The sequence below is a fragment of the Micropterus salmoides genome, unplaced genomic scaffold (assembly GCF_014851395.1).
Source record: "Micropterus salmoides isolate LMB-PRFRI ecotype aquatic unplaced genomic scaffold, ASM1485139v1 Ms_hic_scaffold_2, whole genome shotgun sequence".
Lineage (NCBI taxonomy): Eukaryota > Metazoa > Chordata > Actinopteri > Centrarchiformes > Centrarchidae > Micropterus > Micropterus salmoides.
The window spans coordinates 30,364,466-30,436,005 of record NW_024041150.1 but is presented as its reverse complement, the minus strand read 5'-3'; the positions used below and the strand labels follow the sequence as shown (position 1 = coordinate 30,436,005).

The following is a 71,540-nucleotide window of genomic DNA, read 5'->3' as shown; positions in this document are numbered from 1 at the left end:
GTAGGGGTTTCACCGTACAAGCTGGAAGACTCACTAGGAATGCATTGCAGTTTTTGAGGTGAGCGATAACGTCCTGTACCAGAAGCTGGGTGGCATACTGAGTGAGGTAGGGCCTGATTTTTCTTATGTTGTGTAGAGCAAAGCGGCATGACCGAGAGACAGCAGCAACATGGTCTGAAAAGGACAGCTGGTCATCAATCATTACACCCAAGTTTCTCACCACCCTGGTTGGAGTGATGGTAGAGGAGTCAATTTAAAGTTTTGATGTTATGGTGGATAGATTGCTTGGCTGGAATGACCAAGAGTTCAGTCTTAGAGAGGTTTAGTTGAAGGTGGCAAACTTTCATCAATGGAGATATGTTCAAGAGACAGTCCATGATCCGCGTCGAGACGGTGGGGTCGTCTGGCAGGAAGGATTGGTAGAATTGTATATTGTCTGTGTAGCAGCGGTAAGAGAAGCCATGCCAGTGAATGATTGGACCCAGTGAGGTGGCATAAACTGAGAAGGGGCCCTAGCAGCGGATAGCAGGATCCTGTGATTGACTGTGTCAAAGGCATCTGATATGTAAGCAGAATAAGAACCAAGGATCGGGCTGCAGCTTTAGCTGACGTTAGTGCTTCTGTCACAGACCAGAGCCATTTAAGTGGAGTGGCAACTCTTAAAACTTAACTGATATGATCTAGGAGGTCATTCTGTGAGAGGAATCCTGAAACCTGTTTGACTTCGATAGCTCTGGTAAGAAATGGTAGAAGTGAAATGGCCGATATTCTCAAATTGAGTAGGGTTGAGGGAGGGCTTTTTGAGCTCTGTCAGAATTTTAAGAAGTCGTTGCCTGTGATTTTTTTGTGTATGTTATAGTAAGAGTTGGTTACCATGGCCAGTGTATGAATTCTCTCTTCACTGTACCTCCCTATTTATGTAATAGACTAGTCTGACTATTGCCATCTGTAGATGGACAAGCTTTTAGACCAGTGGTCACCAACTGGCAGACTTTGATTGTTTTCATCTGGATCGCAAAGTTTTTTTGACACATTTTGGGTGTCTTGATACTTGCACTGAAAAATAACCAAAAAAATATTATCTATTCAAAATGATTAAATGTAAATCTCATGGTTTATTATCGATTACATGATTAACCAGTATAATAAGTTTTATTTTAAATCCCTGAGCAACAAACATCAGCTTACCCATGTTGTGCACAAGATGAGCACAGGAACTGGTATAAACCAAATACTTCCTCGTCTCTGCAGGTCCTCATGTCTGTCCAGGAAACTTTACAGTTCAAACGATTCACAGAAGATGTTCATCAAGCAGACCATGGTGGGTATAGACATTATCTGACAGTAAATAATTAAAATTCAGTTGTTGTGTTTTTGCGTTTGTTACTTATTTAAACGTATGTTATTGATTTGGCTATAATACAATAAAAGTGTAAATAATCTCACACCATTAAAACTATTTCTTGCTTGAATGAATAACAACCACTTTCTTTACTGGAATAAATCAGGCAATTTATTCTGTCAGTTTTAGAAAATGTGACTGCTGTAATTCACCATGTCACAAATGAATATGGACACAGTTTATTATTTCTTTTATTTTCACCCAAATTAGTCATTGACATTTACCCCTGTTGTACGAACATCATTATTGGAATAATTTGCTTGATAATACTATCATTAAGGAGTGCTGAGTGATCCAAATTGTGCACCATGTACTGGTTACTGTTTATCCAAAAAGCATGAGGAAACTCATCTTAAAAGCTAAGAAAGCAAAGAGAAAATTTACTATATTTCTTTCTTTTTTAGTGTCAACTACAAAGAGGATTGTCCTGCTGGGAAAATCTGGATCTGGGAAAAGCAACCTAGCTAACACCATATTTGGTCAAGCAGAAACCAAATCTGTCGACACTCCTGGTTTCTTTGACACAGAAAGGTCTGAGGACGACATGAAGCCTGAGATAGTGAGCTGTATCACAGAGTGCGCTCCTGGGCCTCATGCTTTTCTCATTGTGCTGAAAGTGGACAGATTCACAGAGCAGGAGCAGGCTGTCATCAACAAAATATGTCAATATTTTTCTGAAGATGCTCTAAAATATGCTGTCACTGTCTTCACTCATGGTGACCAGCTTCCTGAAGGGATGGGAATTGAAGAGTTTGTCAATCAGAACAAGAATCTGAGTGATCTGGTGAAGAAGTGTGGAGGCCGGTGCCACGTCATTGATAATAAATACTGGAAGAACAAACAGCAGAACAACTACAGGAGTAACCAGTTCCAGGTGGAGGACCTACTCAACACAATAGACAAGATGGTGATGGAAAACAATGGGGGCTGCTACACCAATATGATGTTTGAAACAGTAGAGAAAGAAATACAGAGAGAGGAAGAGAACATTAGACAGTCATCAGGAAACCTGCCAGTGGAAGAGATCAGAAAACAGGCTAAAACCAGAGTGTATCAGAGAGTAATGATCCAACGAAGCAGTGTTTGGAGCTTTTTTTGGTGTGGCAGCCATGGTCGGGTTAGTTATCACAGCTATAAATAGCTATAAAGGATTAATGACACTTGTGAAAAGAATTCCAGCAGTGGGAGGAGCAGCCGTAGTAGCAGGAGGAGTAGAAGCAGCAGGACTGACAGCTGCCGGAGTGGTGGTAGGTGTGTCAACAGCAGGCTTGGCTGCAACAGGAGGAGTAATGGGTGGTATGATTGGACACAATGCAGCTGAGGGAGCAAAAACACCATTGGAGGCAGCATAGTTGGCAGGTAAGGCTGTCATGGACAAAGGAAAAGCCACTTGGGAGCAGCGGAGCAACATGAAGACATGAATATTTGTGTTTGACTTCATGTGCCACTTTTCAGCGCTGAATTAACGTAATGCGTGCTGACTTAACATAAAGCATGCTGGTTAAAAATGTTGTCAGACTTTAACCGGCACTGTAAAATGTCCCCATGTCACATGACATTAAAAGTACTCTGGAGCAAAGCAGCACACATAAAATGGCGGGATGTTGTAGTGAACAACGGTGTGGATTTGTGCATTTTACATTGAATAAATTTGGAGCTACCCTAAATTCCTTTCTCCTCCCCAGAGAAGAAGGGGAGGGGTCAAAGTTGCTTTCTCTAAGTGCTATCCCGACCATAAAACTGGCACCATTTTGATTCCGAAGCTGATAACGCGGGGCCTGACTGTTAAACTGACAAAGGGACACGAGCCAGCCATTGGTATCTCCCTGAACAGCCTATCAAAACTGGCCCCCCCACACACGTTTCCGTGGCAATTGACCTTATTCTTTGTTTTATTACCACATCAAAAAGGAAAACCCCTGTCTCACCTAAGTGTGACATGGTCCAGACACTGAACTTTCAATGTAAAAGGACTGCAGTCTCCAAAGACTCAAAGCATTTAATTAAATCTAATTAAATCTTTAGTTACCTGAATACGTTTGCCTCTATTTGAGTAGTTATGTTAACTGTTGTTGCTATCTGTTGTTGATATTAGTGCTGAAAAGAAGTTACTTGTGCAGTGTTTTTATTTTCAGCAAGACACTCCTTCATCTAATGTAATCCAAGCTTTCCTCATGTAACCTGAGCTCCCCCAAGTGGGCGAAATAAGTATTACATGCCCTCGTCGGAAATGCTGTTAAATTTATAAATATCCTGACCAACAATGTGACAATTGTTTCCTGTTACCAAATGCCTAGAACAGTACAACCGTTCAACCATTGAGGTACGATTGTGGAAAATGTTTTATTATAATACGTGCAAATAGATTTCTTTTCTTTAAACATTAAGTTTAGAAAGGCAGTCCCTTGGGAAACCTGAGACGCCCCCTGGGGAACCACGCCCCAGACAACTAAAGAGCAACACAAGACCACTCGTTTTGCTCTCTCCGCTGCTCTGCTCGGCTCTGTGGACGCTTCGGCACGAGCAGCGTGCCTCACCAGGCGACGCCCAGACTCGGCCAGCGAAACAAACAGGCCCTTTGTTCGCCTGAAGCTACACACCTGAAGTGCTGCGACATCGATCTGCCTTCAGTTTGTTTTATTTTCTTTATTTCTTTTGTTTGTTAAAGTTATCAGTCCGTTAAGTTACACTGGACTAATTCAGGAACGACCAAGTTCCATTTTAAGCCTTTTTCGTCGAGCCAACTTCACCAAGGTCAGACCAAGCCACATGGTCTCGCCAGCTACAACGAAGGAAACCTGAAAACAGCCAAATTGCCAGACGGAGGAGGCGTTTTCAATCAGACACGGAGAACCCTGGAGAATCCCTAGCAAAAAGCCAGGATCGGCAGCTAGCGTGGGACCCGTGCAACAGGCCAAAGCAGGCTGTCGACAAGCAGTAAGACTTAACACACGTTCTGTGATCAGATGTCCATTTTAACTCCTAAAATCATAGCATTAGTTTACTTTCAGTAGCTCTTCTATGCCGTATGAGTCAAATGCTTCCCACAATCGAACCTCCAGGCTCATTGTTCAGCAAATGTTTGTTCCCTGTATCCAACCATCTTTTTATCACCTTTAGTTAGAGAATAAATTCACTGTAATATAATCAAGAGCTGTGTGTGTTGCCTATTTATAGTTCCTGCCAAGAGAATTGACCCTTTAGATATGAGACTGACTGACTGATTTAAGATAATTGAGCGATTATTAACTAACTGATCACTAGTAATAATTGTATAATTATTCAAAACTACCTAGAGGTCCGGAGACTCTAGGATTATAACAACTCCGGTGGTGCCCTAAAACGAGGAATTAAATAAAATGATTTTATGAATCTTAAAAATTCATAATTGGGTATCAATTCTTAGAAATTTATTAAAATGCATAACTAATAAATTTAGGTCTGCTACAATGTTTACTATAAAACTGGAGGTAGTCCGCAATTACCAAGATCGTTTTGATGTGTCATTGAAATCATAACCTCCTCAAGGTTCGCTATGTTTGGTTTGTTACTTCTGCACAAGATCCACCACCCTTCAGCCCAAGACCAGGATAGAGCGGCTGAGTGAAGGTGATGTGTTCTTTGTGGAGCAGAGTCATCATGTTGTGAGTGATGCTATAAAAAGGACAGAGTACCTGATTTATAATCCAGGTACACTCCGATCTTGAAGGATTGAGGGCCTGACACTGTTATGTTTCCTGTGTCTTGTAGGAAAGAGTAACCTTTTGGGGAGCACTCTAAACTCCACGACTTGTTATTCTTTCCAAACTCTGAGTCCGATGATGTTCTGCTGATGTCTTTGTATGACACTGCCGCAGACCAAGTACAACACTGTACTCTGACCGACCTCCCAGTAACATCGTTTTGACAAACCCTCTCTGCACAACACCTGACCAACGTTCGTAAACTTGTCTGAGTGAACAAAGTAAAACTGCGCTGATATAGTGTGAAACGGCATAGAGTTAATTTTTTTTTACTCACAGCTTAAAAACTCTTCTCTGGTCTTTGGCACAGGTGGCAGGACAACATCTATAGTAGATACTAACAAAAAAAGAAAGAATATCCTGAATACCACTGGACTTGAATAAAACCACTTTATAATTCTGGATTTTCATATTTATATCAGTTACCTGTAGCAGACATTGTGGGCCATGTGTCCTGCAGGAGCTTCTCGATATCCTTCAGCTTGGACATGCAGTCAGTCACAGTTTTGAATGAACGTTCGGGACGAACAACAGGATCAGCAGGCAAATCTGGAGATTCATAGGAGGTGGAGAGGGTCTGGAAAGTCGGGAGGGAATTCAATAAGGCAGAGACCAGAAGAAAAACTAAACAAAAGCAGGAAAACACACAAAATGTAAAAACTCATACAATGTACCATAGTTGATGTAAATTCCATTACAAAACAAGACGATAATGCTATTTACACTTTTGTCTACATTTGTCCTACTCTTTGGTCCAAAGACTAATAGACAACCAGTTTACTTTCAGTTAGACTGTAACTAAATCAAGCGTGATTTTCCAACATAAACTCAACTCATGCAAACCAACGGCTGACGTCACAGTGGCTACTGTATGTAGACTTCTTTTATAGAGTCTTATGGGCAACACATTCAGCTGTGCTTTGTCCTCAAGGAAAAATAACTGAGCGGAGTTTTGAGTATTTAAAACTTCTAGAGTTACATGTGGAATTGAAATAACATACAAATTATACAAAGTGTTATTGCAAAGACCTCGATAAAATGAATGTTGTCGTCCATATGAGAAAGCTGTTCCAGTTTGGAGTCTCTCTTCCTCAGCTTGGTGATCTCCTCCAGCTGCAGCTCTTCAGCCTGAGCGACTGCAGTTTTCTCTCTGGCTTTGATCAGCTGCTTCGACAAAGTGCCTTTTTTCTTTATGGACGAGGTCAGCTCATCTAACATCTTATCACTGGTCTTCACTGCAGTCTGTGTACAGCTCTGCACATACACAGGCAAATATTTGTCTTTTTTAATAATATTTAATAGTAAAGTCATTTGTCAAAACAAACTGAATCAACAAGTTAACACATGCATCTGTAATGGTTATTATGGTAAAGACATGAAAAAAGTCAAAATCCTTAAAAAAAGAAAGAAAGAAAAAAAAAACTAGATATAGCATAAGAGCCTGATCTCACTCTGTCTTAGTACATGGAGTAATGTTAAATAATTCTCTGCCTTTTTTTATTAAACCACTTTATGAGTGCCATGACATTCAAACCTGGACAAGACATCTTCAATAGTGGTCAATACAAACACAGGATCAAACAGTAAAGTCTAATTTCCGCACCTTGAAATACTTCAGAGCTTGGACCAGCTCATTCAGCTCCTCTCTCTCCTGGACTTTCTTTTGACTCACAATCAGCTGTTTCTGAAAGAAATTAATCATTGTGAATGATTTTATTTATACAATTATTGTTTTCTATAATTTCAAATCACATCTACAGAGTATGGCTGTTTTTTGAAAAGACAAGCAGTCAACAGTTTCATGTTCACTAGGGTCACTGTGTATTTTTTATTCTACCTGTTCCTCAGCCCTCTCTGCTGCAGCCGACACTGTATGGTGGCTTTCATGCATATCTATAAAGGCACAGATAGCAGATACACCTCTCGTCTGTCTGACAGTAGACCTCCATCAGCTTGTTGTGCTTCGTACACATCTTTTCCTGCATTGGGATTGTAGCAGAGACCAGCTGGTGCATCTTCAACACAGGAACACTGTAGTGAGGCTCCAGGTTAGCTGGGCAGTAAGATGCCAAATAGGTCAGGCAAGACATCGTGGCTTTGTTTCGGTGGCCCCACTGCAGAAATCACAGACGACATCTGCCAGGCCGGCACAAGCTACAGCAGCAGGGGGACAAGTTTGCTGGGTGCTTGAAGTCTTCAGCATCTCAACAACCTAGGGATTATAAAAGGAAGGTTGAGAAATAATGTAGATTACATGACATACAAGAGAAAAGTAGAATGAGATCAAAAATTCAATCAAAGAGAGTACATTTCTACCAAGGCTTCACAATCCTTTAAATAGTCCCCCCCTGGTCCAGGTCCAACCACACGCTGCACACCTGCTGCTGCTTATCCATGACTTTCACATGCAGAGAGGAGCACTCCTGAGTTCCGACCTGAGGAAATGGGGATCGCGTAGCACGAGCGCGCGCACCGCGAGGCGTCTTCCCACTGGTGCGGAGATTTCAAGAGCAGCACACTTCCAACGTCATCCAGGTAACAGCCCGTGCCTTTGAACTGTTACTTCAAAACAGAATAAATTTTTTATCTTGTTGATGTTTTCCACATAAGTTGAAAAAAGGTGCTAAATTGGGCATTGTTCTCATGTGATACTTCCGTAGCTTGCTTTGCAGATAATCTAGGCTACTGAGAACACCATCTATCTCTCTTCACCACATGCCATTGACATAATCTGTTCCAGTGATATTTTATTAACAATCGTAATGTTAATTATTATAATAACAATAATAACAATTGGACTAGTAACAATAGTCGTTGCAGCAGAGGGTGTTGAGCAGGAACACGGGGGCAGCAGGTGACCCGCAGCCACAGATCCAGACTCCACAGCTCCAGAGCCAGAAAACCTGCAAGCGATAGGAGGAGAGAGGAGAGGGACGAGAAAGCACAAGACTACCGGACAGGGGAGAAGTTGTGTTAGTAACATGCAATAATGGGATGAGGTTGCATACAGAGGTAGAGAAAGTAGAGGAGAGAGGAGCTCAGTGCATCATAGGAAATCCCGTGGCAGTCTAGGCCTATAGCTGCATAACTAAGGGATGTTTCAGGACTCACCTGAGCCAGCCCTAACTATAAGCTTGTGGAGATGGTGTCTGCCTCCTGAACCCAAACTGGAACCTGGTTCCACAGGAGAGGAGCTTGATAGCTGAACGCTCTGGCTCCTAGTCTACTTTTGAAGACTCAAGTAACCCTGCATTCTGGGAGCGCAGTGCTCTGGTGGGGTAGTAAGGTACTATGAGCTCTTTAAGATAAGATGGTGCCTGACCATTAAGAGCTTTGTAGGTAAGAAGAATGATTTTAAATTCTAGCCAATGCAAAGAAGCTAAAACAGGAGAAATATGATCTCTTTTCCTGGTTCCTGTCAGAACACGTGCTGCAGCATTCTGGATCAGCTGAAGAGTCTTAACGGACTTTTTCGAGCAGCCTGATAATAAGGAATTGCAGTAATCCAGCCTAGAAGCAACAAATGCATGGACTAGTTTTTCTGCATCATTTTTAGACAGGATGTTTCTGATTATCGCAATATTATGTAGGTGAAAAAAGGCGGTCCTTGAAATTTGCTTAATGTGAGACTTAAACGACATGTCCTGATCAAAGATAACTCCAAGATTCCTCACAGTGGTGCTGGAGGCCAGGGCGATGCCATCCAGGGAAACTATATCTTTAGATAATGCGTCACGGAGGTGCTTAGGCCCAAGAGCAATAACTTCAGTTTAACATTAGAAATTACAGGTCATCCAGGTTTTAACATCCTGAAGGCACATTTGAAGTTTAGCTAACTGATGAGTTTTATCTGGTTTGATCGATATAACTGAGTATCATCTGCATAACAATGAAAGCTTATGGAATGTTTCCTGATAATATTGCCTAAAGGAAGCATATATAAAGTGAAGAGGATTGGTCCGAGGACACATCCTTGAGGAACTCCATCACTAACTTTGGCGTGCATGGAGGACTCATCGTTAACATGTACAAACTGAAATCGATCTGATAAATAGGACTTAAACCAGCTTAGAGCGGTTCCTTTAATGCCAATGAAATATTCCAGTCTCTGCAATAGGATCTGATGGTCAATGGTATCAAATGCAGCACTAAGATCTAATAAAACCAGTACAGAGACAAGTCCTTTGTCTGATGCAATAAGGAGGTCGTTAGTAATTTTCACCAGTGCTGTCTCTGTGCTATGATGAGCTCTAAATCCTGACTGAAAATCCTCAAATAAACTATTGCTCTGTAGAAAGTCACACAGCTGTTTAGCAACTGCTTTCTCCAGGACCTTAGAGAGAAATGGAAGGTTAGATATAGGTCTATAGTTGGCTAAAACATCCAGATCAAGTTTGGGCTTTTTCAGAAGAGGTTTAATTACAGCTACTTTAAAGTACTGTGGTACATAGCCTGTTGATAAAGATAGATTAATCATATCTAGTATAGAAGTGCTGACTAAGGTTAAAACATCTTTAAGCAACCTAGTCGGGATGGGGTCTAAGAGGCAGGTTGATGGTTTAGATGAAGAAATTATTGAAGTTAGTTGGTTAAGATTGAGGGAAGCAAAACAGTCTAAACATATATCTGGTTCTACAGCTGTTTCTAAGGTTCCTGAGTTAAGAGATAATTCGGTGCCAGTTGAGGGCAGGTCTTGGTGAATTTTGTCTCTAATAATTTTATCATTAAAGAAGCTCATGAAGTCGTAACTACTGAGAGCTATGGGAATACTTGGCTCAATAGAGCTGTGACTCTGTCAGCCTGGCTACAGTGCTGAAAAGAAACCTGGGGTTGTTCCTATTTTCCTCTATTAATGACGAGTAGTACGCTGCTCTGGCATTATGGAGGGCCTTCCTATTTTAAGACTATCTTGCCAAATTAAACGAGAATTTTCCAGTTTGGTGGAACGCCAATTCCTCTCAAGTTTCCGTGATATTTTCTTTAATTTGCGAGTTTCATTATTATACCATGGAGCTAACCGTCTTTGTTTTAGTATTTTCTTTTTTAGAGGGGCTACAGAGTTGAGTGTCATTCGCAGCGAGCCTGCAGCACTATCAACAAGATGATCAATTTGGGAGGGACTGAAATTAGCATAGGAGTCCTCTGTTACTTTGTGACTTGATAATGAATTTAGAGCTGATGGAATCGCATCCTTAAATTTAGCTATGGCACTATCAGACAGACATCTTGTATAGAAATTTTTGCCTGATGGCGTGTAGCTCAGCAATACAAACTCAAAAGTTATCAAACAGTGGTCGGATAAAGAGGGATTCTGTGGGAACACCACTAAATGTTCAATTTCAATACCATACACCAAAACAAGGTCGAGGGTGTGGTTAAAACAGTGAGTCGGTTCATGAACACTCTGAGAGAAGCCGATGGAATCTAACAGAGAGATAAACGCAGTACTGAAGCTGTCATTCTCAACGTCCACATGAATGTTAAAATCCCCTACAATAATAACTTTGTCCGTTTTAAGGACAAAAGTTGACAAAAACTCTGCAAATTCAGATAAGAATTCAGAATACGGACCAGGTGCTCGGTACACTATAACGATGAGAATTGGTTGCAGTGATTTCCAACTTGGGTGCGAAAGACTAAGAACAAGACTTTCAAATGAGTTATAGTTTAGTTTAGGTTTAGAGCTGATTAGTAGGCTAGAGTCGAAGATAGCTGCAACTCCACCTCCTCGGCCTGTGCCTCGAGGAATGTGAGTATTAATATGACTGGGAGGGGTGGATTCATTTAGGCTAACATATTCTCCATCACCCAGCCAGGTTTCAGTAAGACAAAATAAATTAATATCATAATCTGATATTAGTTCATTTACTAGTACAGCTTTAGAAGAGAGAGATCTGATGTTTAAGAGTCCACATTTAACTCTTCTATTCGTTTGCACTATTGCTCTTGTGGTTTTAATGTTTATGAGGTTTTTATGTACAGCTCCTCTTCTGTTTACCTTTGATTTAAATAATTTCGATGGTCGGGGGACAGACACCGTCACTATAGGATTTTCACTAAGTAACTCCTGAAATGGAGGAGCAGAGAAGTGTGTGACTGCGACTCTGCCTCCTGGTCTCAACTCTGGGTTGTCATGGATTTGGTCCACTAATGATTTAGTAAAACGGCTTAGCAGAAGAATCTTCCATTTTGTGATAAAAGCATTAAATCTGGTACACATACACAGTGGCACTCCTAACAAATTTGGATATTGGGCCATCGTGAATTTTTAAATACGGCGACCATAGCAGCCATTTTTCAGTATGGCTGCCAGAGACCACTGCTTTCAGCTGAATTTTTTTTATCAGTGATGTATTTAATATGACATTGAGCATATAATTAGTTTGATTAATTTAGCATACATAGTTCTTGGCAACTGCCATTTGAATAATACATGCTAGTCACAGACAATTAAAGATGGCTTCCTTTTTTCAAGATGGCAGCCTTGATTAGCGTGAAAATGGGATGGTACAGGCTGAAAAGAAAGTTCCTTTGACCGGTTCATTAATGGCAACAGTTGTATTCAGCTGGAGAGTATTAACATGCTATATAACCAGACTAACGTGACATTAACTGAAGTGGTACAGCACACAGACACTGGAAAACAGAAATAAGCACATAGCTGTTTAATTGTTATACAACATGTAACACAAACACTAACTTAAATAATAAAATTAAACACAAAGAAACATAACAAATGTACAACATATTCAGCATCTCATAGTCATGTAAAGTGCAAGAGAAATCTTTAAAAATACAGAAGTAATTATTAAAAAGGTATCACAGTTAGTGTTGAATCACTCACCAATGCAAAAACTCTTCAATAAAGACTAATTTGAAAGGAGTCTCATACTGTTAGATACTGAGGTGGATTAGCCCAGGAGTGACCTGGCTGACGCGCTGCCTTTATGTTATGTTGCTAAACAGTATAGTGCTCAAGAATCTCCAGGCTGTTGTTGTGTTGCAGAATAATACGTTTTCCTGTGCAGCTTGAAATGTCCATTTTTCCTGTTTCAGTGGTAAAACTGCACACTCTAAACACTAGCGGGTCAAAACACCTGTCGTACAACAGTTTGAATGCTACCTTTATAACCTTGACCCCAGGTAATAGCAGAGTAACACCCAAGGTACACACAAGAAACTACACCCAATATCTGAATACTCAAAACACATTTGGCTCCCAGAGTAAAAACAAAACCTTATTCTTTATCTCAAAGTCATGAAAAGTATCAAAAAATAGTTTTAGATGTTAAATCCTGGTTTCCAACAAATTATTTAAATGTTTCACTAGTCCATAAATCAAACACCCCATTGCTCCGTAATTGGTTTTAACATGATTTATATGTTTTATCTAAAAAGAAATGTTTAGATTTGCTGCAATCCTACACTGGTTCCAGACATCCCCTACTGTCTTCTGAATGGCTTCACCTGGAGTTTCTGCTCCTTCAGCTGCATTATATCCTGTTAGAACACCCTTTACTGCGCCATGTTGAGCGGCCGATGCAACTGTTGCTCTTCCTCTTTCTGTTGATACTAGTGCTGAAACATCTGAAGGGTTTTGAAAGTTGCCAACAGTTGATGCAACCATCTCTGCCACACCAAGCAAAGCTCCCAGCAATGCACCTGTTGCAATACCTGCTGATCTGATCAATAACCTTTCAAATACATTAATTTTAGCTTCAATTCTAATCTTTTTCTGTGACATGTTTCCTGATGACAGTCTAATGCACTCTTCCTCTCTATGTATTTCTCTTTTCACTACTTGTAGCATCTCGTTGGTGTAGCAGCTTCCTTTGTTTACCTTCGTCATCTTGTCTATTGTGTTGAGTATCTCTGCCACCTGGAACTGGTTACTCCTGTAGTTGTTCTGCTGTTTGTTCTTCCAGTATTTATTATCAATGACGTGGCACCGGCCTCCACACCTCTTCACCAGATCACTCAGATTCTTGTTCTGACTGACAAACTCTTCAATTTTCATCCCTTTAGGGAGCTGGTCACCATGAGTGAAGACAATGACAGCATATTTTAGAGCATCTTCAGAGAAACTTTGGAATATTTTGTTGATGACAGCCTGCTCCTGCTCTGTGAATTTCTCCACTTTCAACACAATGAGAAAAGCATGAGGCCCAGGAGCGCACTCTGTGATACAGCTCACTATCTCACGATTTATGTCCTTCTCAGACCTTTCTGTGTCATATAAACCAGGAGTGTCGATCAAGGTGATGCTTCTTCCATTGACAGATTTGGTTTTTGCTTGACATTTTGTTGTTTCAGAGTCAGAGGAATGGTTTGTGATGAATAATTCTTCTCCAAATATGGTGTTAGCTAGGTTGCTTTTCCCAGATCCACTTTTTCCCAGCAGGATGACCGTCTTTGGAGATGACACTAGAAGAGAACAATGACCCTGTTAAGTACATTTTCTCTTGCTTTTTTGCTTTCTTCAGCTGTTAGCTTTACATAGTAGTTTTCTAATACTTGTTGGGAAACAAACTACGTGTTGTACAGTTTGGCTCACAAAAGAAGCCTTTCTTAATGTCATCATTAGCATTCAAATTAATACAATAATAATGTTAGATCCACAGAAGGGAATGTCAATAGCTGCATTTCCACCAAAAGTAGGATCTATTTTTAAGGAACTAATTGGTATATACTCCCCAAAGATCATGGTAAAATAAAGTCCCTGGAACTTAATTTAGACCCTGGTCGCTGCAATTCCTCTAAAGCATCCTATTTCTGGGGTAAAGCTCCTACGGTGGAAATGCGGCTAATGCCTTATTTAGGTTAAAATAAAAGTAATGATAAACAATATCCATATTCATCTGTGACATGATCAATTACTGCAGTCACATACATCTTTAAGTGTTCTGTTATTCACCATAGCAAAAAATATACTTTTTTGATGCTGGGAGACCATTTTCAATTTACTGTATTATAACCAAATTAAATACTGTAAATAAGTAACAAATGCACTTAAAAACATTGAAAAAAAAACTCAATATCTACACCTACCATAGGTTTATGTCTAACAGCAGTAACTATAGCCTCAGAGCACACAGTGACAGCAGATCCAGGTTATGGCTATTAGGCTTGGGCGGTATTTGTTTTTCATACCTTTATGAAATTTCATTGTGTTTTTGACGGTATTAAAAATCATACTGTCGGGATTTCAAATTACCCTGGTGGTATAACGTAATACCGCCGAAGCCTACTGGCTATAGTCTGAATTGCACAATTTCTGAAAGTTCCAGAGCAGACATGTTCTGCGACCTGATGCTCCACCTACACACCCAAAAGAATGCAGCAGTTTCTTGCAGTTTAAGTTCCCTCCTGTGCCCACTATCACTTCACCTATAGAAATTTTCCCAATATTTTTGACTTAGGCATTGCTCTCACTCTGTGCTTCAGGACAGCCTGCTTGACTCAGTGCAGCAGAAACACCTCCAAAGTGTTTCAGATCTTCATTGGCAGCGTTCACCAGGGCATCAGCATCCTGTTCGGTGATGTCACACTGACACACCAGCCCCTGGTGTCCCCCACAAAGGCTGTAGATTCTTGCACCAGATGCCAAATTCTGTCTAGTAATACCCCCTGAAGAGTCAAAACCATGCAGCTGCAGCAATTCTGGTAACTCTTGTGCTAACTCTGGGAAAGGGAGATCGACTATGCTTTGCACACAAGACTGGTCCAAAATAAACTGTGTGACAGTTTCACTCAGCTCTTCGACCTCCTTCGTGTGGCCCAGTAGGAACACTGTGCTGTCTAAGCCAAACACAACCTGAGCCCTATGCTGCCCTCGGTTCATCTCATTTGTCTTGGACTTAAGCTTTTCCTGAAGCTCAGGTAGCACAGCAGAGCAGTTAGGCACATAGATCTTGACTTCCTTGAATTTTTCTTGCAGTTTTTTCTCTGTCTCATCCAGTTTTTCAGCAGAGCAGCTGAACAAACGCAGTTCTGTGTCTCGTAACTCTACTTCCACCTTGTCACCAAACCCTAAAATGTCACTTAGCACCCCTGGACCTCCATATGCCCTCCTGAGGAAGGCCAAAAAATGTGGGCTCATGTCAGAAACTGTCCTTTCTGACACCAAACTTTCCATATCAGAGATCTGGTCTCCGGCCTTAAGAATCTCCTCAACAGAACCTTCCAAAACTAACTGCCCTGCATCTCCCTGTGTGACCTTCACACCTGGAAAATCTCGTCCCAGACTGTGCTCAATCTCTGTCCAAAGGAGACGGAGTTTGGCTGTGCCAAGTCGGCGAATGCTTGTTTGCTTTTCACTTAAACTTGACCCTTGTTTAACCCGTGAGTGCTCTACATCCATCAACCTGGCCTTCACCTGAGAACGTTTCCCAACAACAACAGCCATCCCAACCTCGCTGTACACCTTCACCTCATCTGTGACCTGACGGGAGCTGCAGGACTGAAGCAAAGATTTAACTTTGTGAGGGTCAACCTCATAGTGGCACAGATATCCATCAAAAACTTTGTCTACTTCAGCTGTCCAGTTTCTAACTTCATCTTCTGCACCAGGTTGAGCTAAGCACCTAACTAAAGCCCTCTCATCCTCTGGGTAAAGCTTGGCAGAGCAGGCCACAGAAGAGAGTTCTTTCTCTAGTTCTTTCCCAGCGTTGGGGCTTTCCTTTAGGTAACGAAGGAGGTAAAGGTCAAGTTGTAGTTCATAGTTTCCACCACTTGGTGGTGGAGTTGAAGCAGGAATGGACTGTGGGCTCTGTGTTGAAAAGAGAGGTCCAAGTAATGTTAAAAAAAAGTTTACTTGTCTCAGTTTTTCCCCCATTTATTTTTAAGTGTTAGAAAAAAGCCCTATCTTACTATCATATAATGATCATAAACATTTATTTCAATGTACATTGTTTTTATACACCAGTGAAAACATAGTTATGGATATTATATTCCATTTCTGTCAATAGATGGTCCTAAATACAGCATTATACACTGAACCTTTAATTACATGAAACAATGAACTGTAAAATCAGTTTTGACAGAAGGTTTGTGCTAACCTCTACTGGAGCTGTATAAACATGACTTGCAGAGGAACTGGTGGTGGGAGATACGGTAAGTCCCAGGCTGCCTCGGACAGTGAACACCAGATGTCCATCGGCAAACTCCACAACATGCTCATGTTTCTGCAGGACTGCCTGCTGATCTAAAACAAAAAAAGTGACATTAGATACTGAGAGTTTTATGTTAAGGAAATCGCTGCCAAGTAGCCTATATGTTCTCATACTTTATACTTGTAGGCCTATATCCCACTATATTTCAGAGGGAAATATTGTAGCCTATATCTTTTATTCCACTGCACCTAATAGGGTGACCAGTTGTCCCGAAAATTAGACCTAACATGAGTTTTGATTATAGCCTAATTAAACATTAAATAGGCCTACTGATCGTGGCATAGTTCGCTTGCTCCAGCAGAGGTTGCAGGTTATCTGTACATTGTGTCAACAGCGTTGTTATAGCCACAAAGTAACACTCGTCGTGCTCTTTTCCCCTTTTTGTTTTCTTGTGGTTAGTGGAATTTACAGTCGCGAGGACAGGGAAGGTGTAGCTTCAGGCAGGCACGGCGGAGAGATCTGACACTGCACTGATGACATGAATAAATATAAAAATTAGGTAAAAGATCATGACGTACCTACATAGGCCTATCCACAGTTGTGTTTTTCCTAATAACAGACAGATGACTTCATGAACAAAATTTCAGCGTTGTGTTTTGATTTTTTACGTGTGTTAATGTTCAATGTGGCAGTAGCCACTTGTAACAGACTTGTGACAGTATTTTTGCTAATTTAATTTGCTACTTTGACTTTCATTGCTGATAACAGCTGATGTTACTTGTTCGTTCAGTTTGCTGGTAAAGTGAATTAACTTTTCCAGTCGAATATTTCTATAGCCCCTTCATATAGGCTATAGGTGGTATAATGTTGCGTATATAGCCTATGTAATAAATAGAGATATACATAAAAGAAACTCTGGAACCTTTTATTTCATTTTTGTTTTCTCGGTAAAGTGAAACTTAAGCAACTGTTCCAATCTCAGTCTTTGACCGTTCATAATACATAAACGTAGAGCCTTTCGTTTTTGTAAATGCCTAGTGCAAACATAGGATAGGGCTTTAACCAACTTTCACAATACAAAATAACAATAACATGAACTGTTTCCGACCTACCTTTCTCATATTTGAAAGCAACGCTGTAAACTTTATCATTCACGCACGTCAGTGACCCGCAGTCTCCTCCGCCTGATCTGCGGCGAATGCAGAAATATCTTTGAACTTTTTTAATCTGCTCCCCGAGCAGGTCGTTACACTCGAAGAAAACGGGATATTGGTAAATATCGTCCATCATCTGCAGGTTGGCCTTGTTTTTGACGAGCGCAGTGTGTCATAGCGGAAATCCCCCCCCCCCCCTTGTCTCATAATGGTTTGGTCCAGTGGCTGTTTCACCCTTGACGTCAGCTACACAAACCAGACCTGTGCGAGAACAGACCTCTTCAGTAGTTGTTGAACTCCAGTAACGTTAAGTAGGTTGGCAATGCTATTTTATTCAATTTAAACATCGGATGAAGTTATTATTTTCCCTTCTAGCATTTTGACGCTATTATAGCCTGTTCATTATATTCATTAAATAGCCTAAGTGGTATAAAATGGTCAATAAGAGGGAAGTCACCTAATGTGCCACTTTTTTGGTCTGAGACTGCGGGCCTCCCCCATACGGCCTTCGCTCAATTCCTGTATGCCTATGGAATCATGATTATATTATTTGATCCCATAAATGACCCAACATTTGAACCAAAATAGCCTGATATTGCTGTTTGACATAACTTCTGACTACACCAAATAGTTTTTAAAAAAGGTCTGTCCTAAGGCATTTATTAGTTTCTGACTCTGATGGAAACATTTCCCAAAAACTACTGCATCTCTGAACTCTCACACGTCGGCTATTCTATGAGATCTCCTTGTGATAAATGATGCAGTGCAATATTGTGTCTCTTCCATTCAATGAGCTTTCCTGAAACGGTTTGGAGCCCCCTGAACTAGACCATCTACTAGGCTAAGCTATGCATGAGATCTAATGGTATTTTTATAAATTGGCATGGGCCTTTTCAATATTTATTTGTAAAAAAAAAAAGTAAAAAGTAAAATTTGTTTGGAATTATGAGAGTTTGAGTATCAGCAAACCGCCTCTGGCCCATTTTAACTTTCCCAGCTATTCACTTAAAAGGAACAGCTGTTTAGGATAAATGTAAAGAGAGCAACCTAACATTATTGTCTTAGGAGTGCCACAGTAACAACATCTTAAATACATTTTATGCAACAAAAAGCTGAACAAATATTTCATTGAAAAATGCATTTAAAAATGAACTGAATGTGTTGTATTATGGGTGTGTGTCTTTTGCACATTGCTGTCTTTGTGTCGGTTTTGAGCGTAAAGTAATATAAAACTTTTTTTGACTTTTCATAGCCTCATCCTGCTATTTACAAGCACCTGGTTGTTGTTGCTGTGCTTGGGGGAATTTCTTGTTTTAATATAAAAAAATGTTTTGTATGGACGTACGTATAGACCTATGAACCTCTTTTGCACCCTCAATTTCTTAGTAACTTCTCAGTAATCGTGTGGGTCACGTGGTCCATTTTAGATTAAAATTGTGGTGTAGTGAGCTAAAAAAGTACCCACAAAAATCTAAGTTTCTTTTTAAATTAGATTTTTTTTATTTGAAAAAACCTGGCAAAACATCTTTCATAAACATTTTGCTTTGTAATTGCTTTATCACTCTTATTAGTGATGAGTGAAATTTATTATGTCAAGCTCATTTTCCAAAGGATAGGACACATGTACTACATGAACAGGCTGTGCCCCGCCCACTATATAAATCTCAGACCAATCAAAACTATTGTTACATGTCAACTAGTGTTGTAGCAACAATTCAAGATCAATAATTGTTATTGGCTGTAAAATTTTACTGCGCTATAAAGCTCCAGCCTGATTTTAGCTGACTTCACCCAATAAGACAATAAAAGGAGACAAAAATATTGTTTATCGCATTTATTTCTGGGAAAATATATCAACCAACAAAAGTAGTTATCGTGACAGGCTTAGCCAGAATATTTATCTTTTACATCTGTGAACTAAGGGTTTATTTCAACCAAACCACTTTTCTTTCTTCGTCTGTGCAGATTGACAGCGACGTCATTGTGATGGTGGATGATGAAACACAAATTACATCCTTTCCTAGGGAGACCGAATTGCCCTCTTCTTCTGCAAAAGTCTCCCCTCAAAATGATCAGATAGATTACATCACTTGTGCTGCTCATAACAATGCCTGCAATGTCAGATTTGGATGACCTCAAACTACTACTAGACTACAACTTCTGCTTCAGACTTTCTTTCAGTAACAAAAAAAAACTGCAATTTTGGTACATAACAATCAGATAGTTTGTAGAAGACTCAGTCTGTTCAGAAGGAAGAACCAGTCTGACTTGGATGAAGTGCTGGCTTTTGTCCAACATGCGATCATGACCAATGTACAGATGCACGGTTACCATTGGCTACATCTTCGTACAGTTCAACAGGGAGTTGTGTCAAAAGATACCATAAGATGCATCATCAAATTTTTGATCTGCAAAAGGTGTGGAGTTAAGATGAGCATGAGGCTTGAAAATACGTCAGAATAGTTGCAGAGGGCCAAATGCGCTGTGGCAAATGGGTGGATATTATAAGCCCTATAGTATCAGTGTCTGTATAGATAGTTTTAGCCACAATGTGTTATGGATGGAGGCTTATTCTACGAACAGCGATCGTAAAGTAGTTGCAAGTTACTGTTTTAAAGGAAGGATATTAAAGGACAGTTAAAGGAACTCCAACTTAAGAGTTAAAACTTTTGCTCATTGCAGCTTACTCATTAGTTCCAGTACAAGGGTTGATAGTACTGAACCCAATATGTATTGTTTTTTTTACATTTTAATGCACCTTTTGAAACTTTTAATAACTTAACTTTTAATAAGAGAGCACAGAAGTTTGTTTTTTCCTTTCATAGTTTCTGGATATAAAAATACATATTATACATGATTAAAAACTACTGTATATTTTATACAACTATGCAAGTCACGTGGTCTTTTTGTATAAGGCTGATGTGGCTGGAGAGGAGGTGGCTTACCTGAACCATGTGATATCTCCAGGTGTCAACCCATCGCAGGGCCACACATAGACGAACAGCCACGCACGCTCACACTCACACCTAAGGACAATTTAGGGTCGGCCACCGTGCCGCCCTCCTTATTAGAATATTAGTGAATTAATTATTTTTTTATTGCATATATGACTGTGAACAGACTTCTCAAAATATGGTAAATCCATAATGATGACTAGCACTTAATTAGAAAATTCGCTCAGACTTTTGCTGCTCACTGAGGAGTGATTGTAAATGTAACTGCAGTTTGCAATTCTAATTGACAGGAAATATCAATAAACAGAGTTTTTTTGTAGTCTATGGATTTAACGCAGTTATGCATCTGAGACCATATTGTGCATGTGACACCTGACACCTTTTTCCAAAAGTATGTGAGCAGTCATGATCTGACTTTATGCGGCACACGACGTGAGTCTATAAGTGAAATGAGTTGGTTACCTGGGGATGAGAAGGTGAAGGTGTGCAGCCTGCAGCTCTTCATCTAACAGCTCACTGTGTCTGCTCCTGGCTGTTGCTTCACTACAATATTTCAAACCGGTCCACTGTCAACAAATGTTGAAAATGACAGTTGTTTTGTTTCGTAGACATATTTTTGATGAATGACAGCGGTCAGTGCTAATCTCACTGACTTTTCTGTGACTCCTTTGTAATAAAAGCCAACTTGTGCTTCAGTTTTGGCAGCTTTTGATGTAAAACTCCGGCAGTAGGAAATGTTCAATTTACATTAGCAGTACTTGCATTTCTTCTGTTATACCCCAGATATATAAATATTACAATACTTTCATCAGTGGCCAGTTGGCAACTGATAGGAAGGTTTGGCGGACCGGAGGTGGCCCGCGAGCCGCCAGTTGATGATCACTGCTTGAGATGGCAAACTTTGTGTCTGTGTTAAATGTTTTCAAGAAATAGGCCTACATGCAACCTATTGTAATAACCTTTTATGGTTAAATATTTGAAGGCAGCGTAACACTGCCATTGCTTTAGTTTACCTGGTCTGATCGTCTGGTCCGGTGCCACAGGCAAAAGAATACCACCACATAAACAGGAATAGCCTGTAGGTCTATTAGCCTATAGAATATAGCCTTTATTGAAAATACAAATTAATTTAAAAAGGGACACCGCAGGCAGAGAGCTCCCACAAAGGTCAACCCCTAACTGACACTGGAGCCGCCCCATCCCCCTACAACACAGTACTGCAAGTGAACGTTGCACATCAAACGCACAGCAACGTGTACACTGCAAACTACTGAGACACTAAAACATATGACGCCATGTCACTGTGTTGCCATGTCGCGAAATGCAGATGGAGGGCAGGAAGTGATTTGCTACATTTAGGAAGCACCTGCTGTCTCAGTTTGTGGTCTCTGAGACCTCAGCTATGAAACATGGTTAAATAGCCCACAATTAATGTCCAAACATTTGTGAAAAAATTACGAAAAAATTACATTTCCTTATTTGGTGTGATAGGTGATTTCCTGTTTTGTCGCTTTCATTTTCTCTGCTCTGTCAGTTTGTCTAGCAGGATCAGACCCACACTAAATAATGGACGATATTTATCAGTATCCCGTTTACTTTGAGTGTCCCAGCTTGCTTGGGGACCAGATTAAGAAAATACAAAGGTATTTTTGTATTCACCGCTGTTCAAAAGGAGGCGACTGTGGACCACTGAGGCGTGTGAACGATAAAGTCTACAACGTCAGTTTTAAATACCAGAGAGGTAGGTCATTAACTCAGCAGTTCATGTTTCAGTAGGCTGGTTTATATTGTGAACTGTCTTGTATGGGTTAAAGCTGTGCCTTACAATTGAACTATTATGAAACTATAGGCTCTACATTGATTTATTGAGTCAACACACGTGTAGGCATGATTTAGTCTTCCATCTGATTTTTGGGGAAGAACGGGGCGCCGGGGATGGTTGTAACATTTCTGTCCATATCTCAGATCTCTTTTAAGCCAGCCAGTTCAAAATGTGGTACAAAGTAGTTACACGTTGTAGGTACCCAAACCGTACTGCCTGCACAAAAGTGGTCCTGTCAGTCAAAGAAGGTTCCCACAAATGTGCCTGTTCGTAATTAATTACTAAGGATGACAAAGTGTTATTTGATGCAAAAGGTACTCTTCAGCGTCTGTATGAGACGCCCCCGGATGAGTCTGTATGAGATGCCCTGTCTACACCGGAAACTCTAATATCTAGCTAGGTAGCAAGATACTTTAGCATAAAAGGTATTGACAGCTCCCCAAAGCCCCTTACCCTTACCCTAACCCTAACCATCACAGGGGTGTGTGCCTAAACCTAAGTCAGCGATTGTATGCATGTTGACCAGCTAACCCTACAGCTGTGCATAGCAGCTAGGGTTAGCCTCCTCTGTGTTGCTACATTGTCAGATTGAATTTAAAAATATACTATTGAATAAGGTTTTTCGTTTCTTAAGAATATTCCCATGACATCATAGTGAACTGTTTCATCTCTAGTGATAAAAAAAACATTTTGTTATCTTGATTTGAAAGATTTAGTTGGATTATTTTGAATAGGCCCATTAATTGTAACCTTTGACTGACCACTTTTGCGCATTTGCAGAAGGGAGGCAGGCAGTACGGATTGTGCACTGACACACATGTGTGTAATTAAATGGTCTGAGTGTTATCTCTGCAACACAGACAGAAAAAGCGTGGTTTGCACTTTAAAGCCACTGTTATAAAAAGTAAAATTGTTCATTTTAGCCCACTGCCATTAATAAAAAGGGAAATGAAATACAGAATATAAAATTAACCAAATGTTGCCCTATGACCTTGATTATTTTCAAACAATAAGTGACAGCAAGGAGAGAAAGAGTCACATGTAATAAACGGTCTGTGGTTAATGTCAAAGAGCAGCAATTCTCTTGTTTAAAACTCACAATAACTAATGTCACTTTGTCTGTCTTAGATCAGCAGGCAGTCCTGCAGAGATTTTGAGCATGTTGTGGAGCTTGCAGATGGTTGTCTGGTATTCACTGTACGAGGCAGCCTGGATCCCCCCTCCTCTCCCATCACCACCTCCACCGCAAGTCCTGATTTTACAGCTCCAGTACAGGTTAGCACAAACTTTGTCATTCTTTTAAGGTGGTTTATTCAAGCACTGATTTACATGTACAGTTCTTAATTTAATGTAATTATAAAATACCACTGAGGCTGTAAAAACAGACAATTTAATAAAATTAACATTATTTGGACCTCTTTTTTCAATACAGAGCCCACAGTCCATTCCTGCTTCAACTCCTCCACCAAGTGGTGGAAACTATGAACTACAACTTGACCTTTACCTCCTTCGTTACCTAAAGGAAAGCCCCAACGCTGGGAAAGAACTAGAGAAAGAACTCTCTTTTTGTGGCCTGCTCTGCCAAGCTTTACCCAGAGGATGAGAGGGCTTTAGTTAGGTGCTTAGCTCAACCTGGTGCAGAAGATGAAGTTAGAAACTGGACAGCTGAAGTAGACAAAGTTTTTGATGGATATCTGTGCCACTATGAGGTTGACCCTCACAAAGTTAAATCTTTGCTTCAGTCCTGCAGCTCCCGTCAGGTCACAGATGAGGTGAAGGTGTACAGCGAGGTTGGGATGGCTGTTGTTGTTGGGAAACGTTCTCAGGTGAAGGCCAGGTTGATGGATGTAGAGCACTCACGGGTTAAACAAGGGTCAAGTTTAAGTGAAAAGCAAACCAGCATTCGCCGACTTGGCACAGCCAAACTCCGTCTCCTTTGGACAGAGATTGAGCACAGTCTGGGACGAGATTTTCCAGGTGTGAAGGTCACACAGGGAGATGCAGGGCAGTTAGTTTTGGAAGGATCTGTTGAGGAGATTCTTAAGGCCGGAGACCAGATCTCTGATATGGAAAATTTGGTGTCAGAAAGGACAGTTTCTGACATGAGCCCACATTTTTTGGCCTTCCTCAGGAGGGCATATGGAGGTCCAGGGGTGCTAAGTGACATTTTAGGGTTTGGTGACAAGGTGGAAGTAGAGTTACGAGACACAGAGCTGCGTTTGTTCAGCCACTCTGCTGGAAAACTGGATGAGACAGAGAAAAAACTGCAAGAAAAATTCAAGGAAGTCAAGATCTATGTGCCTAACTGCTCTGCTGTGCCATCTGAGCTTCAGGAAAAGCTTAAGTCCAAGACAAATGAGATGAACCGAGGGCAGCATAGGGCTCAGGTTGTGTTTGGCTCAGACTGCACAGTGTTCCTACTGGGCCACACGAAGGAGGTCGAAGAGCTGAGTGAAACTGTCACACAGTTTATTTTGGACCAGTCTTGTGTGCAAAGCATAGTCGATCTCCCTTTCCCAGAGTTAGCACAAGAGTTACCAGAATTGCTGCAGCTGCATGGTTTTGACTATTCAGGGGTTACCCTCCATACTTTAACATCTTCCTCTGGGCCTGTGGTGATGCTGGAAGGTCCATCCAGCAAAGTGACTGAGGTCAGGAACAACTTGGGTCCATTTTTGGACTCCCTTATTCAGGATAAAGGCGCTACTGGAGCAGTAAGAAATATCCGTACTCCCACTGGGAAAGATAAACTCGTAAGTGTTACACAGAATTTGGCATCTTTGAGTTTAAGTGAAGTTAACACCCTAGTTGCTAGCTACAGCCTTCGTGATGGACTCAAGGTTCTGGTGTGTCAGGGGGACATCACCAAACAGGTTGCTGACGCCCTGGTGAACGCTGCCAATGGAGACCTGAAACACTGTGGCGGTGTTGCTGCTGCACTGAGTAAAGCAGGTGGCCCTCAGGTTCAGAAAGAGAGCAGCGCTATAGTAAAGCAGACTGGGAAAATTCCTACAGGTGAAGTTGTAGTGACCACAGGGGGGAACTTAAACTGCAAGAAGCTGCTGCATGCCGTTGGGCCTGTAGGTGGAGAATCAGGTGGCAAAGAAAGGTTGTTATTAGAAAAAACTGTCCATTCTGCTCTGAATTTAGCAGAAATGATGGAGTTTGAGTCTATAGCCATGCCCTGTATCAGCTCAGGTGTGTTTGGTGTTCCTGTCACTGTGTGTTCTGAGGCTATCGTGACTGCTGTTAAGGAGTTTGGCAGTCAGGGAGGGCGAAGTCTGAGCAGAATCATCCTGATTGATAACAGAGGAGAGGTGGTGCGGGCCATGCAGGAAGCATGTGACAGGCTTCTCCAAGAGATAAGTCCTGGAAACCAACCAAGTGATGTGGGGTTCCAGATCAATACTGCCCAAAACACTGCAATAGGAGCCACAGCTGGAGCTCCTGGAGATGGTGTCCGTGTGGAGATCATTCAGGGAACCATCGAGACCCAGCAGGTGAGAAACGTTTTTAAGAGAAAATGGATTAAACCTGTTCAGACTAGAGATTTTCATATTGTATCAGTGATTATATTGGAGGATAATAACAACTCTTAATAGCACGACTCCTGTTTTGGATACCTGCATGAATGCTTTTCCATGACAGGCATGGTATTATAAATGTGTACACAGCATTTTTTTCAGTCACCCATCTCAGGTACATCAGATATGCTTCTATTTGAAATTATCCTGGTATCTACACAGGCCACACAACAGCTTGTGTTCAACTTGTGTTATATGTGCACAAATCCAATCCTACAATTGGAATACCTACTGCTGGAATGTCCAACAGTAGCTCATGATATTTCTCTGCATCATAAAGGTGCGAATGTGATTCTGGATTCAGATTAAGAAATCCAATACCATGACAAGTACTATCATATAGAGTGAACAACGGCACAGCAAGAAATTTCACTGATGTTATCTAAGTTGTGGGTTAGCAAATTGTCGCTACGTGCTGCTGCAAAGCTAACATGAGAGGACGAGACGGTTCCAGAGGAACACAGAAGCTCCAGACTGCGATACTCACAACTTACCTGCAGCTATAGCTAACCTCACAACAGCATGTCTTGGTGAGACTAGAAAGTAAGCTGCATATCCGTGGGCAAGTCATTAAACGTTCCCTAATACACATGGCTAAAAAGACAGTATACAGTATATCGTCATATCGGACAGCCCTAATAGTAAGTATAGAGATAAGTTGAAAAATCTGTGGATTGTTCAAACACCATCACATCACCTGCTCTCCTCCCAGGTGGATGCTCTGGTATCGCCCATGGTTGGCCATGATCCTCTCACTACCCGTGTTGGAAACACTTTGTTCAAAATAGTTGGACCCCAGCTGACAGCAATGTTTAGAAAGGAAGCAGAAGAAGAAATGATGCCTGGTGACACAGTCCTGGTAGAGGGTTTGCCTGGACTTCCATCTAATGCAGTGTTCTTCCCCAGCCTTGTTCCCTGGGATGATGACGACGATGGGGCTGCAGTTCAGGTAAAATAGAGGAGGAGTGTCTCAACTTGTTGTGTTTGTTTGTGAATACTGAGTCAGAAGCTGTTTCCCAGTCCTCTACACCATACTAATGTGTTTCCTATGCCTAACCTTAAAAATATCTAAATTCTTTCCAGGTTCTGAGACTGTGCATCAACAAAATCCTAACTTCTTGTGAGAACAGAGGGTTTGGATCTGTTGCGTTCCCCGTACTCGGGGCTGTGATTGCTCTGCGTTTCCCTGACAACGTGGTAGCCAGGGTTCTACTGGAGGAGGTCCATGAGTTTGAACAGAACCGAGCCGGCAGAACACCATTCATGGTCCGCATCGCCATCCACCCCAATGATGAAGAGTCTGTTGAGGTAATGAAAATGTGCACAGACACAAATTTATAGAGGCCAAATAATGATCCTAATGATAATGAGAGTGATTTAATTAGTGTGTCTTGATACCAGCACTCAAAAATAACACAATTTTATAAATGGCAAATCTATTCAAAATTATTACATGTAAATCTCATGGTTGAATAGTGTTGAAGTAATTAAACAGTATAACATATTTTGTGCACAAGATGCGGAATGGAATTGGTATAAACCCAATACTTCCTTGTCTCTACAGGTCTTCAAGTCTGTCCAGGAAACTTTACAACTCAAACGATTCACAAAAGATGTTCACCAACCCGACCATGGTGGGTATAGATATTATATCACAGAAAATAATCGGAATTCAGTCCTGTGGTACCCATTTGCTGTGCTTTTTAAATTAATATGTTACTTATTTACACCCAGATGTATTTGATTTGGCTATAATACAGTAAAGTGTAAATTATCTCCTAGCATACAGTATTTGTTGATTGGGTGTAGGGGTGGGCGATATGGCAAAAATATCATGTCACGATTTATTTCAGGCAGGATCACGATCATGATCTTGATCTTATCACAATTCAATTTCATTTCAAAAGATAAATATAACACTACTTTATTAATCGTTTACAATGTTGAATAATGATTCATTCAAACAGCAAAGAACTGATTCCTCGAGGCAGCGAGGCAGCTGACGTGCGATGTTGACAGAGCAGCTGTCAACTGCGTGTATGAGCCATAGAACTAAACTGATTGTGCACTGTAGCGCAATACTAACGATCTCTCTGAAAAGGCAGATTGTGGACACATTTTAATATTTTACAATTTAATATCATAATATTGCACACCACTACTTGGGTGAATAGCAGAAGCTTTCTTTACTGGAACAATTCAGGTGATCTGTCAGTGTTATGAAATGTATGTGACTGCTGTAACTCACCATGTCACAGATTTATATGGACATGGTTTATTGTTTATTTTCATCCAAATTAGCCATTGAGATTTCCCCTTGTCATTGTTCTCTTGTAGTGTCAACTACAAAGAGGATTGTCCTGCTGGGAAAAACTGGATCTGGGAAAAGCAACCTAGCTAACACCATATTTGGAGAGAAATTATTCACCACAAACCATTCACCCAACTCTGGAACAAGAACATGTCAATCTGAAACCAAATCTGTCAATGGAAGAAGCGTCACTTTGATCGACACTCCTGGTTTCTTTGATGCAGAAAGGTCTGAGGACGACATGAAGCCTGAGATAGTGAGCTGTATCACAGAGTGCGCTCCTGGGCCTCATGCTTTTCTCATTGTGCTGAAAGTGGAGAAATTCACAGAGCAGGAGCAGGCTGTCATCAACAAAATATGTCAATATTTCTCTGAAGATGCTCTAAAATATGCTGTCATTGTCTTCACTCATGGTGACCAGCTCCGTAAAGGGATGAAAATTGAAGAGTTTGTCAATCAGAATAAGAATCTGAGTGACCTGGTGAAGAGGTGTGGAGGCCGGTGCCACGTCATTGATAATAAATACTGGAAGAACAAACAGCAGAACAACTACAGGAGTAACCAGTTCCAGGTGGAGGACCTACTCAACACAATAGACAAGATGGTGATGGAAAACAATGGGGGCTGCTACACCAATATGATGTTTGAAACAGTAGAGAAAGAAATACTGAGAGAGGAAGAGAACATTAGACAGTCATCAGGAAACCTGCCAGTGGAAGAGATCAGAAAACAGGCTAAAACCAGAGTGTCCGAGAGGTTTCTGATCCAACTTGCAGGTACTGCAACAGGAGCAGTGTTTGGAGCTTTTTTTGGTGTGGCAGCCATGGTCCGGTTAGTTTTCACAGTTATAACTAACTTTAAAGGAATAATGACACTTCCAGCAGTGGGAGGAGTGGTGGTAGGTGTGTCAACAGCAGGCTTGGCTGCAACAGGAGGAGTAATGGGTGGTATGATTGGACACAATGCAACTGAGGGAGCAAAAACACCATTGGAGGCAGCACAGAAGGCAGCTAAGGCTGTCATGGACAAAAGAAAAGATACACTTAAGCTGATTTAGCTTTGTTTTGCCACCTGGGGGCAGCGGAACAACATGAAGACATGAAGACTTAACAGGTACTTTTGACTGATGAAGTCAAAGGCACCTATTATTTTTTATAAGTTGTTGTGCTACAGTAACCTATTTACATATCTAGCAGTTATAGAGCAGCATTGGCATTCATTTGGAGTTATGTTTCTGGCCACCCGGCGGTCATGTTTATCCAACATTCACTCTCCTTTTATCTCTGCTTTTGGCTCCACTAACTACAGGTTTAATTATCTGCTCTGTAGCTGCTAAATGCTCTACTATGATCACCAGCTCGTCACTATTTTTGTCTGCCGTTTGGTGCTGAGCACGTAGCGTACAGAGAATTCTGCTGAAAAAAACCGCTTGCCGAAGTGGAAACAATGATTGATAAGAGTTTGCTGGATAGAAACCCAAAACAGTGAGCTTAAATAAGTTAACAAGTCTCCACACATCTGAATAGTCGGGTGATAAATTTTCGTGGGTTTGATACTACGAGCGACAATGACTTTCACATCACTCATAGTCACTTTATCCATTGTAAATGCAAAAATAAAATAAAATGTATTAGTGCAGCTTTAACTACAGGGAACAATCTTTGGGGCAGTGACCTGAAAAAGGTTATTGTTCCTTTGTAAATTACTTGTAAATACTTACTTCTGATCAAAGAACACTGGCCTTATGTCATCTTTATATATTTGCAATGTGTAAAATAAATGTATTTAGGAAATAAAGCAACATAAACAATATTTCGTTATCTCACAGCGATGGACTCATAACTTAATGGTGTTGGTTGACTTATTTTTACATTGTGTATTTGTTAAAAATCTATTTTAACAAAATAAAAGCATTCAATACTTGTTGCTATAATTTCTCTTTTGTCCATTTTGTTTAATTATTGGGGAGTGGATGTCCTGACTAGTTTTGACTAGTATTTTTACACTGCACCTGCAAGCTCTGATCAGCAGGGCAACAGCAAGCCTTCCACAGGGATGTCAGAGGTCAAGTTACAGTTCTGCTATATAGGGCTTTTCTCAAACCATAACCTCCATACTCCATCGGGCTTGCAGCCTACTGTTTGTTGTCACATTCACAGCTGAATCAAACACCCATCATCAAGTTGTAGAGTTTAAATCTAAAGCAGCGAGCTCCAGCCTTTCTGGCAGAAACAGGAAAGTTTATAACCATGGTTTCGTATCTGCATCTTTTCTAGCTACTTTTTTTTTTCAAGTAGAAATTGGCTATAGGCTCCTTAGAAAACTGAGCAAACAGTGTAAACAGAATTTTAGAAAAAATAAAACAATTATGGCTGGGCACGTTAATGTGTTGTTATGGCATTAACGCATTAATTACTTAATTAACACCGACAATTATTTTATTGCACGTTAAGACAGTTTTATTTTTTAATTATTATTATTTTGAAAGTCCATTGCTTACTGCCTCTGAATATATATACAGTCAAACCATGGGTCACAGGAGGGGTGGGATGTTGATCAGCCTGCAAATCATCCACCCAAAGAAGCAGCAGAGGGAGGCTTCAGCAGACTACGCTGGATGCAGCGTGTGGGAGAAGTAAGACAGCGCTCCGCGAGTAAACAGCAGGCGCTCTATTGACAGGAACCATGGCAACGGCTTCTGTGCGCTACACAGCGCTCCGCGAGTAAACAGCAGGCGCTCTATTGACAGGAACCATGGCAACGGCTTCTGTGCGCTACACAGCTGTAACCTGTTTAATTTAAGTTAAAATTATAGGCTACATAACTTTACCTGATAGGCCTACCTCTAGTTTTGCGGGGATGCTCTGCCATGCGAATTCCCTCCTGTTGATGTCCTCATATTTATTTAGTTAAACAGTAATAGATTCTAGAAACTCACAAACAGCAGGATCAGTCTCTCTTCCAATGATTTGTGCTGTGTGTCCCGTACAAAAAGTTCAAGACAATTCAACTTCGGCAGCAGGCGGCACGTGTGTGCGTGCATATTAAATTTATATTAAAAGTGCAAGAAGATTGCAAGAAAATCATGCGATTAATCGCGAATAAAACTTTTACCCAGCACTAAATGAAATAAAACAAATATTGGATCTATAATATTAAGGCATCAATAATGTTCAGTAGTTTTTTCTTGTTTTCTTTTTCATATACTTAAGTGTTTAGCAGTGCAGTGCTAGTTCCCAGCACACCGAGAGTAGCCTTTCACAATTTTATTATTTTTTTGCTTCAAAAGTAAAACATTTGCACATTACATTTTATGTATTCCAAGGGTCAAAAGTCTCTACATTGTTTATAGACATTGTTTGCGTTAGTCGGATTACGCAGGTTTTAAGTTTCACTCACATGGTTTTGAGGTAAGCTATTAACACAGTATTTTAGATTATAAACAAAGTCACAATTCTATTTGTTTAAATAGGAAAAAGTGTCCAGTGGATGCCTAGCATCTGTGATAATGTTAGGACTAAAATGAAAGTGTTTTTTTTCCCTTCTAAGCTTAATTGTCTTTATTATTTACAAGACAGTTTAGCTACAGTTGAAGAAAATAAAACAGCTGTCTGTCCAACATTAGGATGTGATTTAAGCTGTGATAGATGTCACCCAATCTCCTAATATTAGACAATTTTAAGTATCTTTTTTTATTTTCTACTTTCATTCTATGTAGGTCACCATGTTATTTCAATAAAATAAATGCTCTTTTTCTCCTCTCTGGCAACGCGGCAGGTTATTGCATTTGCTGTCCTTACGAGCCACAGAAGAATGAAAAGAATAGCCTAAATAATCACTCATGCATTTGTAACATTTTGTAACTGAGAAAGTTTAAAACAAAAACAATAAAGTAAATAATCACTCACGCATTTGAAACAGCTTGTTCTGAGAAAGTTTAATTGCCATTATTATTTACTATAAGACACCCCCTCCGTCCTCTATGGGACACACCAAACACCTCTTTTCACAACTAGGTGTTACCGCATGTCAGAGACTCACACACCCACATCCCATATTATGCAGTCATACCAACACAAGAGGAAGCAAGATTCTGTGCATTATATGCTTTAAAATCCGTCTTGATATTTCTCCCAGCATACTGATGAGGCATAAGGAACCTCATACTCTATAAGGCGATGGTGCAATGGATAAGAATATGCTTTTGGTGTGAGAGACCTGGGTTCAATCCCCCAATGTGACCCATCCACCATCGTGTCCCTGAGCAAGACACGTAACCCCTAGTTGCTCCAGAGGTGTGTGACCTCTGACATGCATAGAAATTGTAAGGCGCTTTGGATAAAAGCGTCAGCTAAACAAATAAATGTATATGTAATATCATGATTTTCACAGGTGCCTTAAATGTTTGTGTTGCGCAACCACCCCTACACCCTGTGCAAAGCCAAACTTATACTACTGGTCAAAAGTGCTTAATTTCAGGAATTGTTTTTTAGAAAAGGTGTAGCTTGAAGTGATGAAGTGCAGTCTTAACCAATTTTATACTAAACACTCAACACATCTTAACAAATGAACAGCTGTAATGCCTCCTCTTCTCTTTCATTCCCTCTCATAGAGTTACCACTTTCCTACTTTCTCTTGTTCAGTGAGAAACGTGAGCTCTAGCTTGTCCTGCCAGCTAGCACTGAAGATCTATGAGATATTCTGGTTTTAAACTGCCCGTGGGAGGAATGTACATGTAAAAAATCTGTACATTTTTGATTAAAAGCCATGTGAAATCTCTTCTCTCATTCGCCTCCTCACTCCCTGTGTTTCTAAAACGTCTCCGGTGTATCGCACTCGCGGACTCGCAATGCCTGTTGGAATGCACAGATTTGATTGGGTGAGCAGCGTCACATGAGACGATTAGAGCACACGCGATTGGTCTGTGACTTTCCTAGGCCAGTACAGTAAATGCTAGAAAAGCCGCGCAGGTTACAAAAACAGAAACGCTCTGTCACGAGGTAGTAATTTTCTAGCTTCTGAAAACTTAACTCCTTGTGTCCTTGGAAAGCAAATTCAGACATATGTTAGCGTGTTAGTGATATTCAATGATGGAGAATGATCGCAATGGTAGGATCTTCTCCAGACAACAACCCATTTGTTTTGTAATAGATGCCATTAGAAAATGCCCTGAACTGTGTTTCATCAGTACTCTGAGCATCTCCATCATGCAAGATCAAATCCTGGAAATCCTGGATCTCTTTCCGGGTCACTACCTGATAAATAAAACATACTGGAAACTTTCGTTGTCCTCCCTACTGAGCACATACTCCACTGGTTCCACCACAACAAACTGCTCCTTAAAATTTTAAGTTGTATCAGAATAGTAACCAAAATGCAAAATCTTTTAATGTCATATCTAACATCTCTTTCTGCATGTTTTGCTTAGACATAAAATAAAGTGAGCAAGACAGACAAAAAAGAAAGCAGTAGCACTTTTATCTCTCTCACAGAAATGTCCACAGTTTTGGTCAAACAGCAACTTGCCTTTACAGTGGAACTACATGGACATCTATGTGTATGAACAATAGATTTTTTGAAATGGTAAAATGTCACCATGAAATGTCCTTTTTTATCCAGTTTCTTCAGCCTACAAGTGCAGTGGCTGTGTGGCGACTGTGGCTCAGGAGGTAGAGTGGATTGCCTGTTAATCAGAAGGTTGGCGGTTCTCCTCCAGGCTGCATGTCAAAGTTGGGCAAGATAATGAACCTGAATTGCCCCTACAGATGTGTGTGAATGCAGATGTATTGTAAAGTGAAAGTGGTTGAAAACACTAGAAAGACATGGAACATTCAGCGGTCGAAGAATGGGCCCCAGTGCAGTGTTGTGATAGGCCCTTGGGCTACACCACTGTTAGGAAGCACACGTAAACATACACTGTGTTTGTGTCTAAAATGAACTATATTGGCAAATGTATGTGCCTTATTTCCTCATTTTGCCACAACTGATACACGACGACCACATTCCTCTTCGACAGAGAGGCAAGACATTATGGTGGTGAATAAGAAAGAAAAGTAGCCAACTTATAAAACAACACCATGTTCTGGAAACAGGCCAGCTACAGCGCACACACAATTAAACAGGTAGGCCTACTCAGCGGCGACCTGACCACGAAATGATAACAGCCTTTAAATCAGCGGCACAGCAGCCACACCACATTCAAGCTGAAAAAGTACTTGTAAATTTACTCACCTATTTGAATGGCATTTGACGAGCCTGCATTGAGCGAGATCTTTGACAATGTCTGCAGTAATCCAAAACAGTGTAATTTGGGTGCTTTGCGACCCTCTCCTCCTGTTCTTTTCTCTCCTGTCTCTCCTTGAAACTACTTTTATGTGTGAATAGCATCGACTTTCAGCTTGCACGTGTGGTCTGTTAGTCTACTGGCTAGATTTTGCTAGAATAGAATAGAATACCATTTTATTGTCCAGCCAAGGCTGGAAAATTGTCTTTGGTCTCACCAGACCTATAAAAACATGACTATACAAACATGAACATAATACAAACATAATACGAACATAATATAAACATACCAACATCATATCACATCGGTGCCGCCGATCACATCCTAGTCCTGTCGTCTTGTCACATGATCAAAAAGAAATTGGGTAGATTGTGTAGTCATTTACATATTACCCAGCAATCATCACTGCATATGTAGCTGTGTGACACGAATACCAAAGAAAATAAGACTAAAATTATTCTGTTGAAACTGTGGAATCTGTTTTTTTTATAATTCACCGTATACCTTAGCATACTGCTTGCTACAGACTTGTGTGTGTAAAACTACTGACTGCAGTCTGTAGTTTTACACACATAAGTCCGTGGCATGTGACACCACGGTCAAAGAGGCACATGCACATATGATGTTATATATAGCACTTGATCAGCAATTAGCATTATGTTATGAAGTGAAAAAGGAAAAACTGATGGGTGAATTTGATTTATTTTTAACTTGTAACTGTCATAGAACAACCGGGCCGCTCCAACCCGTGAAGTACTCCCAGTACAGTCTGGGTTCCAGTGCAGCTGCACTGTCTGCACTGGCTACACCTACGCCCCTGGGAGCATTTACATTTACACGTCTGCTAACACACAGTCTTACTGTGTTATTTGTCTAAGCATCCTAAGTGGGTAGAGGAGGGGACTTGAAATCCTGAAGTCAAGATGAAGAGAAATTAAGTTATCAAGCCAATTTTATAGTTAGTAACATTATTATTTGAACAGAACTCTAAAAAACAGAAAAATAATGTTTGCAACTTAGAATGTATATAAAAATAAATTAGATTTTTTATCTTGCAGCTATGCAAGTAATCAAGTGGTGGTAACAGATCCCCTGAATTACTTTTTAGAGTGTTCAAAACAGTGTGTGACAATAATAAAGATACATACTACATACTATTTAAACAATACAGAAAATATAATACATTATTTTTTGTTTTTCTGCCTCTCAGCAACATGTGAATTATGCTCAACATTTCAGTCTCTTCAATAGCTTGAAAGAACAGCTAACCCACTGAAGCTCTAGGTATGTTTTTTTCACAGTTGTGTTTGTTTTCAGCCTCCATGCTCTTGCAGTTCTTCACATGATGGTCAGATCAAGGTACTGATGAATTTGGATGATTTATGGCTTCTGATCGTCTGGTATCACTTATCTAATCTTGTCATAAAAATAATCATTTGTTAAAAGAAACCTTATTTTTCTGGGTCAGAATGGATTCATACATGGAAATGTGGTCAGTGGTTCTGAGTTTACTCAATACACAATAAAAACCTCAGCTGCATAATGCTATTGTTGGAAACCTCCAAAACTGTCCAGAATAAAATGTAAAATAATACATTTCAGGGAGCAACTACGTACATAAAAAAATGATTTTTAAAATAGACTTCCTCATGTATTGACTATTATGTTTATGTTTTTTTCATCAGGTAATGTGAAAGGTAACATTTCAATGATGACCTAAATCATATGAAATCATGTGACATTCTGTTAGTGGCTCCTTATTTATGTTTGACTCCATGTTAAAAAAAAAATATATATATTAACCTACATATCATATTTTATCCCATACATATAAACACCACTAAATGTCATTCCCCTAAACCAATATATTAAACTGCTCTAGTGGGCAGGTGCTGCACTTCCTGTATTTACAGTGCTCAGAGAGTCTTTTATGGTTTTGTTTATATGCCTGATGTCTTCATAGACAGAGTAATACACCCACTTTACATAATTGTTCATATTATCTTTAGAAAGTAGCTTAAGTCATAATCCTTGATGAAACTCAAAGAGTTTATTTGGTTAGGTCTACAGTATGACTTTTTCGTCTTCAGTTTTACAGCAAGTTTCAATGGAAAAGATGGAAAAACTACCAGAGAGGACTTTAATACAGTGTGTAATACATTGATTTATTGTTTTTTACATTTTAAGTATTAAGGAATAAAAAGAAAAATCATCCTCTAACATGTCACAAAGTCTCCATACACATATTTTTCATTTGTCAGCCATTTCATTAAACAATTTCAATAAACCTTTATTGTATAGCACTATTCCCTACCCTCCTTCATTAATCCTGTTGGTCAGTCATCTACTTCTTAGAAAATTTTACAATGAAATAATAATTATGCTGTAGCAACTTTGTACAAGTACAATACATGTTTTACACACATACACAATGTTTTCTCCGGGTGCTCCGGCTTCCTCCCACCGTCCAAAGACATGCGGATGTGAGTGTGGCTGGCTGTTTGTCTATGTGTGGCCCTGCGATGGATTGACCTGTCCAGGGTGTACCCACCTTTTGCCCAATGTCAGCTGGGAGCCCAGCTCCAGGCCCGCGCGAGCCTGTACGCAGGAGAAGCGGTTGATGATGGATGGATGGATGGTACTGTAACTGAAGGTGTAGCTGACATGCACCTCCTTAGAAATAGGTGACTAGTCTGCTTAGACGGCTTTGGATTTTCTATTACATGTGTTCAGTGTGAGTGAAGACAACACTTAGTGGGTAAAGGAAATGTAATCTTGTCGCTGCCAATTACACTGAAGATTTATGTTTTGGGATCTAACAAAGTCAGGTCCGTTGCAAACTTTCCCCCTCACCTCACCATTCTATCTTAATGTTATAATATAAAAAAGAAAATAATAAAACACTACTTTATGAATGTACAAACTGGTGTGGTGGCACTACAACAATGAATTGGTTAAATCTTATGCTGAACTATAATTTCTACACTCTGTCTACCTGTGGTAGATCATCACAACATCCGTAAAGGAGAAGCATACATTACATACTTCTATAATAGCAGGAATAATACCACTATTAACAAAAATGATAGTAACAGAAGTAACCATAAGAACAGGGTCCCTACGATTGGTACTTTCAGAAAAAATGATAATAGTAGCAATGAGTAGAAGGCAATCACCAGCAATGTGACTCTAATATGTCGTAGTAAAAAATCTCTGAATTGATATATTTTATTTCGTATCCATACTACGGCTCCTGTTATTAAGCTCCCAGTTGTGAGTAATGTTGTTACAACTGCTGTGCCTGCTGCAACTACTGCTGCTACTACTACTGTACCTACACCACCTGCTACTCCTGCTCCACCTGCTAATGCTGCTAGTAGTGCACCTACACCTGGTACTGCTAATAATAAACCTGCATATGCTGCTGCTAGTAGACTACATATAAACTTCATAAATCCGCCACCTCCTGCCCCCCGTTCTCCTCTTTCTGCTTCTTTTTCTATTCTTGTTGCTTTTTCTTTTGCTTCTTTGTCCGTTTCTGTTACTATGTCTCCTTTTTCTGATGCTGTTCCTGTTGCAACTGCTTCTTCCTCCTCTACTTTTTTTTCTTCTGCTGCTCTTTTTGCTGCTCCTTCAGTTTCCTGCAGAACTACGGCAGCTGGTCCACACAAAGCCTCCGCCAATGATTTTGCTGCAGGGCCTGTTAATTTAATCCACACATTCTTCGATACACTAAACTTATTGCTAGTGTATCCTTTTGCCATGTTTCCCACTGATGTTGTGTTGCCCCCTTCCTTTATTTCTCTCTTCACTGCTTGTAGCATCTTATTGGTGTAGCAGCTTCCTTTGTTTTCCATCACTATCTTGTCTGTTGTGTTGAGCAGCTCTGCCACCTGGATGTTGTTGTTCCTGTATCCATCCTGTTGGTTGTTCTTCCAGACTACATTGTCAATAACGTGGCACCGGCCACCACACTTCTTCACCAGATCACCGAGACATTTATTCTCATGAACAAACTCCTCAATTTTCATTCCTTCAGGGAGCTGGTCGCCATGTGTGAAGACAACTACAGCATATTTGAAAGCTTCCTCTGGAAAATGTTCAATAATTTTAGTGACAAGCCTGTCCTGCTCTGAGTTAGCCACTTGAAGCACAATGAAAAAAGCATGAGGCCCAGGAGTGCACTCTGTGATCCAGCTCACTATCTGACGCTTCATGTCCTCCTCAGGTCTGTGTGTGTCAAAGAAACCGGGAGTGTCGATCAAAGTAATTCTTCTTCCATGAACAGATTTGGACTCTGCTCGGCATTCGCTTGTTCCACAGACGGGGGGATTCTCTCTCTTGAACACGTCCTCTCCAAATATGGTGTTTGCTAGGCTGCTTTTCCCAGCTCCAGTGTTGCCCAGCAGGACGATCCTGTATGCTTTTAGCACTAGAAGAAAGTAATGACATAAAATGAACATTGTGAATTTGTGTTCAGCTGGTATCAAAGTGTGTCGAGATGTATCTAAAGATATAATAGGTGGTTATTGTGCACATTAACTGATTAGGGTGAATCTAAAGCATCTGAAAATAAAAGCATATTTTCATTGTCCTCATTTGTAAGGCAATTTGTAAATTCTTTTTATAAGCTCTACTAGTTAACTGATCATCTTTCTGACATTTATTAGATATCTCAGCCAATGGTTCGTACATAATGATGTGGAGTCTATAAATAGCTGCAACCATGTGTAACACGGTCACACATAAATTGGTATAAAAGCTTTATAAATCTCAGGAAAATGATGTACATGTATATTTCTGTCTTGGTACATACATTAAGTAGTGAATCTGCAGAGAGTTTTATATTATCTGGCCCCAACTCTCTGGAGTTTCCAATTTTGCACACGAGAAAACCATGAGCACCCGAATGAGGGCTTTTGTGGTACACCTCCTCAGTATGTCCAGCCCTGTGTGAATTTGTGTTCAGCCGGTATCGAAGTGCGTCTAAATGTATCTAAATATATAGTAATCGATAATTATTAGAGCATGAACTTGTTCATTTTACCGGTAAAGGCTTGTAAGGCTTGCTATTCTGTGTGTTCAGGCCTAAAGGAAAGGTGGTATTGTGCAAATTAACTGATTAGGGTGAATCGAAAGCATCGGAAAATAATAGCATCTTTTCATTTTATCCTCAATTGTGAGGCAATTTGTAAATTATGTTTATAAATTCAATGAGTTAATCATCTTTCTGCTATTAATTAATAATGATTGAGGTATCACCACTAATTGTTTATACATAATGATGTGGGGTTTATAAATAGCTGCAACTATGTGTAACACGGTCACACATAAACTGGTATGACAGTTTTATACATCTCAGTAGTAGTACACAGTGTTGGGGTAGTTACTCAAAAAAGTGAAATCGCCCTTTTTTCATTTTAACAAATAAAATATATTTTTTTCAAATCTAAAAAAGTGTTTCAGACAGCAGTAAGAGGTGCAAAAAACTGAGAATCAGTCGCTCAGCAATGTAAGTTAACTTTCACTTAAGTTCCCCTTAACTGCAGAATTGCACGCGGGTTAGGGAGCTCGATTTGGCTGTGAGGGTGACTCCAACCAGAGTTCACTCCGTATCGGAGTGGAAGTGGCGAGGGTCTAGCCATAGGCCCAATCCACACTACTCTGTTTTAGTTGACAAACAGAGAATTAGCGATCTCTGTCTGTGATAGCTGCATATCAGAGGTGATCTTTGTCTACATTAAAACAACTGAAAATGCCCGTCGGTGCACACATGAAGCAGATGGTCTCTTCCGTAGTTAGATAGAATATTTGGCGAAAGAATAAAGAAATTCAGACGAAGACTCAGACCAGATTTTTTTGCACCAACAAACTGAATGTAATTGAATCCCAGTCTGTTTTCCACTGTGGCGGCAAAAAAAAAAAAGTTGCAAAGTAAACGGCAATAAGTAGCCTAGAGTGTAGGCAAATAGGCCTAAGTGATATCTGCACAGTACAGAATAATTTAATAAAAATACCAACTCAAAAACTCAGTAGCACTGTGTGTCCGCTTTGCATGACTTATAAGACCCAATTAGAGAGCTGAGCGTCTGCGTCATCGTTTCTAAAGTCCTCCGTTTTAGGTCTTCGTTTTCGCCGTTTTAGCCTGGACGAGAGGTAAACGTAGCAAAAGGTCTCCGTTTTAATTCGAAAATGCAGAAGTGTGGATGGGGCCGTAGACATAGACAGACTCGACGAAGTCACCCCGCTCATTTGAATGGAGAGCAGTGAAGCCAGTTTTGGACCAATAAAATACTACCAATAAACTACTTCCTGTCGTCTCCAGTGTCTACTGCGCATGATCACGCAGCATGGTTTAATGACGTAGAGCAACAGCAGAAACACCGTAATTCTGGTAGCTGCATGGCTGTGGCAACAAAAAGTTTCATGGCTCAGTGTGTTTGTCTGACTCAGATCTTCACTGTTTAATCAGCCCACCTAAGGTTCACCTGCCAAACAACAATGCAGCGTCACGGATGGTGAAATAGTTTTTTTCAGATTGCAGAGAGTTTATAATCTAAGCAATATGGTTACATCTCTCATGTGCGATGGGATATCACAGGTTTTGAAGTCATTTTTGTGCCTACATGAATCCCTCCATGCAGGCTCTTTGGTCGCCTTGACTGGCTTACTCACTTTGGTCTAGTTTTGGAAAGGCCCCAGTAATACATAAACAGAATGGAAGTTAACTTTGGGCCGGGCGCATCACCTTGGCAAAGCGTCCGATGAAAGCGTCTATACACAATTAGAAAACAATGAGCACCCTAATGAGGGATTTTGTGGTACACCTCCTCACAGGGGTGTACTGGGACTGAAATTCAGCCCGGGACTTTGAGACAGAAATATTTTTTGGAGTTATTTTAACATGTTAGTGTTTTTGTTGTAGCCTACTGTGAATCAGATGAAGACTTTCAAGAAACTTCGGATGACACCTGCCTCTTCAGTTTGTATAAACAAGGAACCACTATACTAAACAAGACCAGGTCAGGCAAGCCTGAGTCAATCAGAGTGCTAAAATAGTTAATGCATTCCCATACAATACAGCAGTGTGTTTGATAAAAATCAAATCCCTCATCTTCAGTTCAGAGTTGGCCTCTCCCTGGCTCAGCTTCCCTGTGCTTTTACTGATTGAACAGCTACATATGCCCAAGAAGAACATCAGTAATAATCTGACTAACAATAATACATTTTCTAATTCTATCTATGATTGCCTACTCAATCCTGCACACTCACCCTGTGCCTGTCACTGTTTTGTCTGGTTCCATTGACCTCCCTATCCTCCTCCTGTTCCTTCTCTTCCTCATCGTCAACATGACTAGGGTCATCATCACCCTGTCTCTCTCATCACCTCCACTGACCTTAACACCTCATATACATAAAAACATACAGATTCCTTGCTTACAGAAGGATGTTGTCTTTGTGTGATAAAACATTGCAAACTGTTGTTTATAATATAGGCTATATAAATATATAGCCTAATGTATATACCTATTCATTAATGCATATATAAATTATTTCAGTATATAATAAATGCATTAGCCTCCTAATCGTGCACCTGTTTCTGCCTGTGCAGGGTCCTGCCTCACCTGCTACAGCAACCTCTCTGCCAAGAAGTTAGTTAATTAGGCACATTTAGTTGACAACATTTATTTTTTCTTAATTCTTATTTTTTTGGCACCACACGTTTCTTTCTCCTCTCTCTTTTTGTCACATTTACACTCTCTGTTGGCTTATCACACAACCCAGCGCATTCCTGAACGTCTTAATGGGCAGCCCACCCCTGCCTCCTCAGTATGTCCAGCTCTGACTTGCTTTTGCTCACTTGCAAGTAATTCATCTTTTTTTTCCAAATATGTACCTTTGATGCTTTTCTCAGCTTGGGCTGTTCTGGCAACGTCAGTCCTTGTTGGTGACACTAGAAGAACAAAATGATTAAGAGTAACTAATACAGCTTGTTTTAAATAAATGTCACGTAGAATCTCTGTGAAATGGGAGAACACTGGATTACAAGCATTACTGACAAATCAACTAACACAGAATATGCTCTAAAGATTAGTTTATAACTGTGACTATGGCTTCATATTGTGTATTTGGTTGTTTCCTATTGCAGTGTTTTCTAATTGAATAGCCTATACAGGACATAGAAGAATATTTAATGGATTATAATATCTTTAATTCTCTTTTGTTCTTCAAATTTTGCTTGACTTGTGGACAACATGTCACAAAAATCCTCCCATTGTTATTTCTGTTCCAATAATGACTTTTACCTGACACTGTTGTAACTCTTGCTGTTGTTCCTCCTCTTCCAGTGACTTCCAGAACTTTGTTTTCAGCCTCTTGTCCCAGAGGTGTTACCATTATCGTGGTGTCTTCTTCTTCTGCTCCTCTTTTCGCTCCCTTGTTTTCCTGCAGAAGTAGGAGAGCTTGCCCTAAGAAAGCTTTTGCAAGGGATTGTGCTGCAGGGCCTGTCAACTTGATCCACATGTTCCTAGAGACGGTATTGCTTCCTTTGTTTTCTATCGCTGTCTCGTCTATTGTGTTGAGTTGCTCAGCCACCTGGAACTGGTTGCTTCTGTAGTTGTGTTCTTCTTTATTCCTTCAGTAGGCCTATTTATTAACAACGACGTGACACCGGCCACCGCACTTCTTCACCAGTTCGCTCAGATGTTTATTCAGACAAACTCTTCAATCTTGTCAGCACTAGAGGAAACAAATGGCAATGTAAAATGAATACTGTACAATAGGCCAATAATTCCAGTAATTCCAGTAAAACAAATGTATGGTGTAGTGGCAGAACTACAACAATTATGAATTATGTTCAACATTTAGGCTAGACCAGAGGTCACTAATTGGTGGACCGCGGTCCGCATATTGACCCAGCTGCTGTCCTCTTCGGACCGCCGACCTACTGCCGATTTATTACAGAGAATTACTAACTCGTGACGGAGCGTTTCTATTTTAACCTGCGCAGCTTTTCTAGCATTTACTGTACTGGTTTAGCGGCCCAGGAAACTCACAGACCAATCGCATGTGCTCCAATCGTCTCATTTGACGCTTCTCAGCCAATCAAATCTGTGCATTCCGGTGCTTGCGAGTCGAGTCCGGTGCTTGCGAGATTCACCAGAGACCAAGACTGTACAGATTCTTACATGTAGACTACATTCCTCCCACGGAAGTTTAAAACCAGAATATCTCACAGATCTTCAGTGCTAGCTGGCAGGACAAACTAGAGCTCACGTTTCTCACTGAACAAGAGAAAGTAGGAAAGTGGTAACTCTATGAGAGGGAATGAAAGAGAAGAGGAGGCATTACAGCTGTTCATTTGATAAGATGTGTTGAGTGTTTAGTATAAAATTGGTTAAGACTGCACTTCATCACTTTAAACTACACTTTTTATTTCATTTTTTCTAAAAAAAAAAAAAAAAATTAGGCACTTTAATTTAGTTTACTTAAATTTAGAATTTATTATTAGAGTAGTTGATGTGAAAACTGACAGTAAATAATCTTGAAATATTATTTGATTTGACAGTCAGTTGTTGACTAAAACATATGTTGATACAACTATGGTACTGAATGATAACGCAAGTTAGTCGTTTTGATGTTCCGGACCTTTGCTTCGGGAAATTTAATACCCCTGCTCTAGGGGTTGCGCGACAGGAAAAATTTAGCCTAATGGTGGTGTAGTAGTGTAATAGCCATTTTTGGGATTGGATTGAAAACTTTCTTTTTTAAGTTTAATTTAAAATTAAAAACGTTATTATTAATAGTTAGTTCACAGGGAATCACACACCTCTTTCCCTCTCCCTCTCTCTCTCTCTCTCAGGCTGAGCCCTCTGCGCGGTACTAACAAGTCCTCATATGGATCCTCTTTTAGTCCAAGTTATCTGTTTATCAGGTTTGTGAGAAAACAGCGGAGGTATGTTTTGAAACGTTTTTTTTTTTTTTTGTCATGAAAAAACCCTCCACCTCTCTCTGCACGGTTGGCACGCAGGTGAACTGTGGACTGATCACAGTATGAGAAAGTTTTACTGTCACTGTTACTTTTTAGAGTAGTAGCCTAAATATATAACGTTACATCGCGATCAGTGAAAAGACAGATGCATGCTGTGTTTAGGTAAGGGGAGAACGACTGATTTAAAAGCCGTCACTTTCAAGAGTGTCACTGAGTGAAACCCCGTAGCTGTGACTTTGGGCATGTTCACTGGTGGTTTAACAGGGCACTGCTGTTGTCCCTTTAGGTGAAACATTAAGCAAATGTGCTTTGTGTTTTGTGATGGGACAAATAGGCAATGACGTCTTGCTAGCACCATTATAATTATGTGTATCTGTTGTTTATCAGGGGCAGGGGCTACACCCTCAAAGATTAACACTTACAGACAATAAATTCATGCATGTTTTGTTTCTGGGGTGATTTATGTCTATACCCAAACAACACGCGCCGATTGGTCAAGTAGTTGAAGGGATGATTTTTTTTTTTTTAAATAACAGAAAGTGAAAGAGAGCATGAACATAACGGGGCAGGCTAAAAGAGAGAGAAAACCAAAAGTGAAATATTACATTGTTGCTCAGCAAGAGTTCTCAGATACAAATTACAGGGACAACTCTGCTGAAATGTTACCAGTATGATTAACTCAATGGTTAGTGAGTCAAATACCAAATATGTGACTCTCTTTCACTCTGCGTAGACTACTGTGTGCTAGGCTGCCACATTTACAATAGCCCAGACTGATTTTTTTTACAATAGTTAGCCTGCAGCATGTGATCCTAAGGATTATTTTCCCCTGAAAACACGTCATACGTATAGATTAAAATACAATGAGTATAGATTAAAATACAATGAGAAGTGTAAGTAAAAGATGTAACCTTAACTTACCGTCTATGTTGTAAAAAGAAAGATCAGTGAAGAGTAAACACCATTTGTATCTTTCAGAGAGCCACCCTGTGTGTTGTTCCTCCTGTCCACCTACGCTGTTTTATTCTAATTTCACTTTCACTTGATATTTGAATTGTGGGGGCAGGGCTTGAGGTGGGCTGGTAGGCTTTTCACAGATCTGCCACAATACGACAAATAGGATCTACCCAGGAGCAACTTTTAATTAGAGATCATAACATTCTGTTAAAAAAAGACCTATTGGCACCCATCTAAGTGCAGCACCTGTAAACTGTGAAACATGACTTATTTGTAGGATATTTCACAATGCAAAGTGTGTTACAGAAAGTAAAGTGGGCCAGATTTTGCAGCCAATCACAATTACTGATCTTGCATTGTTGGTACAACATTTAACAATAGTTTTGATCAGTCTGAGGTTTCTCTGGTGGGCGTGGAGTGGTAAGTGAGCTTGACATAAATTTCACTCATCATTATATGGGTGATAAAGCAATTACAAGTAAGTTAACTAAGAAAACAAAATGTTTATTAAATATGTTTTGACAAGCTCTTTCAAATAAAGAAAAGACAGAAGTATTAATGTTTACATAACATGAGTGATATGTGATACATAACATATAATTGTTGGTCTGTTGTCCCTTTTCATGCTGTGGATTAGCACAATATGCCGGGAATGGATCATGTCGACTGTGGACACACTATCAGAGTACCTGGTGAGTCTGCGGAACCATACTGGTTTGACCTTGAGCAACCAACAGGTCAGCACCATCATAGGCCTCTGGCAGAACCTGCTGCCATTTGACCAGCAACTGGTGGCGTTCGCTGCCAGGCACCAGGACAGGCTCAAAGCAGGAAAGTTCAGGTCTCCCAAGAAACAGGCATAGTTTACTGCTGGTGTGGAGAGCCTGAAGCGGTGTGTGCTGGGGTCCTCTGCCTCCCCTGCCCACTGGCCAGACTTGACTAGCTTAAGAAACATTTTTGTTAGACTCTGTCGTTTACACAGGAGTCCCAAAAAGAAAGAAAAGGGTGGGACCATGCCATTATATTCAATTTTACAAATATCAGGCCTTAAATCATTACATATGCTTATGCTTTCTGAATTAATAAAATCTTCATTTCAGTGTTGTCCAAAAAAGTAAATTCTACATACAAAACACTAAACCGCTGACCCTTATACTTGCCTTTATACTTTCCTATTAATGATCCTTCATACAGATCTGTAGTGAAAAAAAGAAATTTAGATGACTTATGCGTCTGATCTGTTTAGGGTGGAGTGTTTTCTCTGTGGGTGAGGCAGTAGTGGACAGGGATGCAATTTTATTTTATTGTGTCTCACCATATCAACAGTTCATGTAAACATTAACGTGAATATCTCAGCTGAAGTTGGCCAATTAGCTTTTATTTACTGCATACACATAATGTGGTCAGTGGGTCTAAGCAAGACACTTAACCCCTAGTTGCTCCAGAGGCGTGCGACCTCTGACACGTTTAGCAATTGTAAGTCGCTTTGAATGAAAGCGTCAGCTAAATGAATAAATGTAAACGTAAATGTAATGGGTTGGATGTTACTCAGTACACAGTGAAACCTCAGCTGTACAATGTTATTGTTGGGAACCTTAGGAATTTAGGATGAATATACAGTATAGCTGTATTGTGGTTTTTAAATAATACATTTTAGGGTTCAACTTATTAAATAAAACTGCTATATATTTAAATTGGATCTTCTCATTTATTAGCAGAAATGTTTAAGTTAAAAAAAAACTGGTAGTGTGAAAGTTTGCATTTCAATGATACGCCTAAGGCTCAAGTGAAGAAAAGTAACAAGACTCATAATCCTTGATAAGACCTTTAAGACTCAAAGAATTTATTTGTTTAGGTCTACAGTATGACTTAACTATATTGCTAAGCAAGCAGAGTTTTTTGGTCTTTGGGGTTCAAAACTACTAATTGCTTGTTACATATGATGTAAACATTTCAGAATGCAAAGGATTACAAGAGTAAAATATAAAAAAAAAGCATCTTCTCACACGTCACAAGGTCTTGATACACAAATTTAGGATTGTCATTTCATTAAACAAATTCAATAAACCTTTGGTGTATGGCACTATCCCCTCTACCCTTCATTAATCATCAACAATATTTCATTAATACAGAAAAAAGAATTTCCATGCTCCCTAATAATACTCAAACAAAATACACACAAACAGCAAAGGGAAAATTTGGAAACCCAGGCAAAAAGTTGACATTGGGTCTACACCGGGGTCTTACAGTGACTATGAGCAGATCTCTGTAGCTGAATGTTCATGGACCCCTCAAAAATTTGTGATTAGTCTGCTTCATAAAAAAATAAAACACACAATTACTTAGTGAATGTACAAATTGGTGTGGTGGTGCTCCAACACTTAATTGGGCAAATCGTATAGTTACAAACCTTCTATAATACCAATAACAACAGAACCAGTAGCAATAATATGAACAGGGTAACTACGATTGGAACCTGGACAAAAAATGATAATAGTAGCAATAAGTAGAAAACAACCACCAGCAGTATGATTCCAACGTGTTGTGACGAGGCCTGTAAAAAATCTCTTAACATATCGGTTGTTCCTACTGAACCTGCACCACTTCCTGCTCCTCGTTCTCCTTCTTTTTCTGTTTCTGGTACTTTTTCCCCCTCTGTTACAGCTTCTCCAACTTCTTCTCTTTTGGTTTTAGTTTCTTCTTCCTCTACATCTCCTTTTCCTTCATCTTCATGTTCTCCTTTTTCCTGCAAAACTACGGCAGCTGGCCCACAGAAAGCTTTTGCCAATGATTCTGCTGCAGGGCCTGTTAATTTAATCCACACATTCTTAGAGATGGTTAACTTATTGATAGCTGTGTTTCCCACTGATGTTGTGTTGCCCCCTTCCTTTATTTCTCTCTTCACTGCTTGTAGCATCTTATTGGTGTAGCAGCTTCGTTTGTTTTCCATCACTATCTTGTCTGTTGTGTTGAGCAGCTCTGCCACCTGGATGTTGTTTTTCCTGTATTCATCCTGTTGGTTGTTCTTCCAGACTACATTGTCAACGACATGGCACCGGCCACCACACTTCTTCACCAGATCGCTCAGATTCTTATTCTTACTGACAAACTCCTCAATTTTCATTCCTTCAGGGAGCTGGTTACCATGTGTGAAGACAACTACAGCATATTTGAAAGCTTCTGTAGGAAAATATTTAATTATTTTAGTGACAAGCCTGTCCTGCTCTGAGTTAGCTACTTGAAGCACAATGAAAAAAGCATGAGGCCCAGGAGTGCACTCTGTGATCCAGCTCACTATCTGACGCTTCATGTCCTCCTCAGGTCTGTGTGTGTCAAAGAAACCGGGAGTGTCGATCAAAGTAATTCTTCTTCCATGAACAGATTTGGACTCTGCTCGGCATTCGCTTGTTCCACAGACGGGGGGATTCTCTCTCTTGAACACGTCCTCTCCAAATATAGTGTTTGCTAGGCTGCTTTTCCCAGCTCCAGTGTTGCCCAGCAGGACGATCCTGTATGCTTTTAGCACTAGAAGAAAGTAATGACATAAAATGAACATTGTGAATTTGTGTTCAGCTGGTATCAAAGTGTGTCGAGATGTATCTAAAGATATAATAGGTGGTTATTGTGCACATTAACTGATTAGGGTGAATCTAAAGAAAATAAAAGCATATTTTCATTGTCCTCATTTGTAAGGCAATTTGTAAATTCTTTTTATAAGCTCTACTAGTTAACTGATCATCTTTCTGACATTTATTAGATATCTCAGCCAATGGTTCGTACATAATGATGTGGAGTCTATAAATAGCTGCAACCATGTGTAACACGGTCACACATAAATTGGTATAAAAGCTTTATAAATCTCAGGAAAATGATGTACATGTATATTTCTGTCTTGGTACATACATTAAGTAGTGAATCTGCAGAGAGTTTTATATTATCTGGCCCCAACTCTCTGGAGTTTCCAATTTTGCACACAATGAGAAAACCATGAGCACCCGAATGAGGGGCTTTTGTGGTACACCTCTGACTTGCTTTTGCTCACTTGCAAGTAATTTATCTTTTTTTAAAAAGTCTCTTCAAGTATGTTTATACCTTTGATGCTTTTCTCAGCTTGGGCTGTTCCGGCGACGACAATCCTTGTTGGTGACACTAGAAGAACAAAATGATTAAGAGTAACTTAATATTGAACAGAATGTTTTGCATTTGAAATCTTATTTTTTGCAAAATAATCAACTGAATATGCGCTGAAGATTAGCTTATAACTGTGACTATGGCCTCATATTGTGCATTTGGTCGTTTCCTGTTGCAGTGTTTTCTAATTTAATAGCCTATACAGGAAATAGAAAAATATTTAATGGATTATAATATGTTTCATTCTCTTTTGTTGCTTGACTTGTGGACAACATGTCACAGAAAAGCTCCCATTGTTATTTCTGTTCCAATAATGACTTTTACCTGACACTGTTTTTACTCTTGCTGTTGTTCCTCCTCTTCCAGTGACTTCCAGAACTTTGTTTTCAGCCTCTTGTCCCAGAGGTGTTACCATTATCGTGGCGTCTTCTTCTTCTGCTCCTCTTTTCGCTCCCTTGTTTTCCTGCAGAAGTAGGAGAGCTTGCCCTAAGAAAGCTTTTGCAAGGGATTGTGCTGCAGGGCCTGTCAACTTGATCCACATGTTCTTAGAGACGCTGTTTTGAGCATCATTGCTGGTATTGCTTCCTTTGTTTTCCATCATCTATTGTGTAGAGCAGCTCAGCCACCTGGAACTGGTTGCTTCTGTAGTTGTGTTCTTCCTTATTCCTTCAGTAGGCCTATTTATTAACAACGACGTGACACCAGCCACCGCACTTCTTCACCAGATCGCTCAGATGTTTATTCAGACAAACTCTTCAATCTTGTCAGCACTAGAGGAAACAAATAGCAATGTAAAATGAATACTGTACATTCATGATTGTTTGTGGTGTTGCCAGAAATACTATGCAAAGTGCATTGATTTCATAAATGACAAGGAGTAAAGGCCCATTTATACATCCTACGGCGTAGGTACGCACATAGCAAGGCATTTATACTTGTGCGAAGGTGTGTCCGTCATTCTGCAATTACATCCCCAAACACTACGTGGCAGTAGCGCTACAGCGTCCACTGTGTTGACTTTTGCTGGCTGAGCAGGCTAACGTCCGGTTTAGCACTCCGCTAACGTAAATGGGGGTAAAATTGTATACGTGCGTCTGGTGTAGCCTTTTCAAATGTTACCAACTGAATGGATCACGTCCTGATAGCGAAACAAGTCGTTTTGCTCAGGTTGCGACGGTCAAATATATTGATCCATCGTGTTACAGTCGCTGTTTTGGCTGCTAGTAAATCTTACTTCAAAGAGCGGGGCACTTCCTGTCGGCTCGGACGCATTGCGAGAATACCCATCCGACCAATCACAGTGCTTATGGTCCGCGTCGCCTTGACGACTACAGCGTTGATTTGACGCAGAAGTATAAATTAACCTCTTGGTACCGGACCATTATCGGGCAGGTGAACGATTTTCGCTGTTCCAGCACTTTTGGTCAAAGGAATATTGACTGTTTTTATCAATATTTCAGTGGAAGCTTTATGTTATTTGGAACGTAGTTGTATGGAGAGAAATAATCTTTTGAAGATAACTCCCAATAAAAGTGAATATATAAAACAGTAAATATAGCCAAAACATGGACATTCGCCTGGTATATTTTTGAAAGATTTTGTAATAACTGTTGAATATCAGTTTCTTTTCAACAAATTTACAGTTACAGTTTTATTCCAGGTGTTTTAGAAGATTTTGGTCTTTCTGTCAGTAATTTGGGCCATCCACCACTTTGGTCCAAACTGAAATTCAGATAGATTACTTAAAAAATTTGTATAGATATTTCATGGTTCAGGATCATATGCAATAACATTGCTGATCATCTGACTTTTCAACTAACGCCTCTATCGGGTCAGAGTCTTAATTTGTCCAATACTTTGGTTTATGACCAAATACCTGTAAAATGAATGACAATCCCCCAGCCTCAGCTGTGTGTGTTTGGTGCTAATGACTCAATATATAGCATGGTAAAACTAACATGGTGACCATGTTAAACATAGCATTGTGAATGTGTGGAGCATGCCAACATTAGCATTTAGCTTAAAGGAGTCTGACAGAGGCTTTGGACAATTGGAGTATTGCTATTAATACAAAATGCATTTTGTGATGGTATCAGAATCCCTAAAACAGAATTTCTTATAGAGAATAGGTGACAGAAACAGTAAAAATATTCTTAAAATTGTATTGTGTTTTCAAAACTCCTTAAACCGTCAACAAAATCAGTATTTGAAAAGTGTAAGCTATATGTTGTGACACAAAACACTCACACCTACAGTAACACTGAAAATAACAAAATAGGTTTGTTTACTACACCATACACATGAACAAGGCCACGTATTTTCATCTATATCACAATTACTGATCAAAATATCTTTATGTGACAAATCCAACATTGTCATACTGTAGAACCCTGAGATTTGTGTTTGTAAACTTTTCATTGCTACACAACATAAAAATCCTTACTTTCATGAGGGAGTAGTGAGCGTGGTTTAAAATAAAACATTGATATTCTTGAATGATACCAAAAACCTCTACATCATATTTCCACTTTCAGACATCCCTGCAGCTGCATTTCCTGCTCTGCTGTTTTCAGAGGGAGAGAGAATATTGGACTTGTAGCCTAAATCTGTACTCTACTCCAACTAATGCTGCTCTGTGCTGCCATCGACATGTTGGTGAAATATAGTGGAATGCTAAGTAACAGCTTGGTATTTAAGTTTCGGATTCTGGTTTTGTCGCTCTATCTCACCTTCTCTCTCTCTCGTCTCCACCTTGTCTCTCTTATTCTGCTGTTGTCCCTTTAGGTTAAACATTAACCAAAGGTGCTTTATATGTGTGGTTTGTGATGGAACAAATAGGCAGAGAGGTCATGCTTGAACTAAATGATATGTGTGCATTTACTCATCAGGGGCAGTGTGCATTAGTCAAAAATAATATAAATTTTGCCTAAATGTGTCAGACATAGCCCCGATTTGAATACATTTTATATAACAGAATGCTAAAATGGCTCTATCCTCAAAGATTAACACTCAGGCCAACACACGTGCCCATTTGTCAACTAAAGTTGTTGAAAGTAGGGATGACACGTTAAAAAATAGAAAGAGAATGTGTGCAGGGTAAAAGAAAGATAAAACAAAAAGTGAACCATTACATCATTTTATTACTTGACAAATATTTTAATGCAGCTGACAAAACTCTCAGCAACTGTCTTCTCAGATACCTACGTGGGCCTCTGCTGAAATGTTACTGGCCAGGTGATTAACTCAATGGTTGATGTTGATGAAGAAATATGAGTCTTTCATTCACACAGGAGGCTGCATACTTGGCTGCTACATTTTTCATTAGCTAGTACTGACTGTTGATCAAGCCAAAAACAAAATATACTTCATATTCAGGTTAGATTAAAGAAAGTAACCTTAACTTACCGTCTATGTTGTTAAAAGAGAGATCAGTGAAGAGCAAAACACCGTTTAGATTTATCGTCCTGTGAGTCTTTTCTCCTGTGCTTTGACGCAGGTTATATTCTAGGCTACTTTTACTTGCTGTTTAAATTATCGGGGCAGGTGTGACAGTTTAAGTAGTGGTTGAATGAACAGGTGATTGGGCCAGGTGGGTTGCAGGTGTGGCTTGCGGATCCCTTGACTGCCTACCAGGAAGTAGCCCACGTTCCGATAAACTGGTTTATCCACGTAATGTAGAAAAATCCTCTGAATGCAGTTTGTACATCGTTATCCTGCACAATGATTGACAGGGGAATCTTAACCAAATTAGTTCAAAAGAGGACAATGCTGACTGATCATGTAGGTGATTGTGTCAATGCTTGTTCAAAACACTGCAAATTGTCCAAATATCTATGTTGTCCGTCTTATTGGTGTCATGATCATTTTTATGTGTCTGTATTTAAAGCCTAAACGGGACACAGTCTAAGGCTCAGCTCGCAGAGTGGAGACAACAGTCAGCTAGCCAGATTAACCTGTGATACAGCATTCACCATCGATCACGTTGAATTTCCACTCTCTCTGCAATCGGCAAAAACAGTGTCTTGTCAGTTTTATATTTGTATCTTTTATTGTCATTAATCTGACTTTGAGTTGATCTGAGAACAGTTAACTCACAGTCCACAATGGCAGTATAGATAAAAGTGCAACAGAGGCATGTTGCAGTTGTCTTTTAAACTGTATTATGAAAGCCAAAAGAGAATGGGGAGACAGCCAGTGCCCTCGCCTGCACACAGCACCACCACAACCATGGATGAAGCAGATGCAGTAGATGGCCAATCACCACTTAAGCGATACAGAGTTGCTGACCAGGATGCAGATAATCAACAAGCATGTTTGTCTATAGGATAATTAAAGCCTAATGTTTTGGTTAAATAACAAACAAAACTAATAGCTGGATGGGAAATGGCAACATCAAAGCTGCTAATTTGATTCATTTCTTCACCCCTGACTTACATGTCTAGGCTCAAACTAAAGTTGTGTAAAGACGAAGAAGGTTTACAGGAAGAGGAAGTTTTCAGCTTGAAGGAGTTGGAAAGTCCCTCAGTCTAAAACAGAAATACTTTCTACAACTCCAGGCTGTAACAGTTCGATGTTGTTCCTCCCAAGTGTCCAAACTGTGATGTTTTTTAGTTCAAGTGAAGTAAATGTTATTTATAAATCTCATAATAACACGTCACAGATTGCGGAGCTTTATAGTCTGTACAATATATGAAACAGATATGTACTATATAACCTTTATTAATCAAGGTAATCTCATAGAGATCAGGATCTTAACATGGCCATACATACAAGACCACATGCAGCATCCCAGACACCATTTATTAGATTCGAAGTTAAAAGTTTAAAATCAACATAAACGACAATGAAGTTTTAAAATCCTCTGTAATTTATTCTATTTATAAGGCCCTGGAGACCTTTATAAATAAAAATAACAAAATGAAATTCTAGTCACTTGCTGCTACCAGCCTGCTGTTTCAGCGATGAGTGTGATATTAATCTCCTGTGATGAAATGCAAAGCACAATGATGAACTGTATCAGGTTATTTTAAGGTAGAGCGAGCAGCATGAGAGGAAAGGATAGGAGAGTCAAGCACAGACACGACGATCATTTTAATGTCGTCAATACCTCCCAAAGAGCAACAGGTGAAGGATCCATCTTTCAGTTTAATGCACTTTTGGAAGAGGAGGTGGATTTTTTCCCACACACGATACCGATTGTGTTTGCTTGCAAACATAATTTGCTTTTCAGATTCTATGATTACAGGTCAGAATATCAGACTTTCTGTTTAGTTTTAAGATTAAAAATATCACTATTCATTAAAACTACAACTCTCTAATCTGCATATATGCTGTAGTGATTCTTGGTTATCAAAATAAAAGAACAGCTAAAGCATTTTCCTCCAAACCCTTATTAACAAATTAAAACAAAAAGGAAACTGAACAAATCTGTCAGGTTGTGATGAGAGTGCCCATGTATTACACAAAATGCTTCCTCATCAGCAGCCAGAGTGCCTGTGTGTATCAGAAACAGTTAATGCATTTCTTCCCACGCCTCTGTTCATCTGCATTCTAGTTGTTGACTTTAGTGGGATTTTACAGCATTACAAGCTGACTTTGTTTTTTCCACCCTTAGATCGTTCACTTTATACGTTTGGTGCACATTAAGCACAGGTCAATTCACACACTTTCTTGCTGACCTCTGTAATGTTTCTCTGTAATGATTTACAAGCTTCAATGAAACATTTGAATGTCTTTATACATGTGTTTTTGTGTATATGTGTGTGTTTGTGTGTACTATGTACCTGTGCATGTATTTCAGTACCTAGGTCTTGTGATTTTGCTTAATGATGTGGGTGTAAAAGCACTTTGGCACAATCCTGGTTTGTTTCAAAGCGCCCTGTAAATAAATCTGATCTTGACCTTGACATTAGAGGTGAAATACTGTCATTGCAGACATTTTGGAATATTTAAACGTACATACATATGTACAAGTATGTTTTTTGTTCTTTTCTTGTATAAACAGGACATCATATTTCAACATTTTACAATTAGACACCAAAAGTGAAGAGTCAGTATTTTTTTGTCAAAAATTCAACATTTTACTGAAAAGCAACTGAAGCTCTTTATTATCTATTCTTCATCACTCAATTTTTCTCCGTCCTTCATCTCTTGTCTTCTCATGTAGTGACAAACATTACTAGGCCATGTCAGCGAGGTAAAAGCAGGAAGGTTGGAACACTGAAAACCGTCCGGTAATAAGTGATAGATACTTCACCCTCATTTCCTGTAATGATGAAGGAATGCTGTTTAGCAGAGGTAGAGGAAATAGTCAGAACTTGTACTTAAAAATGTAGCAATACCACAGTGTGGAAAAACTGTTCGTGCACACGCTTATGAACGAATGTTCACTAACAACTTGGTTCTTTTTTTTGAGCTGCAGTTTATAAACACTGTTGCCCATCTGTGTTTATCAGCTGTAAACTGCTTTATCACACAGCATCTGTGGAAGGGAAAAGGAAATAATTTGTCTATATTAAAGCAATATTACCTCTAATTAACAGTCCATTGTCTGATTTTTTATTTTGTTTAAAGTTGCTGAAACACAATATGACATCATGTCTGTTCTGATAATGCTAACCGTTTAGGTTCAGGTGAAATGGTTTTCCACAAGGGATAAAATGTTATTAAACAGGTACAACAAATATCACAAACATTCAGATTTGCTTAACAACTGTTCTGTCTACATGTCATTTCACATTAACACAGCAGTCAATTTGTGAAGTACAAAAGTAGCAAATTACTTATATAACAATATTTTAAATAAAATTATTTTTTCACAAGAATGTTTGTTTATTTAGTCTGATCCTGTTGACATGTAGTGAGAGCAATGATCGTGTGCAGGAGCCAGACATACCTATGAGCACATTGACCTTTAGGGTCCAGCTGGTCCTTTGAGGTTTTCGTGGCCTCTGAGCCATCTGAGTGAAGCAACAATCCCGGGAACCCTAAAAGAAAAGAAATGCAGTTGCAAATTAATTTAAATCTTCAGTTAGGCCAGTACTTCCACCTACTTTAGTTCTTCATTTGCGTATCATTATAAAAACTGTAACTCTATTCTTATAGCAAATCTATCCATCCATCGCCAACCGCTTATCCTGTGTACAGGGTCGTGGGGGGGCTGGAGCCAATCCCAGCTGACATTGGGCGAAAGGCAGGGTACACCCTGGACAGGTCACCAGTTCATCGCAGGACCACACATAGACAGACAACCACTCACACTCACATTCACACCTAAGGACAATTTTAGAGACACCAATTAACCTAGCCTGCATGTCTTTGGATGGTAGGAGCAATCTTATAGCAAATCTTTATTATTATTCTTTATTTAATTTTCTTGAGCTAAGGCAGGTAATTCCAACTCTGGGTTTAGCGTTAAGCTGATTAAAGTTGGCAAAGGGTAGGTTCAACTTTTAAAAGTTGAATACAGGATCTATGACCATTCAAAGAGCAGTGTTGAGCAGTATTTTACATAACATCACATGCTATTTTATCATGTGGTCAGGCATTGCAGTACATAAAAACATTATTTCAAAAAATTCTCACATACCCGTGTACACTTTAACATTGCTGTTATAACTGAGGGATTATGATAGCATGATTTTTGTATTACTCAGGGTAACCAAAATTATTGTGTTTTCTTATATTGATCTCTGATGTATTATATAGATAGAAGTTTATATGTTGGTTTATCATTTATTAAATTAGACCTGATGTGTGTGTTTTTTGGAGAGGTGCAGAAACAGGGGTCACTGCATGATCAGATAAGGACACCCCTCACAATGGGTGAGGGGTAGTTTGAAATGTGGTACAAAACATCTCTTCTCCAAGATATCTCATTTCAGGATCTACGCTCGTAATCTGCCCAGCAACAGCATGGTGATTCGTGGAGTCAGAGGACAAACATTGGGGTCAGAGGACTTGGGCCAATCATGGACTGACCTACACTTTTGTTTTATTGTTTTATGACATGACGATGTATACTAAAACACTGGGTCAGGGAGAGATAGCCAGTCACACTGATACAGCTTGTTGTTTGTCAGGAAGATCGACCCAGAGCTCTGTAAGCGTTATTCATTTACTTGTAATAAAACTGATTAACTTGGACCAAAAACATCTTTTCCTATTGCTTCATGAAAGAACACGCAGGACCAAGGACTACACATAGTTTAAAAAGGGTAATTTAAAGTCACGGTCCAACATAACTGAGTTATTGGTCACTGTAATAATTCCCCCTCCATGGTTGCAGTGAAGAGAAATCTCTAAAAAACAGTGCACCTTTAGAAGATATCCACTTTTGAATAGTCTAGCACAGATGCTTAGCTGATGATTCATAGTAGCTTCAGCTAAACTTTAGAATGAATTTATACAAAATTACTGTGGTGATGTCTTTACAGACTATATGGGCAGGAATAATGATTACAGTGACTAATAACTTACTGTAAACATGGACCTCACTGGCTCATACACACACATGCACAGGCCTGCCTTGTTAAAATCTCATGCACCAAATTCCAGCAACAGGTTACTAAGATAGTTGATTACCGAAATTTTAGTAACATTAAAAACTGCCTTACAGCAAAAAGCAATACATTAAGTAACGTTAATTGCTTTATTTTTGCTCCCAACACTGTTTATAAGGTAGACGAAATCCGATGTCTCGATTATGAAGCTATTAAAATGCTAACTAACGTTAGCTAACACATATATTAATCAACGTGCTAGCATTAGCTAATGCACACCAGAGTTATCCACCAAGGAAAATATTTTCAAACCCAGAGTGAGCTCAACTTTAGTTAACTTACACAACTGTGTTGACTTGCTAACAATAATAAACTTAACTTATCAAGAAAGACAATTTTTGCTGGCAGTCTCTGTGTCTGTCCTCTCCTGCTTGTAACTTGCCAGTCACGCCGCTTTAGCTCTTTTCACATTTAACGTCTGCAGGGATCTGACCAGATATTCTTCTCTTCTGAGTTCTTTTCTTATTATGTCTGAGGTGTCCACCTTCCAAGTCCGAGTCGGTAAAGTAAAACAAAGGAAACCGGAGAATCAAAATGATTTCTAGCCAAAAATAGCTGCCCTCTCTCAACGACAGTAAACACGCCCTGAACTTTCGTGAAGCGGATTTCACGCTGTGTGATTGGGTCATCAATTTGAAAACCTTGATTCTGATTGGTCCAACTGAATGCACTGTGCTAGTGGGCGGGAGGGCCCACTTTGTCCCCCTGTACACATGTGTTTACTGTTTACAAACAGAAACAAGTATAAATACATTATGATTTGAAGTATGTTGTATTTGTATTTGTTATGTAGTATTTACTTTTGAGAAGTATGTTAAAGCTCAGGAGACTAAATCTTTAACATACTTGTAGTAAGCATGTTAGGAGTATGAATGCACTTTAAGCATACATTTTCAGTGCCTTTAAGAGCACTTCTTCTTGACCTGGGTATGCCCTGGGGATCACAGCCTGCTTGTCGAACTGTGCAGGCATGGTACCGTGATAGATTGCCTCCTGTGCAATAAGTCGACTTGTGAAATTTCCTCAGTACTAAATATTCCACAGTCAACTGTCAGTGTTATTATAACAAAGTGGAAGCGATTGGGAACAACATAAACTCAGCCATGAAGCGCACAAGGTGCACAGTGCGCAGAAGTCCATAGTCAATAGCTACAGACCTCCAAACATCGCGTGGACTTTGGATTAGTTCAAGAACAGTGCCTAGAGAGCTTCATGGAAAGGGTTTCCATGTTTTGAGCATCTGCATCCAAGCCTTACATCACAAAGTGCAGTGCAAAGCGTCGGATGCAGTGGTGTAAAGTACGCCGCCACTGGACACTAGAGCAGTGGAGACGTGTTCTCTGTGATGCATCATGCTTCTCTGTCGGCCAATCCAATGGACGAATCTGGGTTTAGCGGTTGCCAGGAGAATGGTACTTGCCTGACTGCATTGGGCCAAGTGTAAAGTTTGGTGGAGGGGGGGTCATAGTGTGGGGCTGTTAATGCTTCAGCATACCAAGACATTTTGAACAATTTCATGCTCCCAACTTTGTGAAAACAGTTTGGGGATGGCCCTTTCCTGTTCCAACATGACTGCGCACCAGTGCAAATAGCAAGGTCCATATGAGTGAGTTTGGTATGGAGAACCTGAATGGCCTTCTTACAGTCCTGACCCCAACCCAATAGAATACCTTTGGGATGAATTAGAGTGGAGACTGCGAGCCTGGACTTCTCGTCTAACATCTGTGCCTGACCTTACAAATGTGCTTCCAGAAGAATGGTCAAATCCCATGAACACACTCCTAAACCTTGTGGACAGCCATCCCAGAAGAGTTGAAGCTGTTGTAGCTGCAAAGGGTGGGCCAACTCCATATTAAACCCTACAGATTAAGAATGGGATGTCATTCACCTTCATGTGCATGTAAAGGAAGGCAACTCAAAAATGTTGTCAATATAGTGTAGTTTTATCTTAATCTATAAAATTGCATCATGCTTTTAAATCACATTTTGTGTTGTATTAATTTAGTTTATTAAAACACAATATTTGCCTCTGAACTGTAGTGGAGTAGAAGTATAAAGCTGCAGTAAACAGAAATACAATAAAGTACACATACCTTAATATTCTACTTAAGTCTATCTCTTGAGTAAATGTACTTACTTTCCACCGCTGACTCAAAGGATGGCTATGTTGGTCTGTCAGACTGAAATATGTCAACAACTATCAGATGGATTTCCATGACAGACAGAGCATAAATGCTAAAGACTTGGTGATCCCCTGATGTTTCATCTACCGCCACCAGCAGATCAAAGTTTTCACTTATTCTGTTAAATATCTGTTCAATGATTTGGCACAAAATCTATCCAGACTGAAATATTCCAATAAATGTTACATGGATTTCCATTATGATACAAACACTCATGGGCTGTTTCTCAATTCCGAGTTCGCCAAGTTCGGACTTCTGTACTTTAAAGCTTGGACTTGGCAAGTTCGGCTCGGGAGTACAAACTTCCAGGAACGGGAGCATGCAGTCAGTGATTCAGCAATTGGAACAGCAGCGGACTTGATGACGTCCGGACCCGTTAGTGGGCAGGACTTCACATCTCCGAAAACGTCGTAGCAATTTTTGAAAACAGCTCGGTCTTGAGAAATCAACCACATATTTGTAGTTTAAACAACTATATTCCCGCATAAAAAACTCTTAAAACTACTATGTGACATAAGAACAGCAGTATTATAAGTTGCAGTTCTGAGTTTTCTCGTCCGACATGTCCGCTTTTTGGCAGCGAAATGCATTCTGGGAAGTCCACACAAGTCACCACCGATGCAGGCTCGGTAAAACATTCATTATATCCATTTTCCACGGTCATGTATCCATTGATGCATTTAAAGTTGTTTAATTTATTAACTTATGTCTATAAATAATTTAAAGATGATGTGGCTGAACAGGTCAAAGGGCACGTGTTGATGGTTCATCACTGTGAAGTCAGGGGAAGCAAGCAAATTACTTCCTGTGGTAACGTTATTTAAATCTACAAACATAAATATAAAACTGGTGTCAGCAGTTTCTAAATTGTAAAACTTAGCAAGTTACTTAATAAAAAAATGTATTAATATAGAGGCTCTATATTACTTCTCCCTAATACACTGTTTTAGTTTTTTGCATTTTTATTTATTTATTTTTTAGTCGTATTTTTGTTGTTGTCTGTTTTACTGTTTTGTACTTGTATTTTATTTGTCCCGATTTGCTTAGTCTTTTCATTTTATGTAATGCTTTGTCTGTTAGTACATATAATTTTATTGTGATGTTTATATTCACTGTTTATTCATCTGATTGTGGTTTATAAACAACAAAAAAAACAGTACTTTGGCTGCGACTTGTGACGTTTCACAAGTCCACAAGAACACAAGTGCAGACAAGAACGCAGATTGAGAAACAGCCCTGGTTCCCAAACGATGAATGTGACTGTCTTTGATCACCTGACTCTGATCACCATCTAACGCCGTCATCAGGTCAAATTTTTTATTTGTCCCATACTTTGATTTATGACCAATTACCGTCAGATAGAAAGTAATACTTGTCTCTCATTTCCTGTAGTGAAGAAGTAATTATGTTCAGCCATGCTAGCAGAGGTGGCGGAAGTACTCAGATCTTGTACTTTAAATGTAGCAATACCACAGTGTAGAAATATCCTGTTACAAGTAAAAACCTGCATTAAAATGTTTACCTGAGCAGAAATTTAAGTGTATTGGCATTAAAATATACTTTAAGTACCAAAAGTAAAAGTACTCATTATGACCAATTTGGATTATAAACATTGATGCGTTAATATGTAATCATCACTTTAATGCTGAAGCTGCTAAAGGTGAAGCACATTTTAGCCACATTATAGCTTGTGAGTGTGCCCATGGTGATCAATATAGTTTTATATTCCATCATACTTTATTTATTTATTTAAACACTGACTAATGTTTTCTTAGTATAAAACAATGTTTTAGTGCAATAGGACATGGTACCAGACAAATGTGGAATGGGATACAGATAGGCTACACGACCAAAAGCATTCACTGGTTTTACTAAAGCAATCAGAGGTTGGGCCCTAATATGAACACATTTTGATATTCAGTCTGAAAGGGACATCTTAGGAGTATATATACCAGGTAAGCAAAAGCCCCTTTTCCATTACCAGTACCAGCTCAACTCGCCTTGACTGGCCTAGACTCGGTTTGGCCGTGCTCCATTTTCCATTGCAGATAGTACCCAGAGATAGTACCCCTCAATGTAGCTGGTCGTCATAGCAACGCCACACAGAACTGCCGCAACATAATTTTCTATGCGACAAAAGCACACAATTTTTATTCCGCCATCACTTTTCGCATTACTGTCAATATTCTAATTCTACACAGTTGATTTTTCGGTCACTGGCCTCTGTCTGGCGTGCGCAATGATGACACAGTGAATAGTGATGACTCTCTCAAAACAAAAATGTTGGCAGAGCACAACCTCTTTCTTTGAACTTTAAATTCAAACATTGCGAGTCGAGTTGAGTCGAGCTGGTACTGGAAAAGGGGCTTTACTCAGCTAGCAAATTATTTTGATGACCACTTTATCTTCTACTAGAGTACTTGTTTTTGCAAAGTAACTACTTTTACTTGACCACAGCTTTTGGCTACTCTACCCACTTCTGCAGAATAGGTAGGCCTACATTTGCAGCAAAAACCAGAGGACCCTTACTAAAGGTTTGTCCTAATCAGGATTTTACCCTCAATCTGGTGTAGGAAGGACATTGACACCTTCAATATGATCATTATAATATAAGACACCGCTTTTTATGCTGATGTCTTTGGTGACACTGAGCGGCGTAAAAAGAGGCATCTGACATTTATTGGCACTAATGGCTTGCCATTTAAAACTTTAAAACCAGTCCAGACAAAATACAGATGTTCCATTTCACGCATCTATTAACGCATATTCACGAGCAACGTGGTTATATTTTTTGAGCTACAATTTATAAACACTGTTGCCCATCTGTGTTTATCAAACGTAATAAATAATTGTATTTCACTCTAACATTGTTCAGGCAACACAAACAGACGAAGATGTGCTGCTCAGCCGGGTTGGAAGGACAGACAGAGAGAGAGATTCACCGCAGCTGTAAATTAACCTAACCTGTTATCTGCTGACATCAGACTTTGAGAGGAGAGAATACAAGTTTACGTGACTGCTGTTACCAAAAGTCACTCTCATCTCGAGTTTTTTCCTCTTCTTGTGCTGTGAAAGGAAAAACCCTCAGAGCGGGCCAGAGGCCTAACGGACCCGCACTCTCACACTTTATTATCCTGGATCTTAGACTTAACTGTTGCCATTTCAATATAAATGGTATTCTTTTCAATGAGACACAGATTCCAGTAAAGTTCAAATTATCTCAAGTTTAGTAATACTTTCAAGCAAATGAACAAATACATACATACCGAGCTGGGGAGCAGACTCCTAAATCTCTGTATTACATTGACTGATATATCCTGTCTCGCTCCTCCTCTTGTTGGTCTTGTGGTCAGACTCACCTCCACTTCCATCTCCACACGTATTCAATATTTAAACAGTAGTTTAAACCCTAAAACACTTAAATAAGAACACCTCTAAAGAAATGAGACTGAAATAAGACATCATCTTGATATTAGAAAAAACGTATATGCATGAAACAATCACACAGGTTTGTGTGCTGTATCACATGGAGACCTTCAGAGCTGCAGTCCTCTCGCAAGGGCCCCTTTATATTCATAAATCTAGTCTTCCACACTTTTCTGGCCCTCCTTATCCAGCGTTCTGTGTTTACAAATCTTAGTTTACTCTTATTGAGCCTGGACCTAGGTGCTATCTACATTATGTGAGAAAACAGGGCCTCAATTTCTCTCATTTGAATGTCTAATAAATTTTGAATCATGGTCCTCATCCTAACTTCCCCCTGTGTCTTTGCACAATGCGAGGAGTGTGTGTTCTCCACAAGTCTATGTCTTCCTACAAAAATGTGAATGCCTGAGAGCAACAGGCTGAGTGAGAAAACTGCACCTCAAAGTTCAGTGTATCTTTCAATAAACACCTCAAACATTATATTAATAAACATGTTAAACATTTTCCTAATCAATCTTGGCATTGCCCCTTCGGCCAATTAGCAGCACTGTTTGACAGGCGGTGCTCCTCTGAAAGGATAAGAGCAGTGGTTTAGTCCAGTTTTTTGTAGTGACTATACTGTGATTTTTCCCTCCCAGCCTCATACTCACTCCCCCCGAGAGACGAGTCCCAGAGCAATGTCCCATAAGCGCCACTACACTCACTAATACATACAGTATTCATGAACATGTAATTGAGAACATTCTGAAAGACTGCTTATGTGTTATCAACACTGCAAAGTCTTTAACTGAAAAAGACAATTACAGGTGGGGAGAACAGACGACTATTTAGTGCTAATCACCATCTAAGCCATTTAAGAGCTAAATTTAGCCTTGTTGTTATACGAATGTGGTCCCTGGAGCACAGGTTTTATCAGCCAACAATTCAATGCACATTTAAGAGTGCAAGTTGCAACTATTATTAAACATAATGGAAAGCTGAGGGTTATCAGTAGCAGTCATAACAATGACCATTTGTGCAGTTCTATCACCCACACTCATTCATTACAGAATATTATAAACTAAAAAACGAAGACACTGAAGCACTCAGATCTTTATATGCTGCAGCTCCTACTTCTGCACCTTCTGCTCCAAATGCTTTTGCAGCAGTTGCTACTGCTTTGGTCGTAGCTTGAATTTGTGGTTTATTCTTAAAAACTATGAGTACTACAGCCATCGCTCCTACACCAAATAAAGCTCCTAACAAAATCTGAACGAAGGCTGAGCTGATACTCTGACCATAGCCAGATCTCTGATCTCTTTCTCAGACTTTCCTAAAGAAAGTCTAATCTGCTTCTCCTCTTGCTGTAGTTTTGCCTCCACTGCTTGTAGCATCTCATTGTTGTAGCAGCTCCCATTGTTTTTCATCACCATCTTGTCTATTGACTTAAGTAGCTCCTCTGCTTGGAACTTGTTGCTCCTGTATTCATCCTTTGGGTTTCCGTTCCAATATCTATTGTCAACGATGTGGCACGATGTGGATGTGTAAGTAAAGAGAACTGTTGCATATTTGAAAGCTTCTTCAGAAAAGTATTGGTTTATTTTGTTGATCACAGCTGTTCCTGCTCTGTGACTTTCTCCACTTTTAGCAAAATGATAAAAGCATGAGGACCAGTAGAGTAGACCACTTTGCTAGAGATTAATCTTGGTCTCGTCAGTCCATAAGATTGTGTTGCAGAACTTTTGCGGCTCGTCTCTGTACTTCTTTGCAAATTTCCATCTGGCCTTCTGATTCTTCCTGCTGATGAGTGGTTTGCATCTTGTGGTGTGGCCTCTATATTTCTGCTCTCTGAGTCTTCTTCCAACAGTAGATTGTGATACCTTCACCCCTGCACTGTGGAAGTCGTTGGTGATGTCACTTACTGATGTTTTGGGGGGTTTCTTCACAGCTCTCACGATATTTCTGTCATCAACTACTGTTTTCCTTGGCCGACCAGTTTGATGTCTGTTGCTCAGTACACCAGTAGTTTCTTTCTTTTTCAGGACGTTCCAAATTGTTGTGCTTGTTACGCCCAATGTTTGTCCACTGGCTCTGGTCGATTTTCCTTCTTTTCTCAGCATCTGTCAGTCACATGTTCCAATAGTTTTGCTCACTTGAAAAATGGGTGGGTTCAAACAAAGGGTGGTATGTCCTGAGTTGTTTAACGCTTCTAGATGTGAATACCACGAAATGAGAGCTGAAATTCTGAACTCTTGTCTCATGAACTCATCTTTTGATCTTAAACCCACATTTCTTCAGTGAACAACAAAAACAAAGGAATTTGCCTTACTGTTCAAATACTTTTGGAGGAGACTGTAAATCCACATATCTCTGTCAAACTAAGTAAAGCTCCCACTTCCTGGCAACATCCATATATTGTTAATATATGTTAATTAATATGTTAATAATAATATATTGTTTTATTCTTACTTGAAAGGAACATGTTCTCTATAATTTCGATATTGAGTCCAAAAATATTTCACTATTCACTAAAACATGACATTCAGAATGTCTACTCTCTAATCTGCATGGTGCTCCTTTTAAAGAGGTAACATTATGATATATTATAATATTATAGGAACGGAATTATGAAAGCCACAACACAATCACATACCACAGTCCACCTTGTGTGCCTCATATAATACATTAACCTAAATAAATGCAGGGGTGATTTCAGACCATTTTTTGGGGTGCTGAAGCACATTTTGAAATGGCTGATTTCTGTCCACATAACTTTTTGAGAGCATTTGTTTAAAACGTTCCTAAAAACAGCTTGCACAAAGAAATGTTAACAACAAATGAAAATGCTTTGAGAAGGTTGATTTGCACAATAAGAAAACATGCAATGCAATATAGTTTTCCCTCATATAAAAAATACATTTTCACCGTAAATTGGAGCAGAAAATGTCTCCAGAATGCAGGAAAACTTTTAATGCTCTAAATTTTCTGGTTAGCTGTTTTTTGCCAAAGGAAACAGAGACCAATGTTTCTTTTTTAATTTGTTTTTAAATATGTTTATTAGTGCAATAAGGCATGGTAATGACACGTATTTCAACAAAAGACAGGAATACAACCAACATTATCCAGTGGGTTTATAAAAAACTGGAGATCTACTCTATGAATGCTGTTAAAAATCTTTTGAAGTACTCTGGCTGATCAGTCAGTCCGAAACATTTTTTGCTTCATCTAAGACAGACTGAGCTTCGTTCTTGTCAGCCATTGCTGCCCCACTTGCTGCTTCCTGTTGTGTGTCTTCTCCTTCAGCTTTAATATATTCTCTAAAACCTTTTATCACCGCTCCAACTAAAGCAAATGCCAGTGCGCTTAATGGCATTGAAGAAATGACCACCCCACTCAATACTACACCAATAAAAGCTCCAAATAATGCACCTTTTGTGGCACCTGCCACTTGGATCAAAAGCCTATTAAACATGGTGACCTTACCCTGCTCTCTGGTCTCTCTCTTGTTTTTTGATAAGCATCTAATCTGCTCCTCCTCCTCTTGTATTTTTTTCTCCACTGCTTGTAGCATCTCATTGGTGTAGCAGCTTCCGTTGTTTTCCATCACCATCTTGTCTATTGTGTTAAGTAGCTGGAACCGGTTGCTCCTGTATTTATCTTTTGGGATTTTATTCCAGTATTTATTGTCAACGATGTGGCACCGGCCTCCGCACTTCTTCACAAGATCATTCATAAATTTATTCTTGCAGACAAAATCCTCAATTTTCCATCCTTCACGGAGCTGGTCACCATGAGTGAAGACGACTATCTTCTGTTTGACCCTGAAAGAAAACAATATCCATCAATAAATATGTACATTTGTCTGTTTTCATACACAAGAAGATAGACATAAGTTCAATTATCTTATATTATTTAAATCTACAAAGGCCCACATTTACCAGTAGATGAACTGTGTGCTGGCAAGGGGTTTAATGTTTTTTGGTGTCTAAATATTTTGGCATATTATTAGGCCTACTGTGAGCCACACAGCTAAGCAACTGGGCTTTTCTGCTGTGAAATGGCAAAAGGTTAGGCCTTTTGAGTGATTATTGTGAATGCTTTGATTAATAAATGTAAATAAATTACTGATTTGTTTGTGATGACAGTTTTGTTTAGTTTTAACAGCTAGCACGTATAGGCATTGTCCACTGTGCTCCAGGTGCTGTGGGTTTCTGATAGGAAAGCAGCCTCTCTGTGTTCTGGGACGTCCAGATTTACAGATTACAGATTTGTGACAGGTGTGATATTTTCTCATTACTGTGCGGCGACTGTTAACCGTTTGTGTTGAATGAATGGTTTATTCATTTATTTATTATTTATATAGAAAAAACTAACAATTTGTGTGAATATGAAATTTACAAGAATCTTATATGTGCTTACACCAATCTATGCACACAAAATTACTTTGCAACTGAAAAAAAGAAGAGGCTGAAGCCCAAAGCTTACACAGTATTTGCCTGTGTGTTAACACATTGACTTGGCACTGACCGACAACATTTATGTTTGATTACAATTTTGCAATTCAGAAGTCGCGGACAAGCCCTGAAGCTGTGAGCAATGCGCGCTCTCTCTCTCCCTCACTCTAGTGCTCTCTCTATGCAGGCAGTCTGACTAACGCTAGTGGGGTGGTCACATAGGTGAACTTCAAATAAAATGTATCAATTATTGCGAGTAGCCTCCGCTCTTTGAAGACCTTAGAGAGAGGCTGAGTCATGAGGATTATCGCAAATTAACATGGAAATATTTTGTTGCTGTTGTTGAGTTACATTCGGGGCTAAAGACCCAGAAAAATGACCTGGCGACGCCGTTGCCTTCAAGCTAAATATGGAAAACTACCACTTCCTGTAAACCTGGTCACAGGTCACAGCTTGAACAGGTTCCTCACTCATACCTCAGTCTTTACTCAACTGTGGTTTGAGCCTGAACACGTCAGCCAGGGATGAGCAACTAACTATCATATTAGCAGTTTTGCTGTTGCTGTTTCTAACCATTAATTTAGGGCTACAACATTTGTAAGCTAGCTGAATTCTCTCTCTAGGAAATGAAGTGCCATAGGATGCTTTATTACTGATTTACTGTACTACCTGGCTTGCATTTCTTATCTACATATTTCAAAATCATATTATTTTTTTACCAGCTATGTAGCCTGTAACCCACACCACAGTCAGCGTGTGAACAACAGTTCTATTTCGTATAGGCGTTGCCCTCTAAGGCTATTGCTATTGGGTTTACCCCTACGCGCAGCTGCGCGGCACTGAGAAAAGTTATCTACACCCACCCACAGCATGGGCTTCACGTCCTCCCCACTCCCCGGCGCGTTCACAGGATCAACGTCACTGTAAGAAAGACTGCCAGCGCCACGGTCGGCCTGAGGCTGCTATGGGCTCAGCTCCCTATGTCGTTCCCCGACCTCCAGCTCCACCAGCCCAGTGTTGCATGCCCAGGGTGCCGGGGGTAGCCTGGCCCCGGGGGAGCGAGTATTAGCTCCCCTCCCCCGGTGGCCATGCCTTGCCGTCAGATTGACTCGCGCGTGCCCACTACGCATACCCGTGATCCTCCCTCTAAGAAGAAGAAGAAGAGCGCTCCTCTTCCCTCCCAGCAGCTCACCTACCTTGGTGTAGTACTGGACTCCTCACTCTGGAGAGCGCAGCTCTCTCAGGAGAAGGTGGATGTTCTGGTGGAGCTGCTCCGTCCTGGTGGTCCCCCTGGGCCTCCTGCACATGAGGAGGTTGCAGTGGTGGTTCATCCACCTGCGTTTTGACCTGGTGAGACAGAGACGGTGCCTGATCGCCTACAGTTCTCAGCCTTGCTGGTGATTCTGGTGCCTCCAGTGGTTGCTGGCGGGGGGGATGCCCCCTGTGGGTCTGGCCGCTGAGAGGTGGAACCTGGAGTGTTTGGTCTCTCCCGTGAGGTGATTTGCACCATCCAGGGGTCAAGAGCCTCTACTCAGTCCTCTTACTCCTCCAAGTGGTCATTGGTCCAATGCTGGTGTTTGAACCAAGGGTGGGAACCGGTGGCCTGTCCACAGCTGGGGGTACTTTCGTTCCTCCAGCTGCTCATGGACAGGGGTTTTGGTGACAGGACTCTCTTTGCTCACCCCCTAGTGAAGCATTTCCTGAAAGGGGTGCGGAGTGGGATTTGGTGCTGGTCTTACGCGCACTAACCCAAGCCCCTTTTGAGCCTTAAGGACGGTGGACCTGAGGTTTCTTTTGGCCAAGGTTGCCTTACTTGTGGCTCTGACATTGGCCAAGAGGGTCAGCGATATGGCTGCCCTCTCTGTGGCTCTGTCGTGTCTCAGGATGACGGGGTGACGGCAGCTCGTCTGTCTCGTGCCCCAATCCTGCATTCATGCCTAAGAGCATCACCAGCTCCTTTGAACAGCGTGGACGGCGAGTTAGGTTAGGCTACTTTTTCACATGGCCTAACACTGCTACTATCACTGCAGTGGAGAGAACAAGAACATGTCACTGCTACTGCTAGTGAGAAACATTTATAGTTTGTAAATGTAAATTATATTCAATTACTATTTCTTATTTCATGGGCTATTTGAGATTCATAATCATTTTCATAAACGAAGCATTCAATTTTAAAAGTTCAATAAATGCATTATTTTTTCAAAGTCAATCAGCAATCCTGTTAATAATCTTGATTTAAATTATGAACAAAATTATCCTGATTATGATTTTTGCCATTATCGAGCTGCCAACATTTGTACCTTGAAACAAAAGGGAATGTTTAGAACGAGGGTAAACTTCAGCATTATAATATGGTGATTAACAATTTTGACTTTCCATTTCATGTGATTTTTCAGGGCCAAAGGAACCTGATGATCCCTATTAAAAGCTGTTACAAAATGAATTTTTTTTACTACAATGGATAGAGTGAAATCCTGCTAACTCAGCAGACATGATAAGCCTTCCCTCCGCTTTTGAGGCCCCATCCACACTACTGCGTTTCTGTTTGAAAACAGAGACCTTTTGCTACGTTTACATCTCCCATCCAGACTAAAACGCAAAAACAAAGACCTAGAACGGCGACGTTTGAAGCACTGCCGACCCTGTTTTTCATTTTGAATCTCTGGGTAGTGTTGTTTATTAAAATATTTTGTACCGTACAAATAACACTTGCCTACACTAAGTTCTGGACTTTAATAGAGTTTAGCAGGTTTTATTGCTCATGTTGAAAACTTAAATAATCCCACATATCTGTGTTCCCTGACAGATGAGATAATTTAATGAGAATTCAAATTAATTTTAAGTCTACCTGCCCTATAAGCTGCTCTGTTGTGCATTACATTATTGCTCTGCTGGTTGAAAGATATCGCCTTCAAGCCGTTTGACCGACACAGTTTGGGACTGCATGCTGCATGTGAAACTTTAATTTTACAAAAACAAGCAAAGCACAAATGTAATTTATGTCAATTATCAGGAGGAAACACTGACCTACACATTAAGTTACAAGACAGAAATAAATCTTAAATCATGTTTTACAGTGCACATGTGCTACGGCTGCCAATAGATCTTCTTCTTTTGTCTTAAAAAAAAACGCTAATAAATGAATAGAGATGATCAGATTTTTGGTACTGCGGTAGATTTATAAATAGCATACAGCCCACTTAAAGCACCGCCCCTTTCAAACAGAAAGTGAAAGTGAAATTAGAAGAAATCCTGCGTCAGAGCACAGGATAAAGATACACACAGGACGGTTGTTTGATAGATCCAAACGGTGTTTTCCTCTTCACTGATCTCTCTTATAACAACATGGACGGTGAGTAAAGGTTACTTCTTTCACTTTGCCAACACTGCTCACTGAATGGATATTTTAATGTTACCCAACAATAACGTATAATCGGGAAACACATGGGCATATTTTGCGAAATTAGCCTTGCAATAATATTTGAAACAAGCTG

General features: G+C 39.9%; 6 protein-coding genes across 7 annotated transcripts in view; 3 read left to right on the top strand and 3 right to left on the bottom strand.

Moving 5' to 3' along the window:
• The first annotated feature begins 1,249 nt into the window (after positions 1–1,249).
• On the top strand, positions 1,250–3,056 carry LOC119912121 (GTPase IMAP family member 7-like). Its single transcript, XM_038731135.1, has 2 exons — positions 1,250–1,321; positions 1,807–3,056. Exons 1-2 carry the CDS (start codon positions 1,258–1,260, stop codon positions 2,541–2,543), a joined length of 801 nt encoding a protein of 266 aa, XP_038587063.1. The 5' UTR covers positions 1,250–1,257; the 3' UTR covers positions 2,544–3,056.
• Positions 3,057–11,795: 8,739 nt separating this feature from the next.
• LOC119912119 lies at positions 11,796–17,597 on the bottom strand. The gene is made up of 4 exons (XM_038731133.1): positions 17,369–17,597; positions 16,203–16,348; positions 14,578–15,913; positions 11,796–13,569 (listed from the first exon to the last, which is right to left on the bottom strand). Exons 1-4 carry the CDS (start codon positions 17,544–17,546, stop codon positions 12,536–12,538), a joined length of 2,694 nt encoding a protein of 897 aa, XP_038587061.1. The 5' UTR covers positions 17,547–17,597; the 3' UTR covers positions 11,796–12,535.
• Positions 17,598–19,714: 2,117 nt separating this feature from the next.
• Positions 19,715–29,972, top strand: LOC119911920 (protein mono-ADP-ribosyltransferase PARP14-like). Its single transcript, XM_038730898.1, is given in 8 exon segments — positions 19,715–19,723; positions 23,315–23,461; positions 23,619–23,750; positions 23,752–25,686; positions 26,483–26,719; positions 26,854–27,078; positions 27,335–27,404; positions 28,108–29,972. Coding segments are annotated over 8 exon segments (3,786 nt in total). The 3' UTR covers positions 29,139–29,972.
• Positions 29,973–36,481: 6,509 nt separating this feature from the next.
• On the bottom strand, positions 36,482–45,391 carry LOC119913305 (immune-associated nucleotide-binding protein 9-like). Its single transcript, XM_038732706.1, has 4 exons — positions 45,277–45,391; positions 42,671–43,103; positions 42,262–42,318; positions 36,482–38,796 (listed from the first exon to the last, which is right to left on the bottom strand). The coding sequence occupies exons 2-4, from the start codon at positions 42,885–42,887 to the stop codon at positions 37,412–37,414; spliced, it is 1,659 nt and encodes a 552-aa protein (XP_038588634.1). The 5' UTR covers positions 42,888–43,103; positions 45,277–45,391; the 3' UTR covers positions 36,482–37,411.
• A 1,733-nt stretch (positions 45,392–47,124) lies between these two features.
• Positions 47,125–52,962, bottom strand: LOC119913304 (GTPase IMAP family member 9-like). Its single transcript, XM_038732705.1, has 4 exons — positions 52,849–52,962; positions 49,768–50,213; positions 49,405–49,461; positions 47,125–48,837 (listed from the first exon to the last, which is right to left on the bottom strand). Exons 2-4 carry the CDS (start codon positions 50,042–50,044, stop codon positions 47,726–47,728), a joined length of 1,446 nt encoding a protein of 481 aa, XP_038588633.1. The 5' UTR covers positions 50,045–50,213; positions 52,849–52,962; the 3' UTR covers positions 47,125–47,725.
• Positions 52,963–71,265: 18,303 nt separating this feature from the next.
• LOC119912832 (GTPase IMAP family member 7-like) overlaps positions 71,266–71,540 on the top strand; it is a 63,101-nt gene continuing 62,826 nt past the window's right edge. For both annotated transcript variants that reach the window (XM_038732054.1, XM_038732053.1), the window contains exon 1: positions 71,266–71,398. In XM_038732054.1, the coding sequence (XP_038587982.1) occupies positions 71,392–71,398 (7 nt within the window). In that variant the 5' untranslated portion in view covers positions 71,266–71,391. The remainder of the gene's footprint in view (positions 71,399–71,540) is intronic.

Bases quoted from the DNA above. Each gene is read 5' to 3' on its own strand.
- LOC119913304 (XM_038732705.1), bottom strand. From the start codon at position 50,044: ATGATGGAAAACAAAGGAAGCAATACCAGCAATGATGCTCAAAACAGC. The intron at 49,462-49,767 runs GTAAAAGTCATT...TTGTTCTTCTAG, and splicing joins AAGAGTAAAAACAGTGTCAG to TGTCACCAACAAGGATTGTC. The intron at 48,838-49,404 runs GTATAAACATAC...ACTTTCTTCTAG, and splicing joins AGCTGAGAAAAGCATCAAAG to TGCTAAAAGCATACAGGATC.
- LOC119912121 (XM_038731135.1), top strand. From the start codon at position 1,258: ATGTCTGTCCAGGAAACTTTACAGTTCAAACGATTCACAGAAGATGTT. The intron at 1,322-1,806 runs GTGGGTATAGAC...TTTCTTTTTTAG, and splicing joins TGTTCATCAAGCAGACCATG to TGTCAACTACAAAGAGGATT.
- LOC119912119 (XM_038731133.1), bottom strand. From the start codon at position 17,546: ATGATGGACGATATTTACCAATATCCCGTTTTCTTCGAGTGTAACGAC. The intron at 15,914-16,202 runs GTTAGCACAAAC...TTTTCAACACAG, and splicing joins TTTATACAGCTCCAGTAGAG to AGCCCACAGTCCATTCCTGC. The intron at 13,570-14,577 runs GTGAGAGCAATG...GTTCTCTTCTAG, and splicing joins AGGCTGTCCTGAAGCACAGA to TGTCATCTCCAAAGACGGTC.
- LOC119913305 (XM_038732706.1), bottom strand. From the start codon at position 42,887: ATGTGGATCAAGTTGACAGGCCCTGCAGCACAATCCCTTGCAAAAGCT. The intron at 42,319-42,670 runs GTAAAAGTCATT...TTGTTCTTCTAG, and splicing joins AAGAGTTACAACAGTGTCAG to TGTCACCAACAAGGACTGAC. The intron at 38,797-42,261 runs GTACATATTTGG...ACTTTCTTCTAG, and splicing joins AGCTGAGAAAAGCATCAAAG to TGCTAAAAGCATACAGGATC.